The 66788-nt window shown below is 41.4% G+C and overlaps 1 protein-coding gene across 5 annotated transcripts; it reads left to right on the forward strand.

Moving 5' to 3' along the window:
• Positions 1 to 25715: 25715 nt before the first annotated feature.
• On the forward strand, positions 25716 to 60517 carry etnppl (ethanolamine-phosphate phospho-lyase). Of its 5 annotated transcripts, XM_038975469.1 has the most exons (14): positions 25733 to 26657; positions 27415 to 27533; positions 28602 to 28761; positions 33482 to 33556; positions 34035 to 34128; positions 37075 to 37191; positions 46479 to 46561; positions 53306 to 53531; positions 53822 to 53976; positions 56988 to 57077; positions 57804 to 57934; positions 58088 to 58158; positions 59043 to 59059; positions 59497 to 60517. In XM_038975469.1, exons 1-14 carry the CDS (start codon positions 26599 to 26601, stop codon positions 59537 to 59539), a joined length of 1440 nt encoding a protein of 479 aa, XP_038831397.1. In that variant the 5' UTR covers positions 25733 to 26598; the 3' UTR covers positions 59540 to 60517. The 5 variants fall into 5 exon arrangements, with proteins under 5 accessions (XP_038831400.1, XP_038831399.1, XP_038831397.1 ...); XM_038975468.1 differs by lacking the exon at positions 59043 to 59059 and having other exon boundaries at positions 25743 to 26657; XM_038975471.1 differs by lacking the exons at positions 59043 to 59059; positions 59497 to 60517 and having other exon boundaries at positions 25724 to 26657; positions 57770 to 57934.
• Positions 60518 to 66788: the final 6271 nt, after the last annotated feature.

The following is a 66788-nucleotide window of genomic DNA, read 5'->3' on the forward strand; positions in this document are numbered from 1 at the left end:
CTTTGGATTTCCCCATGATGTCAAGCAAAGAGGCACTGAGTTTGAAGGTAGGCCTTGAAATACATCCACAGGTACACCTCCAATTGACTCAAATGATGTCAATTAGCCTATCAGAAGCTTCTAAAGCCATGACATCATTTTCTGGAATTTTTCAAGCTGTTTAAAGGCACAGTCAACTTAGTATATGTAAGATTCTCACCCACTTGAATTGTGATACAGTGAATTATAAGTGAAATTATCTGTCTGTAAACAATTGTGTGAAAAATTACTTGTGTCATGCACAAAGAGAAATGTCCTCACTGACTTGCCAAAACTATAGTTTGTTAACAAGAAATTTGTGGTGTGGTTGAAAAACAAGTTTTTTAATGACTCCAACCTAAGTGTATGTAAACTTCTGACTTCAACTGTTTGTAAATGTGATATTTCAGTTTTTGTAAAAAATATATATACACTGCTCAAAAAAATAAAGGGAACACTTAAACAATATCATAAGGTGAATGCACCAATTTGTAAGTCGCTCTGGATAAGAGCGTCTGCTAAATGACTTAAATGTAAATGTAAATGTAACTCCAAGTCAATCACACTTCTGTGAAATCAAACTGTCCACTTAGGAAGCAACACTGATTGACAATAAATTTCACATGCTGTTGTGCAAATGGAATAGACAACAGGTGGAAATTATAGGCAATTAGCAAGACACCCCCAATAAAGGAGTGGTTCTGCAGGTGGTGACCACAGACCACTTCTCAGTTCCTATGCTTCCTGGCTGATGTTTTGGTCACTTTTGAATGCTGGCGGTGCTTTCACTCTAGTGGTAGCATGAGACGGAGTCTACAGCCCACACAAGTGGCTCAGGTAGTGCAGCTCATCCAGGATGGCACATCAATGCGAGCTGTGGCAAGAAGGTTTGCTGTGTCTGTCAGCGTAGTGTCCAGAGCATGGAGGAGCTACCAGGAGACAGGCCAGTACATCAGGAGATGTGGAGGAGGCCGTAGGAGGGCAACAACCCAGCAGCAGGACCGCTACCTCCGCCTTTGTGCAAGGAGGAGCAGGCGGAGCACTGCCAGAGCCCTGCAAAATGACCTCCAGCAGGCCACAAATGTGCATGTGTCTGCTCAAACGGTCAGAAACAGACTCCATGAGGGTGGTATGAGGGCCCGACATCCACAGGTGGGGGTTGTGCTTACAGCCCAACACCATGCAGGACGTTTGGCATTTGCCAGAGAACACCAAGATTGGCAAATTCGCCACTGGCGCCCTGTGCTCTTCACAGATGAAAGCAGGTTTACACTGAGCACGTGACAGACGTGACAGAGTCTGGAGACGCCGTGGAGAACGTTCTGCTGCCTGCAACATCCTCCAGCATGACCGGTTTGGCGGTGGGTCAGTCATGGTGTGGGGTGACATTTCTTTGGGGGGCCGCACAGCCCTCCATGTGCTCGACAGAGGTAGCCTGACTGCCATTAGGTACCGAGATGAGATCCTCAGACCCCTTGTGAGACCATATGCTGGTGCGGTTGGCCCTGGGTTCCTCCTAATGCAAGACAATGCTAGACCTCATGTGGCTGGAGTGTGTCAGCAGTTCCTGCAAGAGGAAGGCATTGATGCTATGGACTGGCCCGCCCGTTCCCCAGACCTGAATCCAATTGAGCACATCTGGGACATCATGTCTCGCTCCATCCACCAACGCCACGTTGCACCACAGACTGTCCAGGAGTTGGCGGATGCTTTAGTCCAGGTCTGGGAGGAGATCCCTCAGGAGACCATCCGCCACCTCATCAGGAGCATGCCCAGGCGTTGTAGGGAGGTCATACAGGCACGTGGAGACCACACACACTACTGAGCCTCATTTTGACTTGTTTTAAGGACATTACATTAAAGTTGGATCAGCCTGTAGTGTGGTTTTCCACTTTAATTTTGAGTGTGACTCCAAATCCAGACCTCCATCCAGTGTGATTTTGTTGTCAGCACATTCAACTATGTAAAGAAAAAAGTATTTAATAAGAATATTTCATTCATTCAGATCTAGGATGTGTTATTTTAGTGTTCCCTTAATTTTTTTGAGCAGTATATATATATATGCAAAAATGTATAAAAAATGTTTTTGCTTCGTCATTATGAGGTATTGTGTGTAGATTGATGAGAGAAAAAAACAGGCTGTAACCTAACAAAATGTGGAAAGAGTCAAGGGGTCTGAATACTTTCCAAAGGCACTGTAGTTGAAACCAGAATGAATCCTTGAAGAGCAGACTAATCCAGCGTGCCAGTGGTCATCGAAGGTGAGCATTTGCCCACTGAAGTCAGTTACGACGCCAACCTGCAGTCAGGTCAAAACGCTGGTGAGGACGATGAGCACGCATATGAGACGGTTTCTGACAGGTTGTTGAAGAAGCCAGATGTGGAAGTCCTGGGCATTGTGTTGTGTGGCAAAACTGCACATTTTTGAGTGCCGTTTTATTGTCGACAGCACAAGGTGCACCTGTGTAATGATCATGCTGTTTCATCAGCTTCTTGATATGCCACATCTGTCAGGTAGATAGATTATCTTGTCAAATGAAAAATGCTCACTAACAGGGATGTAAATACATTTGGGGCCAAAATTTGAGTGTCTCAAATTATGCTGAGAAATATTTTGCACACTGCAGTACCTTTCATCTTTGGGCATAGACAAAAGTCAAGTAAGAAAATTATATGATTTTATGGTTTTATTTATCATAAGCAGTTGGCAAAAATGTATGTGTTCTGATTGTCAAACAAACTTGTCCTATTTGAGGTTTCTTTCCAGACACAGATTAAGCCTAGTCCTGGGCTAAAAATATCCATTGAGAATGCTTATTAGTCAGGGACTAGGCTTAATATGTGTCTGGGTAACTGGCCCGATAACTACTATCCAAAGCCAAGTAGTCACATTTCATGATTTTATTTATGGTCAGGACTTGTCCTATCTGGAGTGTTAAGGGATTCTTGCACCTGAAATACTATGAGTCAGCAATCCACTTTTACTTATGGAAATCTGCTTTTCCCGTTATCTGCATGTTCACTCAGCGATATAGGGCTAGTTATCTTCCCAGTGTTATTTCACAACAATGCCCACATAAACCTACTTAGATCAAACAACAGAGGTACAGTAAACGTTTATCACTAATAAGATAATGTATTGAGTTTCACAACCGTAGCTTCTTCTGAAGTGAACGCTCATAGCTTGCTCCTAATGCATATTCCTGAAACTGCTATTTAGTAGGAAATTACATTAATTCCATGTCAAAATGTCATCAGGTCAAATGAATTGATACAACTAATCAAAACACATGCATTTTCTTGATTCTGTTTTTCAGGGACCCCATGGCTTCCCTGGACCAAAGGTAAATCCAGATAAGAAAATAGCTTTTGCAATTTTGCAGATAAGACAGCTTGCTTTTGCTTTTATAAAATGCATGCAAAACACATTCAAATGTTAATAGTGTAACCATTAGATACATGTAATACCTTATTATACCTTTCCTTGTTAGGTACTGGCAAACTGTATACCATGCTGCAAATTCAAATGTCCTGCACAGAAATCTGGGCTGTGATAGAATAGTTTGGCCCAATCCCAATGCTCTCTACTACCAAATGTTTTATGTAATTCTGCCAGGACAATTTGGCTGGAGAAAATTATATTTGGGACATTAATAGAGCTATTAATGAATGTGACTCTGAGGCGGTAGGTAGCTCTCTAGCCCAGTACAAATGTGCTGATTCAGCTAATCAAAGGTTTGAGCAGTTGATGAGCAGTTGATTAGTTGAATTAGGGGTGTCGATACTGAGCTGGGACAAAAGCATGCACACCTTATAGTTATCCAGGACCAGGATCTAGGGAAATGGAGCTTGCAGCAGTATGTGTCTACTGAATTCTGTCCATCCACATATTGCTCATCCCCTGCTCCTAAGTCTACCTCTGCCACTCCTCTTGTATTTAGGGGGAGGCTGGGAATCATGGTCTGAAGGGAGTACGCGGGGAGTCAGGGCACAAGGGGGACAGAGGACCTCTGGGCCTCCCCGTAAGTACAACACTCAATCCATCCTGAGAAATCATCTCACCACCACAACCCTGTCCTCCATTTTCCACCCCAAAACCTTCTCCTCTGCTTTCAGCCCCTGGTCTATTTCCTGCTCTTTGTGTGCATTCCTGCACAGCATATATTTATTTGTGTCTCTTTTGTGTCTGTATCTGTCTGTCTGTCTTCTCCTGCGTTTGTCTTTCTCTCTCCTTCGCCTGCTTGTGCCAACAGCACTTCAACCTCCCTGCAGTGTTTCCCCTAGGATTTCTTTCACCAGTGGTGGCAAAGTTAGCGTAGGGGTGGGGAGCGTGCAGTCTCAGACCAAACATTTTACAGGCTCTCCTCTTGGCAGCAGAGACAACATTTTGCTGTTTTAAAGCACATTTCCTGCAATTCTACACATTGTGTCATGGGGCTGAGAAACGAATTCAGCTTTAAACCTCATTTAAGGCAATTCTACACATTTTGCCATGGCTTATGCCGTGTTCTTATGCTATTTGATTGACTCAAACGTCATAATAAAATCAAAATCATGCATTTTTTTTATTTTAGATTCTCTTTGACTGTCTAGTTTTAATTTAGGTAGTTGTTAGTTCTCAAAGATGATCTTGTTTTAAAAAAAATATATAGCTCCATTATCTTTTCTACATACTTTATACAGTTGAAGTCAGACGTTTACATACACCTTAGCCAAATACATTTAAACTACGTTTTTCACAATGCCTGACATTTAATCCTGGTAAAAATTCCCTGTCTTAGGTTAGTTAAGATCACCACTTTATTTTAAGAATGTGAAATGTCAGAATAATAGTAGAGAGAATTACTTATTTCTGTCAGCGTGTGTAAAAGAGGCGAAGTCAGGTGCAGGAGAGTGTAACGGCTGTCGTCGGAAGAAGGTGAAGACCAAAACGCAGCGTGGTAAGTGTTCGTCATGTTTAATAGAAACTGAACACTAAAAAGCAAAAACAACAAAGTGACAACCGAAACAGCTCCGTCAGGTGCAACACACACTAAAAAGAAATGAATCACCCACAACACAAAATGGAAAACAGGCTACCTAAGTATGGCTCCCAATCAGAGACAACGATAGACAGCTGCTTCTGATTGGGAACCACACCTAGGTAGCCTGTTTTCCATTTTGTGTTGTGGGTGATTAATTTCTGTTTAGTGTGTGTTGCACCTGACGGAGCTGTTTCGGTTGTCACTTTGTTGTTTTTGCTTTTTAGTGTTCAGTTTCTATTAAACATGACGAACACTTACCACGCTGCGTTTTGGTCTTCACCTTCTTCCGACGACAGCCGTTACAGAATCACCCACCAACCAAGGACCAAGCAGCGTGGTATCGAGCAGCAGCGTTATCTGGACTCATGGACATGGGAGGAGATTTTGGATGGTAAGGGACCCTGGGCACAGGCTGGGGAATATCGCCGCCCCAAGGAAGAACTGGAGGCAGCTAAAGCTGAGCGGCGGCGATATGAGGAGTTAGCACGGCAGTGCGACAGGCACGAGAGGCAGCCCCCCCAAAAATGTTTGGGGGCCACACGGGGAGATTGGCGGAGTCAGGCGATAGACCTGAGCCAACTCCTCATGCTTACCGGAAGAAGTGCAGTACTGGTCAGGCACCGTGTTATGCGGTCAAGCGCACGGTGTCGCCAGTACGCGCTCATAGCCCGGGGGCGCTATAGGCCAGCCCCCCGCAAGTGCCATGCGAGAGTGGGCATCCAGCCAGGGCGTGTTGTGCCGGCTCAGCGTGTCTGGTCTCCGGTACGCCGTTTTGGCCCAGGGTATCCTGCGCCGGCTCTGCGTGCTGTGTCTCCCCGGGGCGCTGGGAGGGTGCAGTGCGTCCTATGCCTGTGCTCCGCCCGTGCCGGGCGAATGTGGGCATTGAGCCTAAGGGAGAGGTGCGAGTAGTATGCACCAGATCTCCAGTGCTCCCCCACAGCCCGGTTCAACCTGTGCCTGCACTCTGGAGGGTCTGGGCTGAAGTGATCATCCAGCCTGGAGGAGTGGTGCCAAGGCTGCGCACCAGAGCTCCAGTGCTCCCCCACAGCCCAGTCCATCCAGTGCCTCCTCCACACACCAGGCCTCCTGTAGGTCTCCCCAGCCTGGTGGGTCCTGTGGCAGCCCCACGCACCAGGCTGTCTCTCCGTCTCCTCCCTCCAGGTTCTCCCGCCTGTCCGGCGCTGCCAGAGCCGCCCGTCAGTCCGGAGCTGCCAGAGCCGCCCGTAAGTCCGGAGCTGCCAGAGCCGCCCGTCAGTCCGGAGCTGCCAGAGCCGCCCGTCAGTCCGGAGCTGCCAGAGCCGCCCGTCAGTCCAGAGGCGCCGCTCAGTCCAGTGGTGCCCTCTACGAGGGTCTTCAGTCCGGGGCCCGCTGCGAGGGTCCCCGCTCCAGAGGCGCCACCTAAGTGGGCCAAGACTGAGGTGGAGCGGGGTCCACGTCCCGCACCCGAGCCGCCGCCGTAAGGAAGGCCCACCCGGACCCTCCCCTTCAGAGTCAGGTTTTGCGGCCGGAGTCCGCACCTTTGGGGGGTGGTACTGTCAGGCCCTGGCTATAGAGAGGTTTTTTATTCTCTATTTTGGTTAGGCCAGGGTGTGACTAGGGTGGGCAGTCTATGTTCTTTTTTCTATGTTGTTGGTTTTCTATGTGTTTGGCCTGGTGTGGTTCCCAATCAGAGGCAGCTGTCTATCGTTGTCTCTGATTGGGAACCATACTTAGGTAGCCTGTTTTCCCATTTTGTGTTGTGGGTGCTTAATTTCTGTTTAGTGTGTGTTGCACCTGACGGAGCTGTTTGCGTTGTCTATTTGTTGTTTTTGCTTTTTAGTGTTCAGTTCGATTAAACATGACGAACACTTACCACGCTGCGTTTTGGTCTTCACCTTCTTCCGACGACAGCCGTTACAGAGAGTAGCGTGATGTAAACAGGCGCACTTTATTAAAGTTCCAAAACGAGAGCACAACATAAATAAAATGCGCTCAAAAACACAGAACTTAACAAAAGTAAAGCGCGTAAAAAGACACCACAGCAACATGAAACAATTACACACAAAACATGATGGGAAACAGAAGGTTAAATACAAGTAGCTTAATTGGGGAAATGAAAACCAGGTGTGTATGGAAACGAGACAAGACAAATGGATATATGAAAAATGGAGCGGCGATGGCTAGAAAGCCGGTGATGTCGATCGCTGAATGCCGCCCGAACAAGGAGAGGGGCCGACTTCGGCGGAAGTCGTGACAATTTCAGCTTTTATTTTTTTCATCACATTCCCAGTGGGTCAGAAGTTTACTTACACTCAATTAGTATTTGGTAGCATTGCCTTTAAATTGTTTAACTTGGGTCAAACGTTTTGGGTAGCCTTCCACAAGCTTCCCACAATAAGTTGAATTTTGGCCCGTTGAATTTTGGCCCGTTCCTCCTGACAGAGTTGGTGTAACTGAGTCAGGTTTGTAGGCCTCCTTGCTCGCACACGCTTTTTCAGTTCTGCCCACAAATTTTCTATGGGATTGAGGTCAGGGCTTTGTGATGGCCACTCCAATATCTTGACTTTGTTGTCCTTAAGCCATTTTGCCACATTTTGCTTGGGGTCATTGTCCATTTGGAAGACCCATTTGCGACCAAGCTTTAACTTCCTGACTGATGTCTTGAGATGTTACTTCAATATATCCACATAATTTTCCTACCTCATGATGCCATCTATTTTGTGAAGTTCACCAGTCCCTCCTGCAGCAAAGCACCCCCACAACATGATGCTGCCACCCCCGTGCTTCACTTTTGGGATGGTGTTCTTTGGCTTGCAAGCATCCCCCTTTTTCCTCCAAACATAAACGATGGTCATTATGGTCAAACAGTTCTATTTGTGTTTCATCAGACCAGAGGACATTTCTCCAAAAGGTACGATCTTTGTCCCCATGTGCAGTTGCAAACCGTAGGCTGGCTTTTTTATGGGGGTTCTGGAGCAGTGGCTTCTTCCTTGCTGAGCAGCCTTTCAGGTTATGTCGATATAGGATATAGATAGTTTTTTACCGGTTTCCTCCAGCATCTTCACAAGGTCCTTTGTTGTTGTTCTGGGAATGATTTGCACTTTTCGCACTAAAGTACATTCATCTCTAGGAGCGGTATGACGGCCGCGTGGTCCCATGGTGTTTATACTTGCGTACTATTGTTTGTACAGATGAATGTGGTACCTTCAGGCGTTTGGAAAAAAAAAATCTGAGGTCTTGGCTGATTTCTTTGGATTTTCCCATGATGTCAAGCAAAGAGGCACTGAGTTTGAAGGTAGGCCTTGAAATACATCCACAGGTACATCTCCAATTGACTCAAATGATGTCTATCATTCGAGTCAATTAACCTTTTAGAAGCTTCTAAAGCCATGACATCATTTTCTGGAATTTTCCAAGATGTTTAAAGGCACAGTCAACTTAGCTTCTCACCCACTGGAATTGTGATACAGTGAATTATAAGTGAAATAATCTGTCTGTAAACAATTGTTGGAAAAATTACTTGTGTCATGCACAAAGTAGATGTCCTAACCGACTTGCCAAAACTATAGTTTGTTAACAAGAAATTTGTGGAGTGGTTGAAAAACAAGTTTTTTAATGACTCCAACCTAAGTGTATGTAAACTTCAACTGTATGTGTGCATGTACAGATTTTTTGTGGATTTAGTATCTGGTTTTAGTCGTTTAAGTTTACACTGAAAACGAGTGGCGCCACTGCTAGATTAATATAGGGTAAACACTGTTTTGTTTTCCCCCCTGTCCCAATAACAACCTTAAACAATAAGTGTTCTTTTCACTGTTCATCTTGTATTAATTCCGCCTTGTTCATGTCACTCATACATCCATAACGGCAAAGGGAGCCTCCGGCTTGGACAGCAAGCCTGGAATTAGGGTGAGTTTCATGACGACCCCCTCCCCCCCACACACACTTTTCCATGAGGAAAGGTTAGGGTGGACCATGTCAACATTATGGTACAGTATATGGGAATGTAGTCTGACCAAAGTGTTTTCTTACCTGAGGGTATTGCTTACGATTGTGTCCACCTCTCCACAGGGTATGGACGGGCCTGTTGGTCCCTCCGGTCCAGCCGGGCCAAAGGGGGACAGAGTAAGTGTGTGATAAATGATATGATATAAGAAAGGTTGCCTGTGTTGTGAAACTGTGATGCCTATTTGTGCTTGTGTCAGGGTGAGAGAGGAGCTGCAGGTGAACTCGGGCCAAGGGGACCTTATGGACTTCCTGTAAGTGTGCTCTGATAAAAACAAAACCCCAGCCAACACACAAAACAGTTCTAATAACAAACACAATCTTATATCAGTCTTACAAGTTCGTAACTAGCTTAAAACATGTAGTACAGTATCTAAAAAAGCTCTTAGGTTATCCTGTGTTTACTTTCAGGGAGCGGCTGGAACACCTGGCCTTGATGTGAGTGAGGCAGTTCTGTCTGTCCCTGTCAGACCTGTGATATCTGTATCCTATATTGCATGCTGTTATTTCTTAATGTGTTCTTGAAGAGGAGTCATTTCATTTCATCGTGAATGTACACTCTGTATCAAAGTACATTCTGCAAATATACTGGATGTATAAGGCTGTCAAAATGACAGCACTAGTCTGTCTTTCTCACTGAGTACCTTCATTTCCTCCATAATGCACATTCCCTTGTGTTCTTTTTGTATCTCTTTTATTGTCCCTCTCTCTTCCTCCTACTCTCTGTTCATCTTCTCGCCTTTCTAGGGTTGTAACATTGTCAGAGAGAGAAGTGACCCTCCTTGGGTGTTCTATCTACACTGTTCCTAGATCAGGCTTATCAGATTCACTCCCCAGGGCACCAGTACTGAACTAGTTGTATTTTGCAGGGGTTGCCAGGCTTAAGGGGAGAGAAAGGCGACCCGGGGGAAAGAGGAGAAAAGGTAGATCTAGATATGCTACCTTGGGGAATGAATGACACCCCCATAATTTTACGTAGAAGAACTGGTGTCAATGGACAATGAAGGAAAGGAACTAAGCTTTTTCTTTACAAAGTGAAAATTGAATATCACTTTAATTGAGCGGAGTGGACATATGACAGTTGTTATGACAATGTGGAAGGAGTGGTATGGTATTTGACATAGCTGTAGTGAAATTCATTGGGTTATTGATGACATAATTCATGGGTCTCGGGATGCTTTCATAGTGCTAATGTGCTGTACAAATTGTATGAGCATTTGTATGAGTCATTATGAGGGTCATATGGCAAAGGTGCATAAAGATGTCAGAATTCAGATATGATGTTATTGTTTTACCACTGTCCACTTAGTTTATAAACTATGGCACCGAACATGGTTCAACGCGCCAATAAATAAGCACAATATACTTTTTCGGTTTCTCAAATTGCCGGCATCTTGGAGCTCAAATTTGATTCATGTATACTTAGCTAATGACGACACACAAAAAAAGAGTAAAGGAGAGCAATGTACAATACAGAGATGAGGCATAAGTGCACAGGTCCATCTTTATGCACCTCCACTATTAGATTAAAGTCAAATTAAAGGGGCATTTCAATTTTCAGCTTCATATTTATCATCTCCAGCACCACCCCAACATCAACATACTGCATTTGAAAATGGCACGTTTCTATGTTTTGTTCGAAAAAAGAGGGAAGATAAGTGTTTCCAATGACATCATCGGTGTGCATCATGTGATTTGAATCAATTATGAGTAGGCATTGTCTACTAATTGCCTACTAATTGTCTACTAATTGGTTGATGATGTCATTGGAAACAACGATCTTCCTCTGTCTTTTTGACTACAAAATGTAGAAATTCATTATTTTCACATTTGTTGATGTTGGGGGGATTCTGGAGAATGAATATGAAGTTTAAAAATTCTGACATTTCCCTTTAACTCTAAATTCCATTCTCAATTCTCTCAGATGTCAACTATTGTTATTCACCATTGAATAATTTGTCATTTCATTTATCATAATCATTTCAGTCAAATCACATTTTGAAGCCTCCAAAGATTAAAATAATGGGTCTTTACTAATAGCAAATTAGACTAAAAGTGAATTGAGAGGCCGTCCATTGACAACAGGCAGTTGTAAATCATCTTTCTATTGGTTTTATGCAGTTTCCATGCATGAGCATAACCCTTCTAACATCCCATGTTGTGTTCTTTGGCCTGTTGTTGACCCTGCTTGTAGACCTGGTCTTTTTAAATAGCCTGTATCATTGACCGTCTGTGTCAGTATACTGCTTTAGTGTCCCAATGAAACTGTATTACTTATTTTTCCTGGAGTGGCAACTCCAGTCCTGCTTGGTGTCACACTTTTTCTAAACTGAAGACCATGATTAGTTAATTATTGGAGTCAGGTGTGTTAGCTGGGGCTGGGGTAAACGTGTAACACCAATCAGGCCCCCAAGGACTGGAGTTTCCCATCCCTGGCCTACACAGTGCAATCCTAGCCTAATGCGACCTATATTTTTTCACTTCAATGCTGTCACACATTCTCTGGCAAATATGAATGACTTAATTTGAATTTTCCATGTTCATTAAGCTTCTTCAGACCTAATGCATTCTGAAACCATATATATGACGGTTTAATGTAGTCTACGTCTTTTGGCAACATGGGTACCTCCATGATTCATGGTTGAGGCTTTTTCCATTGTAAATCAATTCAGAACAATTTTATTCAATACATAAATACTTTCTGAAAATACTTCTGATCAACAAATTGAATGTCAATGTACTTTCTGAATAGACTCAGTGGGAATTAAACAGACCTCAACCCTGATTATGTAATTTTGCATTGGACTGTGAAAAGGGATAGAGTATTTGCTATTTCTAGTTGGTGGAATGGGGTGTGTTCTGTGCATCTGAAGGTGTTTTCCCTGCTACTCTTTCTCTTCCCTTGTGCCTTCTACTGTACGTCCCAAGTGACCAGCTCTTTCCTCTCCTCTGCTCCTTCCCGCCGTTCCCCCTCCTCCTATTCTGGGGAATGTTCTGGACTTCCAAATTCCTGGTCCCTAGTTCTGGTACCTCTCCTATCTAACATTGACTACAGTATGTCTTCCCTCCCTCCCTATGTAAGCAATAGCTTCACTTTTAATATATCCCCCTTAATTTGCAGTGTCTTAATGTTCTGAGATGACAATTGTGACCACTGTGGACCATTGTGCAACTGTGGTCCTTGTGTTGATTAATCTATTCAGGGCTTATTTAAACCGTGCAATAGGAACCTGTCCAAATGAGAGCTCCATGAAACATTTGAAGAAATACAGTGAGCTACAAAAGTATTGGGACAGTGACCCATTTTAGATTGTTTTGGCTCTGTACTCCAGCACTTTAGATATGAAATGATACAATGACTATGAGGTTAAAGTACAGACTGTCAGATTTAATTTGAGGGTATTTTTTCATCCATATCAGGGGAACTGTTTAGAAATTACAGCACTTTTTGTACATAGTCCCTTCATTTTAGGGGACCGAAAGCATTGGGACAAATTCACTTCTATGTGTATTAATGTAGTCAAAAGTTTAGTATTTTGGATTTACAGTGCCTTGCGAAAGTATTCACCCCCCTTGGCATTTTTCCTATTTTGTTGCTGTCACGAACATCGTCTAGGAAATGACCGTGCAACGTGGTGAGCGTACATTTCTTTTATTAAGAATGTCGCCAACAAAAACAAGAAACAACAGAAACGACCATGAAGCTGACTAGGGCTATACAGGCCACTAACACAGACAACTACCCACAACTAAGGTGGAAAAACAGGCTGCCCAAGTATGATTCCCAATCAGAGACAACGATAGACAGCTGTCCCTGATTAAGAACCATACCTGGCCAAAACATAGAAACAGAAAACATAGAAATAAAGAAACTAGAATGCCCACCCTAGTCACACCCTGGCCTAACCAAAATAGAGAATAAACGCTCTCTATGGCCAGGGCGTGACAGTTGCCTTACAACCTGGAATTAAAATAGATTTTGGGGGGGTTTATATAATTTGATTTACACAACATGCCTACCACTTTGAAGATGCAAAATATGTTTTATTGTGAAACAAATAAGAAATAAGACAAAAAAACAGAATTTGAGCGTGCATAATTATTCACCCCCCCCCAAGTCAATACTTTGTAGAGCAACCTTTTACAGCAATTTCAGATGCAAGTCTCTTGGAATATGTCTCTATAAGCTTGGCACATCTAGTCACTAGGATTTTTGCCCATTTTTCAAGGCAAAACTGCTCCAGCTACTTCAAGTTGGATGGGTTCCTGCTGGTGTACAGCAATCTTTGACTAGGCCATTCCAAGACATTTAAATGTTTCCCCTTAAACCACTTGAGTGTTGCTTTAGCAGTATGCTTAGGGTCATTGTTCTTCTGGAAGGTGAACCTCCATCCCAGTCTCAAATCTCTGGAAGACTGAAACAGGTTTCCTTCAAGAATTTCCCTGTATTTAGCGCCATCCATCATTCCTTAAATTCTGACCGGTTTCCCTGTCCCTGCCGATGAAAAACATCCCCACAGCATGATGCTACCACCACAATGCTTCACTGTGGAGATGTTGTTCTCGGGGTGATGAGAGGTGTTGGGTTTGCGCCAGACATAGCATTTTCCTTGATGGCCAAAAAGCTCAATTTTTGTCTCATCTGACCAGATTACCTTCTTCCATATGTTTGGGGAGTCTCCCACACGCCTTTTGGCGAACACCAAACGTGTTTGCTTATTTTTTTTCTTTAAGCAATGGCTTTTTTCTGGCCTCTCTTCCGTAAAGCCCATCTCTGTGGCATGTATGGCTTAAAGTGGTCCTATGGACAGCTACTCCAATCTCCGCTGTGGAGCTTTGCAGCTCCTTCAGGGTTATCTTTGGTCTCTTTGTTGCCTTTCTGATTAATGCCCTCCTTCCTGGTCTGTGAGTTTTGGTGGGCGGCCCTCTCTTGGCAGGTTTGCTGTGGTGCCATATTCTTTCCATTTTTTAATAATGGATTTAATGGTGCTCCATGTGATGTTCAACGTTTCTGATATTTTTTTATAACCCAACCCTGATCTGTACTTCTCCACAACTCTGTCCCTGACCTGTTTGGAGAGCTCCTTGGTCTTCATGGTGCCGCTTGCTTGGTGGTTCCCCTTGTTTAGTGGTGTTGCAGACTCTGGGGCATTTCAGAACAGGTGTATATGTACTGAGATCATGTGACAGATCATGTGACACTTATATTGCACACAGGTGGAAATTATTTAACTAATTATGTGACTTCTGAAGGTAATAGGTTGCAACAGATCTTATTTAGGGGCTTTATAGGAGCTTCATGCACGCACCACTTTTCTGTTTTGAATTTTTGGGAATTTTTTGAAGCAAGTAATTTTTTTCATTTCACTTCACCAATTTGGACTATTTTGTGTATGTCCATCACATGAAATCCAAATAAAAATCCATTTAAATTACCGGTTGTAATGCAACAAAATAGGAAAAACGCCAAGGGGGTGAATATAGAGTCACAAGCTTGATTGTGTGCTAGGAATATGGGATCAAATACTATATGTTTGACTACTTTAATACACAGAGCCAAAACAGTAACATATGTGTCACTGTCCCAATACTTTTGTAGCTCACTGTAAATTAATATTTTGTCCCGTCCTTTTGTAGTACTTTATTATATGGTATAGAAATTACCAGGTATAATGACAATTGACATGGTTAAATTGTACTGACACAATAATAATCTAATAATATATTAGGTTTATTAGGTTAGGTTTATTTGGAATTTATCAAATCAAGCACCGCTAGGCACTATTTGGAACTAGGTATTTCTAAGTTCCAGAAAGTACCAAATGTTACCACATAAATAGGTAAATACCAGTGGAAACAGTAACGTAGAATAAAGTGGCAACGAAATGTTTAATCTTTAAGGAGGTCTATCCTTAAATGATGCTTAAAAGGGCCTTGCTCTACCCAGGGTATGACATTTCGTAAAAGATGCAGTTTAGCCAACAATGTACTTTGTGAAATTCTGCAAACGATGATATATAGTTCAGGTTTCATCTTCTAATTTGATTAGTTATATGAGATTTCCAAATTGTGAATCAAATGAAAAAAATAAAATACACAAATGGTCATTCTCGTTGGACTCAGAGAATATTCACCCTTCATCTCTGAGCGGAAAAATGATTGACCTGACTAAATCATTGTATCCACAGGGGGAGAAGGGAAAGAAGGGGAAAAAGGGGCCTAAGGGGGAGAAAGGAGAACAGGGTGCCCCTGGATTAGATGCACCCTGCCCATTGGTATGTCCAAGCTAAGAGTGACGTAAGACAGTTGGCCCCCAAAAAGGAGGAGCCGCCCTGGCTAACTTGGCACCCACCAGCCATGAAAAAGCCCCGAAAAAGCTTAAAATCACAGAAAATGATTCTGTCCCTCATGAAGTCCTATTGGCAAGTGCTATGACCTGGGCAAAGGACCAGATATTCCACTGAGTACATTATTAGTGTCTGTAGGTCACAGGGTGGCTCCTTCTTCCCCTCAATCGTATCCCCTTAGCGGGGGGATGCATGAGGTGCTCCGTCCACATCTCTCCCAGTAACACTCCCAGGTCATCTTTATGAACAGGGGTTCCGGGGCTTTAAGGGTGAAAAGGGAGAACCGGGGCAACCTGGTCTGGATGGGCTGGATGCCCCGTGCCAATTGGTACAGTATTCCTCTTTTCCTTTACCTCTCCCGTGCATGCTACTGACCTTTGCCACTGACAAATGGCCAATGAGAAGCCACCGTTTTGCTTTCCTTACCCATGCATGGCTTTAGCATGAGGATTGAACCCACCCAGCCATCCATACCCCCACCAACTCCCACTCCAAATTACAACCAGCTCACATGCTAAATCACCTCCAGGTTTTTCAGACATTTATTATCTATTTTAGTTCCTTAAAGGCTACCAAAACACACTTCTTCCTGACTAACTGTCTGACTGCAAGCAGCCCTTCTTAGCTACATATTTATCAGATACAGACCTACTGTAATCTGCAATTGAATGCCACTGTACGTAAATGTAAAGCACACAAGCAGTGGATCTGTTGATATTCTCCCTTGATATTCTCTAACTGAATCCCCCTCCCCTACTTTCTCAATAAGTGTACAGGGACGCTTTCCTATAAAAAAACACCATTCCTTAAATGGACTTCCCTTCCAAATTCCTTTAACATCCCTAGTTCCTAAACAGACTCTAACCATGGCAAGCTATAATCAAAGTTCCTTCAGTTCTCTTCTTTATTGATGCGTTTCCATGCAATGGCAACATGGACCTTACCTCTCCTACCTTTAACCCCCCTTACCCCTTCTGTATTTGTACCAATTGGGCACACCATGACCAAGGAGAGAAGATGTGAAATCAGTTAGTGCCCCAGACCTTTCCAATGCCAACTCAAATTTGTAATTCTTGTTTGGTTTCGGGGAGAAGTGTTTTTAACTTGTGTGATTTCTGAGATGTCGTTAACGGATGTTGTGTAATGCATAGAACTGATGATTGCTTTTGTGCCAAGGGTCCTTTTTGAGTGAGTATATTAAGCTAGTTTAGATGTATGTTATTGTATAGTGGTATGCATCCACATATTATTCTTATCGCAGAACAAATGACACTTCATGAGTACTAATATGTTTGCTCTATGTTTACAATTTCACATATCTTTAGGAGTATAGACCGTACGCTATGGCACATGGATTAATCACAACTTTGGATACTTTGATAAAATGTACTAAATATAAACCTAAGGGAGGACCATATATCATTGCATGATGAGAAAAATGGCACTGCATGAGTGAGAATTCATTGAAATGTGTTAAAATATTATTAAATGTGAGCATGCCATTACATTTTCCCATTACATTTTGTTTGAAGACAAGACAATTAAACATGAAACATCTAAATTACACAAGTAATGTAATAAAACATAAGTGATATGTTAAATTTATGTACCATTCTCAACAACAAAAAACGTAATATTATCATGTCTGTCAATGTCTGTGAAGTAGTGTACTGTATTTCCTCTCTCCCTTGAATGCCCTGTATCTGTCAATCAAATATCTTCCATCGCTTGGTTATATGTCTTATGCCGATTGCATTCCATCACAGATATGATCATATTTTTGGGAAGCCAGTCTTGAAATAACAACACTGTTTTTGTACATGGGGCTTGTGCTGGAGATATGTCGGTACACTTCTTCACAGACCTTGTACCACATAATCTGAGACTTAGAGTCACAACATCAAACGAACATTTGTGAACTAATATCAGTTCTGAGCAAAAAAAGCATGTTTGTTTCTGTCACCATTTTGTGACACTAACTAGTCATTTCTTCCCTTTCTTCTCCCCTTACTAGGGCCCAGACGGACTACCAATGCCTGGTTGTTGGCAAAAGGTAAGCATTATCTCAGTAATGTAAGCTTTTTAAAATCACAGTACACACACACACACACAGTGTGTACTGTATTTGAGCTTCACTCAGCCTTGGCCATATGCATGTTTTTTTTTGTCAGTTCACATTAGAGGTCTTCACGGATCCACCTGTACCCGAATACCTGAGACCCAATACGGGACCCAAGCGGGTCCGGATCCAGAATTCTAAATAATGTCACAGGTCTGGTCGGATCTGATATGATATGATTGTCACGGGTCTCGGGTATGTGTAATTTTAACTGACTTGTCCGGAAGGGCCCGTACAGATCTGAACACGACTGCTGCAGTAGAGAGAGAAATGTTATAATTTATGCTGCTGCTCTTGCTTTTCAAGAGAGTGGAGCGTGGCGCGTGTAGCTTGTTGTTGATGTTAACCAATCATAAGTCATCAAGCTATAAGTCAAACAGGCTATAGACATAGAGCCTCCATGTGTGGCAAAAGTTAGGAGATATAAATCAATGGAAGATGGAACTAAAATGACGGAATTAAAAGTTAAAGGAGAAGGATAGGCTACAACGACCAAGAGCCAACAGGTAGGCTGCTACTTAATATGTGAATGGAGTGAATTGTTAATATGTGAATTGTTGTTATTTGTAGGATAAGAAAGTGCATGCATTGCAGCCTCAATTGGCTTAGCTAGCTAACGTTAGCTCGTTTATCTAGCTTCCACCGGTATGATTCTGTCAAGACATGTACTATGTAATCATATTTGATAATAAATAACCTAGCTATGGCAGCTATTAGTCTACTACAGCGCGAGTCGGCTTGGTTGGTCACTCACTCACAGTACGTCCCCTCCCCCGCCTGCTAGAGCTGCACATCTCTCTCCCTCCTCTCACACTTTATCAGCTCCAGTTAATAAAGTAGCTTAAAAAAATGACTTTTCTGCTGCTTCCCTCACTCGGATCGGATTGTACCAGGTCTGGATCCGACAAGTTCTATACGGAACGGGTCTAGTTGTCCTCGGGTCCGTTCGGAACAGGTCTCTATATTTAAAACATTTATTTATGCACATCGGGTACGGGTGGGAATGGTCCATTTCGGAACAGGTCCAATTCTTTGGACCCATGAAGACCTCTAGTTCACATAAATATTTGAGTGGTGTAAAAAATATATAATGTCAGGCTTAAAAACCCTTACCTAAAAATTATTTCACCCCATGTCTCTCTTACCTCATCTCACTACATTGTTCTCTCTGTTGTTTTTCTTGCAGTGATCAATCTAACCCGAAAAGCATGGTTTGTAAAAAAAAAATAAAAAAAAAATGTTGTTGGGGTATTTATAATTATTTTTAATGGAAAATATAAAATGAAGAAATCTATGTGTACCATGAAAAAGAGCAAAGGTCCATCACTCCTAGCTGCTTCTACTCACCTCGCTCTGTGTCACTCTCACATCAGCATCTTGGAGTTCAGATCTTGAACTTGCACACACACAATGATGTTTAGTCCCAGTCCTTGCATGACCAGAGTGCTCGGGCACAGATTGGAACGTCATGGCTAATTCGGATTCAAGGGGAGTAAGGAGGTTGTGACAACAGAGGATGAGGAGAAGGAGGCGTTGGAGGGATCTGAACTGGCTCTTAACAGCTCTAGCTCTCGCGTTCACCATCCATTAATGCCATACTACTAGCTTAAAAGACTCCATCCCAACAAAACACCCTCCACACCCCCCAAAAAGCATGAGGACTGTCCCAAACTATATTTATATGTATTAATATACATATTTCATTGTTGTGTGGTCGAATTGTATGGCTTCAGCAAAACACTATCTGGCTGTCAATCTTACCTACTCAAAAAAAGAAAGCTCAACATTTTTGGTTTTATTTGTTTCTTTTTCTTTTAATATTCCAAAGGGAGTCACGCCTTGGCTGGTGGCTTGACAAGAATTGTTCCCCAGGAAGTAAAGTTGGGTTGATTTTCTTTATTGTGGTGAGATCTGCAATGGGTCAATAGATGCAGGTCTTCACAGTTGCACTTGTCTTGAGTCCCAGGGCCCATTCCCTTTCAATGGCCACTTGTTATTGGACTCGGAGAAGAGTGTTAGAGCTCAATGCACTGTGCACAGCCAATCGGAAAAGAGCTAGGCTGACAAGGACTTCGGATTGAAAAGACCTGTTTGGGATCCCTTGGATTAGGGGAGACAGTGGGCCTTGGCAGAGAGATTACAATCATCTCTCCTGCCAATCAAGGAGTGCCTGCCTGTAACAATGTTACAGTCACAACACTACAAGGTTAACAGGGTCAATGGAATTCTGCCTTTTTAGTTGAATTTTGTTCTTCTACTTACTTTAAAAAAATGTTTTATAGCCTTTGGTGCCTCAAGCTTTTGTTCATTCCTTTCCTTTTTAACCTGCTTTGAGTAATTGGAATGGTGTTTATTGCGGAATGGCAACTTCTTGTCAATTGTTGAAGTATAAAAGCACCTATTTTGTGCACTGTTAGTATGTATTGAACGTTGCTATTACTGGGTGTTAATAATATGGCATGCACATTATGTATTCAAATGAACATAAGCTTCTATGTAACAGAAAGGGAATTTCAGTTGGTAGCAAAGAGGATTACACAGCATCAGCTTTTACACTGATTTGCAAAAACCAAGTTTTATAATATTATAATAACACTTGTTCATTGCTGGCCATTAAGTGGAAAATACAGTCGGTGAGTTACAATGTGCTTCACTGCAAGTTTATTGTATCTTTACATTTAAATGCAGTGTTTATTTTCAGTAATATGTCTGCAACAATAAGATTTTTGAACATTATGACCTGGTAATTGTATGGTACATTTGCAGGTAAAAATACCTTTCGGAAAAATGAATCATTTTTTACTAGATAATTATTGTTTTTTCCAAATGTCAAACGGCAGTTTGCCTCAACTGGATCATGTCTACACCATATGCAGCATTCTTCCTTTTTTCTCTCTCTCTCTCTATATATTGTTTTTTTTCCAAATGTAAATGGTGTATTACATGGACAGGCTCAATAGGTAACACATTTAATTTCAGTTGAATGGCCCTGCTTCCATTTGTAACCCATAATTGTATTCATTGCCATTTACATCACATTCCATAGCAATTTGGAAAGAAAATTGAGCCTGTTTCTTAATTTCATAATGTCAAGGATGTCCTAATTCTAACAATGCCCTTATGCAGTGATATTTGATGCATAATGCTATTTGGAACAGTTATTGTATGATTAGTAATCAATTCGTACAATATGTGCCGGTTTCCCAGACACAGATTAAGCCTACTCCTGGACTAAAAAGCATTTTCGATGGAGAATCTCCATTGAGCATACTTTTTAGTCCAGGACTAGGCTTAATCTGTGTCCGGCAAACTGACCCTCTAGCCCCATTTATACCTGGATCTAACTTGCGTGCTTTGTCCTGATCTTGTCCACATTCTGATTGTGCCCACATTTTTTAACAGGTGTAGACAATCAAAAGACACATTGTTATCCAATTGTGATCAGATCATCCTGCCAACCTCTGGAGGCGTTGTGTCTGGATATCTTATAAGTAGACAGATCTGTACAGAGAGACCATTTAAATTGTAAATGTTCCTCTAAAATCATTGACCGGTGGCACCATTGACTGATTACATCAATATGTGTCTTACAATAAATAAATACATATTATTTTTAAAGAATAACTGTGAAACAATTTTCATAAAGGAAGGGGCCAGGAAATCTGGTCACAATGCAGACACAGTGGACGGATAACAGACACATTTTAATACAATGTGTAGACACATTTCTGGAAATGTGGGCACAATCAGAATGTAGACAAGATCAGGACAAAGGACCCATGTTAGCACAATGTATAAACGGGGCTTTTATGTAATACCGGCACATGTCCACTCTATAAAAGTGTTATTTTTGTTGTTTTTGTGACAAGTTTGACCACTCCACCCCAACTGTACAGGGTTATCAGCTATGTCACAAAGTAAATAGTATGCATGTGAACAGTAGGTCATCTGTTACAGTGTGGTGTCATTATGGTGCTATCATCTTGTTAGAAACATCTCTAAAGAGTATTACCTATCCATGACAACCATAAGACAACATGTTTCTTTATCGTTTTTCATGTAACAGTTGAAAACATTTTGTGCATATACTTTTTATATTTGTCTCACTATTTTAAGTGTTACATTATTTATTTTTGTATTTTTCTTAAAGAAGGCATTTTGGTTTTTAACAGGCATTCCTTATAAAATAGGGGTAGCTTTTGAAGGTCCTGATAGCGTTTTTTTCAGCTTTTGTCTATCATAGTGGTGCATTGTCATTGAGATGTCACACAAGTACATTAGATGTGAAGGAAGTTTGTTGTCATTATCATCAAATTGATGTATTGGTCAGGTATTTACAATGCTAGTTCACTCCCAATTTTGCAGGCCTTACCTTGGCATGAAATTGTATTCATAAAACAAGAAAGTGTTGATGGGCTTGGCTAAAATGTTGTCTGTCCCTGACAAGCAGCATAAATATGATAATATTGTTCTTTCTCTATTTCTCTCTTTGCATTGAATGTAGTTTGAATGTAGTATGTATAGTGAATTATAAATGTGGAGTTTAATATCTGCTTATTTGACAAAAGTGCAATTTATACTTTGGTTGATATGTGCAGCATCAGAATGCAGATTAATAACAGTTACAGACAATTATTATCAGGACAATATGTTAGTCAATTCCCATGAAAAGTACCACTACACTGGCTTAGAAAAAATACAAATGTTTTGATTGACAAGTTACATTTTTAGTTACAAACTTGTAAATATAGACTTTCTTGTTATCCATATTTTAAGGCTTGATTTGAATTGATTTATTGTAGCCTCAATTGCTGTCCACAAATCATTTGCTCTTAAGTTGTTAGTGGTGTGATAGAAAACATATAATGTGTCTATGATTTGGTCTGTCTTTTATTTAGAACCTTCGTAAGATTTTGTACTACGATGGTGCTGTGTCTTCAGTTAACGTGCAGCTGATTCATCTTTGTTCAATTATATATTATGAAGTTACACACTTACATTTAAAGGCTGGTAGTGGGTGGTCCCCACATAGTTGATACACACTTCTTTAACCCACCAAGTACCAGACACCCACTTTTCAACACCACTTTTTTATTTATTTAGTGGCAAATATACCAGAGCCATTTTCTCTGACATATATACTGACATTTCTTTTAACATCCTCCTTACACTATAGCCTATTTCCCTCAGTGCAGTAATGCAACTTAATAGAAGCTGGAAAAATAAAGATACAACTTCAATTGAACATAGTGATCTAAGTATTCTAAAACGTAAATGCAATAGCTAAGTCCATCTCACAGCTTTTGAATAACTTACATTTCATTTCTGTTATGTGTTTTTTTTCTATTCTGCATTTGTATCACTCATTTTTTACAAGTTTGCAAATGAATACAATTTGCTATCAGATTATGGATACTTCTGCACACATTATTTCAAAACCATTTCATATGACTGTACTGTTGGAGCCAAATAAATGCAGTCTTTCAAATAACCTTTTACAGTCTTAATTTACAGTCCTTTTAATGCAACCGCTGTGTCAGATTTAAAAAAAACTTCACGGAAAAAGCACACCATGCAATAATCTGAGTACAGCGCTCAGACAACAAATCAAGCCATACAGATATCCGCCATGTTGTGGAGTCAACAGAAGTCAGAAATAGCATTATAAATATTCACTTTCTGATCTTCATCAGAATGCACTCCCAGGAATCCCAGTTCCACAATAAATGTTTGATTTGTTCGATAAAGTCCATAATTTATGTCCAAATACCTCCTTTTTGTTTGCGCGTTTAGTACACAATCCAAACTCACGACGCTCGGGCAAGTCCAGGCGAAAGTTCAGACGAAAAGTCATATTACAGTTCGTAGAAACATGTCAAACGAAGTATAGAATCAATCTTTAGGATGTTTTTATCATAAATCTTCAATAATGTTTCAACCGGAGAATTCCTTTGTCTGTAGAAAAGCAATGGAACAGAGCTAACTCTCACGTGAGCGCGCGTGATCAGCTCATGCCACTCTGGCAGAGCCCTGAATCATTCAGCTCTCATTAGACCCCACTTCACAGTAGAATCCTCAAACAAGGTTCTAAAGACTGTTGACATCTAGTGGAAGCCTTAGGAAGTGCAATATGACCCCATAGACACTGTATATTGGATAGGCAAACCTACAAAACTCAGATTTTCCACTTCCTGGTTGGATTGTTTCTCAGGTTTTTGCCTGCCATATGAGTTATGTTATACTCACAGACATCATTCAAACAGTTTTAGAAACTTCAGAGTGTTTTCTATCCAAATCTACTAATAACATAAATATATTAGCAACTGGGCCTGAGTAGGAGGCAGTTTACTCTGGGCACCTTATTCATCCAAGCTACTCAATACTGCCCCCAGCCATAAGAAGTTAAATCCTTCCTCTACTTCTGCTTGTCAAATGCGTAAACAGTTTATTCAGTATGGAACTTACGTTACAGAAGTTTTTCTAAATGCACTACCATGTGTTTTTCAAACTTTCCCAAACAACTGCCGTTTTGACACCTTTCGCAACATTTTACAGAAAAAAATGTCTGCTACATAAAATCTTCCCCTACTTGTCTGCTTTTCAAGTACGAAGTCGGATTTCAAATCGGGGCTACCAATCTGTAACTAGAGCTATTTTCGTAACCCATCGCCTGTCTTTCAGGCTTCGGTAAAACATGTCAGAAGTTAGCAGATTTATTCATTCCAAACAACGAAAAAGGACCAAATGATTAGGGTGAGGCACATGTGCTACTAACAGCTAACACAACATACACTTAGTATTATTTTCTTAGCTACAGTATACATATCTCCCTGGCATATTACATAATTTATGCAGCAGCATACAAGACATTTTTGGACTCACCTTGTTGTGCTGTGCTCACTTAAACAGGAAGGTGGTGCGGCGATCCTTCGTGGGCAAATTTTGTCATCAAAGTCTGGCATTCTCTAGATTTATAGTGCTTTCAAGACAACTGGGAAGTCCGAAAAACAAGGTCGAATCATGATGATGTCAGTGATCTTCAGGTCGGCGCTCTAGAAAGAGGCCCGAGTTCCCGAATTGCAATTCCGAGTTGGATAACTGTTCAAAACGTATTCTCCCAGTCGGAGCTCTTTTTTTCCCAGAGTGCCCAATTGTCTTGAACTCACTGAAGTCTGAGATTTTCCAGTTCCGAGTTTCCAGTTGTTTTGAGCGCGGCAGAACGGATACTTGAATGACAGCATGGCCAATGTCGTAAGTTTTCCTTTTAAGCTTAAAAAAGAGACCCTTAAACCCAGACTTGGACCAAACACCCAACACCCACTCACTAGCAGGCTAGTGATTGCTTTGCAATGCTTGCAGTTAGTCACTGTTTCCTTCCAAACTGTTCCTTCCACTGTTGAATTTGCGATTTCCAACTTGTTGGGTAATGTTTATGTCCAATGACCGATGAGCACCGATACATTTTATCTATAATTTCTCTTCATATGACAAGGATTGAAAACGATTTTCCAGTAGATTGTCGACTTGACTCATGATGATGACTGCTAGTGTAACAGTTTAACTTTCGTCCATCCCCGAACCAGGGACCCTCTGCACAGATCAACAACAGTCACCCACGAACCATCGTTACCCATCGCGCCACAAAAGCCACGGCCCTTGCAGAACAAGGGGAACAACTACTTCAGGTCTCAGAGCGAGTGACGTCTCCGATTGAAACGCTATTAGCGCGCACCACCTCTAACTAGCTAGCCATTTCACATCGGTTACACTGGCTTGCTAGCTAAGATTTTGAAAGTATGATGTTGACACGATCAGTCCAATCAAAGCTACGGTAGATATAATGTGATTTGATGTTGTTTTATCTGTGGCCAATGACCTTGAACCTTCTTGGATGGGCCCTTCTAATGTAACTCTATGGCAGCACCCAAGGGTCTTGAATTTGCGAACTCTACCCGTAGATTTTGCGGCGACGTAGTGTCCCCATGAGTGACAGAACACTGAGCCAATCATGGCGCAACTAGAGAACATTACCAACCCCTACGCTGCGTATTTTCCGCTGGCTGCCCCACCACAGAAAGCACTGAGCTAGGCTGAAACACCTGCATTTTGGAGCTGCCTTACTCAAGAAAGCAAAATAGAGACCAAGTTTTTATGTGGCTTTATTTTTTATATATATTTTTTAAAACATTTTGCAAACTGATATGTGTCACGTATTAATGACAAAATAACATGCAAAACAGCTAAACAGCTAAACAGGTGGGGCTCTGCCCGGAATGACGGGTTGCCACTGCACATAATACAACACAGAAAAATCTTTGATAAACAATGTTAATCTTACCAACGATGGCCTTCAGTGTTCTTATATCGATGGCATCCTTGGCAACAGGTCAAAAGAGGTAAGTAGAATGGGTAAGTATATGAATATGAACATACTGTACATTTGCATTCAAACACACATACTCATGAGCTAGAATGACGAAACAGAGGCTACATAGCTACATTTCAATGGGACTAGCAAACAGCAACCAACAATCCTGTTTTGTCTTCTTCTGAGGTCAGGAAAAGCCGATGTAGTCTGGCTGTAGTGTTGTGACTACTTATTTATGATCAATATCAAGTATTACAAACTCTACCTGATTACTATTGAAAAGCCTGTGTAGTAAAGCTGTAATGTTTTGACTACTTATTTACTACCGACATCAAGTAGTAAAAATCTCTACCTGAATATTAAAACTTCTGTTTTCCTATTGAACACTACCAAACTCTACTTGTGTATCTTGAGTAGTGCATCAACTACACATTCACTACACAATCCCTACACGTTTTTTCATAGTCACTACTGCACGAATAGGTTTCGTGTTGTAATTCAGTACTTTTTCAAGAGTTATAGGCAAATCATGCGTCACCAGCTGTGACTTGCGGTCAGTGTCCTTGCATTGTCGTTTTCACAGCAGAAATGAAAATGTGTCTAGAGGGCAGTATTGGGCTGCAAATCCGTGTGCGTGCGTGTGCCTGCGCGGGTCCGTTGCAACGCAATTTCTGGACTGACAAAACGGAGATAAATGAGGGACAACTGTTCATTATCTCTGAATGAAAGAACGTCAGGATGACAGCAGAAATGTTTCCTAAGGAGAAGACCATTGATCTTCGGAAAAAGCACATTGGGTAAGACATCGATTTTTTTTATAGCCTGTAGGCTACTGTGTTTAATACTGAAATGTCTTCCAAATTCTGCACTGGTTGCTGAGACTATAAGAAAGTATTTTAAATGTAATTACAATAAAGCTATATCACAGGTACTTTCTATTTCGGGAACATTCAAATAATGCATGTACTTTTTATCGAATGTGTATGCCATAAGTAATGCCTGACAGAGAACGTTGAGTCCTTTCTCAAATCGAGAGTTAACGTTACCGACATGCCACACAATAACTTGAGATACGTGTCATCTCTTGTCTCAAACCAGAAGTGAAAGAACATGGTCTAACTGAAATAGGATACTTTTTTAAGTTCCCTTCTTTTCTACACAACAATTATATTTTACTTAAAAGGTATAGGTTATCGTGACTTTATGCGCGCTATTAGCAACGGTAATGATGCTCTTTTATTATATAAGCTGACAGGGAAGCCTAAGGATAGTGGTTGGCTATGCATTATTTTGAGACCAACATAAGTAACCTTATTCATTTTACTGAATTGCATTTCGAATAAAGAAGGTTCTTTTTGTTAAAGACAACAAGTCAGTCTTAGTATATTTGCCTCCTATATGTAAGTACACTTATTTCTAGTTATGCCTAGATTTCTTGCCCTTTATGGCACAGGAGGTAGTGAGTGCACATTTCCCTGCAACCAAGAACCACAATGACCACCATGACCACCAATTGCCACAGTATCAATATATTAAGACTCAGTTCTCTTTCAGTCCATCATGTAAGGTGTTCTTCAGCCACGATCCCATCAAGATTGTGCGAGCCAAAGGCCAGTACATGTATGACGAGAATGGTGTGCGATACTTGGACTGCATCAACAACGTTGCACATGGTGAGCGCTGGCACAAACACATTATTCACTTACATAGACAGTGACATCACACACTCACCGCAGTGATTTTAGTGTAGAACATGATATGGTCACAGGATCTGATGGAGAAACTGACAGATGTATTGCACACTAAGTTTGCTAGCTTTTGAGTGATTAAACCCAATAGAAATTCATGTACAGTACCAGTCAAAAGTTTGGACACACCTACTCATTCCAGGATTTGTCTTTATTTTTACTATTTTCTACATTGTAGAATAATAGTGAAGACATCAAAACTATTAAATAACACATATGGAATCATGTAGTAACCAAAAAAGTTTTAAAGAAATCAAAATAGGCAAAGAGTTCAAATAAGCAAAGAGAAACGACAGTCCCATCATTACTTGAAAACATGAAGGTCAGTCAATACGGAAAATGTCAAGAACTATGAAAGTTTCGTTAAGTGCAGTTGCAAAAACCATCAAGCGCTATAATATGGACTTGTTCTTTTACCAAATAGGGCTATCTTCTATATGCCAACCCTACCTTGTCACAACACAACTGATTGGCTCAAAAGCATTAAGGAAAGAAATTCCACAAATGTACTTTTAATAAGGCACACCTGTTAATTGAAATGCCTTCCAGGTGACTACCTCATGAAGCTGGTTGAGAGAATGCCAAGTGTGGAAAGCTGTCATCAAGGAAAAGGGTGGCTACTTTGAAGAATCTCAAATATAAAATATATTTTGATTTGTTTAATACTTTTTTGTTTACTACATGATTCTATATGTGTTATTTAATAGTTTTGATGTCTTCACTACTATTCTACAATGTAGAAAATAGTAAAAATAAAGAAAAGCCCTTGATTGAGTAGGTATGTCCAAACTTTTGACTGGTACTGTATTTCCATGCAAGAGCAACACAATGACATTTTGTAAAGTATTACCCCTTTCCCTCATCACTACCTAATATCAGGAAGCCAACACTTCTGCAGCCCAGCAGAATGATACAAAAAATTGGACTGATTCCAATTGTATGATTGTCATTAACTTGAACACCAATTCTATGGTTGTGTGCTTGACTCCCCAGTGGGTCACAGTCACCCAATGGTGGTGAAGGCTGGGGCTGAACAGATGGAGCTACTGAATACTAACTCACGCTTCCTGCATGATAACCTTGTCCAGTACGCCCAGAGGCTGCAGGCTACTCTACCTGAAAAGCTCTCTGTCTGCTACTTTGTCAACTCAGGGTATGTACATGGTCATTTCAGTCGATGATTTTAACCAGTGCCTTCAGAAAGTGCTCCTGAGTGTCGCAGCGGTCTAAGGCACTGCATCTTAGTGCTTGAGGTGTCACTACAGACACCCTGGTTTGAATCCAGGCTGTATCACAACCGGCCGTGATTGGGAGTCCCATAGGGTGGCACACAATTGGGCCGGTGTAGGCAGTCATTGTAAATAAGAATTTGTTCTTAACTGACTTGCCTAGTTAAATTAAATTTAAAAAAAGACTATTAACAACCCTTGCCCTTTTCCAATTGTTGTGTTACAGCCTGAATTTAAAATGGATTAAAATGGATTTGTTTGTCACTAGCCTACACACAATACCCCATCATGTCAAAGTGAAACTATGTTTTTCCAAATTTTTCTAAATTCATTAAAATTGAAAAGTCAATAAGTATTTAACCCCTTCATTATGGCAAGCCTAAATAAGTTCAGGGGTAAACATTTGCTTAACAAGTCACATAATAAGTTGCATGAACTCACTCTGTGTGCAATAATATTGTTTAACAGGATTTTTGGATGACTACCTCACCTCTGTACCCCACACATACAATTATCTGTATAATCCCTCAGTCGAGCAATTAATTTCAAACACAGATTAAACCACAAAGACCAGAGAGATTTTCCAATGCCTCGCAAAGAAGGGCACCTATTGGTACAGCAGATGGGTAAAAATGAAAAAAGCAGACATTGAATATCCCTTTGAGCATGGTGAAGTTATTAATTACACTTTGGATGGTGTATCAATACACTTAGTCACTATAAAGATACAGGCGTCCTTCCTACCCCATTTGCCGGAGAGGAAGGAAACCGCTCAGGGATTTCAAAATGAGGCAAATGGTGACTTTAAAATAGTTACAAGGTTAAATGGTTGTGATAGGAGAAAACTTAGGATGGATCAACAACATTGTAGATACTCCACAATACTAACTAATTGACAAAGTTAAAAGAAGGAAGCCTGTACAGAATAAAAATATTCCCAAACATGCCTCCTTCTTGTAATAAGTCACTAAAGTAAAACGGCAAAAAATGTGGCAAAGAAATTAACTTTATTTCCTGAATACAAAGTGTTATCTTCAGAGCAAATCCAACACAACACATCACTGAGTACTACTCTTCATATTTTCAAGCATAGTGTTTGCTGCATCATGTTATGTCTATGCTTGTTAATGATTGGGGGGGGGGGGGGGTTAGGATAAAAAAATAAACGGAATGGAGCTAAGCACAGGCAAAATCCTAGAGGAAAACCTGGTTCAGTCTGCTTTCCACCAGTCACTGGGAGATGAATTCACCTTTCAGCAGGACAATAAATAAAACACAAGGCCAAATCTATACTGGAGTTGCTTACCAAGAAGACAGTGAATGTTCCGGAGTGGCCGAGTTACAGGTTTTACTTAAATCTACAACCTGAAAATGGTTGTCAATGATTAACAACTAATTTGACAGAGCTTGAAGAATTTAGAAAATAATAATGGCAACAATTTCTAAAAACATGTTTTCACTTTGTAATTATGTGGTATTGTCTGTAGATGGGTTAGGGAAAGGAAATCTATGTAATATATTTGGAATTCAAGCTGTAACACAGCAAAATGTGGAATAAGTCAAGGTATATGAATACTTTCTGAAAGCACTGTATATCTCTGCAGGTGATCTTTCTATCTGGTCATAATCACTGATATAGATCCCCCTCCACCCTCTGGTGGTATGGATAACTTATTATTATGTCTCCAGAGAAACCTATATTCAAATAAAGGTCCTATCTATCAAATGACTAAAGTGGAATTAGGTGTTTTTGGCTGCGGTCAAAATGACCCCAAAGGACTTTTTAAAAAGTCCATATTGGGCTCCCGAGTGGCGCAGTGGTTCAAGGCACTGCAAGAGGTGTCACTACAGACCCTGGTTCAATTCCAGGCTGTATCACAATCAGCCGTGATTGGGAGTCCCATAGGGCGGCGCAGAATTGGCCCAGCGTCGTCCCGGCTGGGGTAGACCGTCATTGTAAATAAGTATTTGTTCTTATTTGACTTGCCTAGTTACATTAAATAAAAATATTGGTACAGAAACACTAAACAATTATTTTGATTTATGAAGAACAAGTTGATTGACAAAGTCATGAAACATTGGAGCAGTTTAATAAACCACCATTCAGCTATGATAACAAAATGCCTCTGGGGTCAAAATGATAGCATGAGGGTGGTTTGTGAACACAAACATTGTATCTACTTCTTGTGAACAATTACCATTTTTTGCATCAAGAGCTCAGCTCAATAACAGATAAGCACTGAGCCAAAGATAAAAGAATTTGCAAACACTCACTGGCATTTTGAAATATGGCATTACCATTACAAAAATCAAGGTTTCTCAAACTCTGTCCAAAGTTACAGTAACATGTGTGTGTAAACAGGCAGATAGATAGAGACAGACATACAGACAGACTGAAAGACAGAGTTTAGCAGGACTGAACATCACAGAGAAAGGGAAAAGGATAGAGAAGCCAACCCGTGCAGATCTTCTATGAGGTCTGGAACAGTGTCAAGTCCCAGCTATGGGCTTTGGAATGTACACACGTGCAATGTTAAGGACACCTCTCAGAACTGGTCTAGACACCGGGTCCTTACACGTGACAGGTAGGGACAACCTGTTATTCTGCAACACAAAAAAGACCTTTGACCTGTATTCATAACAAAGTACAGAGTAAAAAAGAAAAACTTTGAAACTGATACTTTGATGTTTTCTGATTTTAGGTTAAACAACACTCTTTTTGCTCCAAGGCAAAACCATGTTTGAATAATGCCGCGTTCATGTGCTAGTCTGAACTAGGAAACTCGTACATGTCTGGTTTGCTAACTGTTTGTAGTTATACAACGTTCAACCAGTTAGCAAGTCGGAAATGTCAGTTTCTCCAGAGTTTTGACGAGCACGTGAATGAGTCATTGGTATCCAGTTGAGTTTCTTTTACTTCTACACAGTAAATATTGCTTTATTGATTGAATGAATCTAAGCACATATCCCTAGTGAAAATTTGGTTTTGCTTGCTAAACTTTCACAAACTGGCTTTGACTTGGCAAAAATCTCAAGAAGCACTAGATGGAGAACCAGTGCCAGAACTCTGCTACCTCATATCCACATGTAATTGCTACATAGTGATATCAATTACAGACAGCATATTTTGTCAGTCGTTTTTAAGATTAGACATTGTGGTGGACAAGGCTGCTATTTGTGTATCAAGATTATGTTAAACCCAGCAACATGGTCAGAAGATGCATGTGAGTGTTAATAGTACCCAGCTGTACAAAAAAGCTTTTGCTCTAATGATACAATGTTTCTATCTGTCATTTGTTATAACAAAACCACAATGTAAACATAAATTAGGATTTATTTTACATCTATATGGTTTATATGCATCTAAAGCTGTTATGTTTTAATGTCCCATTTGACTTTCCTGTGTTTTATGTACAGTAATTATCCATACTATGAGGTTGGATTAATACTGTGAAATGTAGAAAATTATGAATTACACATTTTAGTGTAAGAGCTGTTTGAATAGACTGCCTGATATTTCAGCCAGTTTTGGTGGGATGGAGTTTTGGCCTGCCTGGTGACACCACCAGGTGGTAAATTAGTTAAAAGACCAATAAGAAAGAGTGTTCCAAATCTCTCAGCCAAGATCAGCTCGTTTTCAGTTTTCCCCTCCCCACACAGACCACTCCCAGCTAAATTCTTGCTTGAGAAATTGCTCTTTGCTAAGAAGCTGTTTTTGGACATTTTTGGAAACTTGAATTGAAAACAAGCATATTTTTTTGATATTGAGATAAAAGTTTGATATTAAGATTTTTAAAAACTGCTTCATTGGACCTTTAAGCCAATTTCCTGCAATTCTACAATTTATCTATGTAGCTGAGAGAATTTGACTATTTTAAAGCAAATTTCATGAGATTTTACATATTCTGCCATGGAGCTGAGAGAAAATGTAAAAAAAACAAACATTTGGTCATTTAGCAGACACTCTTATCCAGAGCAATTTACAGGAGCAATTAGTGCCTTGCTTGAGGGCACAGACCGATTTTTCACAGAGTGGGCTCAGTGATTCAAACCAGCAACCTTTCCATTACTGGCCCAAGACTCTTAACCACTGAACCACCCATGTTGCAATTTTAAAGCACATTTCCTGCAATTCTATGCATTTTGCTATGGCTAATGCTGTGTTCTTATGCTCAAGCATAATAACCAAATCAAAACTGCTAAATTCATTGTTTTGGGAATTTTGAATTCTAGCTTTTATTTTGGTGATTGTTAGTTCTCAAAGATGATATTATAAAAAATATATAGGTCTATTATATTTTATACATACTTTATATCTGGTTTTAGTTTAAGTTTACACTGAAACACATTTCCATCCCAAAAATGTATAAAAAATAATATTATAATATTTTTTTTTACATTGTTTGTAAAAAATGCTTAGGTGGCCCGCCCAAATATTACAATGACAGAAAAATCTCTGTAATGCGAAGATGGTATGGTTATCCAATAATTTGCAACAATAGATGGCCATTCTATCCCTTTATGCAGGGCTGTTAAATATAAACTCGTGTTCCTCTTAAACTCTTAACTGTGATATCCAGGGCCAAGCCTGTGTATTCTGTGGTGACTGTGTAACTGAAGTGAACTTTACCCTTTGAACTTCAGCTCTGAAGCCAACGACCTGGCGCTCAGACTGGCCTGGGAGTACACAGGCCACAAAGACGTCATAACGTTGGACAAGTAAGTCAACACTGTGGGTGTAGGCATTTGTGTTTGCGGCAAGGGAAAAGTTTGCACCTGTTATATTATAGGGAGAATAAAACATAAAAGAACAGAAGGTAAAATTAAAACCAGGATCTGATCTTAATGTAAAGAAGAAGTGTAAATACAGAGTTTAAAACGTTGTCTCTCTCCAATAATAACATCTGCATACTTTGCACAGTTGCAAATTCTTTGTAAGTTGTTCTCTCTAGAGCAGTAAAAACACTAACTAACCCAGACTCGTCTTAGATAATATGCCATCTGGTCCAAATGTTAATTATTCTGCTAACGTGATTTTTTGTGTGCCCTAAATGTGCATATGTGTTAGAGAATTCTATGATCAATGTTCACTTATAACACATCATTAACCGAATTTACTCTAGATTTCATTGAGAATCTGGTATTTCATCTGTCACCATCAGTGTTTTCACATTTTTCCATGTTCCTCTATTTGCAGTGCATATCACGGCCATGTGTCATCGCTCATTAACATCAGCCCTTATAAATTTCACCAGCTGGCCAATGCAGAGCAGAGCAAATCTGTTCACGTGGTGAGTATCCCTGTCCGTCTGCCACCGCAGAATGAAAACATCATGACTCAACGTGCTCCATTGGATTTGACAGGGTAGTGTGTGAAACAGGCATAGTGAAGTAGGAAGCAATCCCACAGGTCATGTTCCTGTTCTTATTCTGATAAGATACATACTGTTTTAAGGCGCCATTTCTCTTTGATGCAGCGATAAAGTGGCATAGTGTGTTCCTAAGATCAGTCACCTGTTTCCCTTGATGTTATAGATGAAGTCTGATGTGGCTGGTTGTAGAATATCCTCCTATAATGTTACATGCTACGTGAACTAAATCAGCCTGTCTCACCACTTTATATGGATTATTAATGTGGGTTGATATGAGAAATCGTCTCACTAAACTGAGAACCGGAACATCGAGCAACACTTATTTTCAACCGCAAGATAGAATATGTACATACTGTATCTCAAGTTTGTACTAATTTAATTACTTACCAACTCAAATTTGTAGCTTGCTTGTTTAACAGTATGGTCTCAGTTCTGTTTGAGCCATCACGAGTTGACATCATAGCACAAACAGATCTGGAACCACGCTAATGTTTGAATAGCCTACCCAGGAGTGAAAGTAAGCCGGTCCGGTACGGGTTTACCGGCAAAATAAATTGTGGGTGTACATCATACCGGTAAAACATGAGCGTATCACAAGAATTGAAACAAAGATGGCAAGAAATCTGTAGGCTATTACACCATCATTTATCATTACCACCTAATGGGTGGTATACGCTCCAAAATGCGGTGTGGTTCAAGGTGAACAATCCAATTTTGCCAAGACAGAGAGGACTGGCTGGCACCAAGACGCACATAGGCGCACACAGCAGTGGACGCATCAATCAATTCAGGCTACAAGTGTGCCTAATGGCAATCGCCAAATGTCATTTCACTTTTTGGTGTCTCTTTCCATTCAGCAAATGGCAGGTGCACAGTGAACTGTTTTAGATAGTGGAATTATTTTAGAGTGGTGAATGTTCGCAGGTTGCCTACTTTTTTAAGTGATTTGTTTGACAATTAGATGAAAACATCATGCCTGGTTGTGTTTATGCCACATTAATAGTTATACATTTTTACAGCTAAATGACATGTCTTTAAAAAAAAAAACTGTACATGCACACATACAGTTCATAAGTTTACTTACACTTTAGGTTACATACACTTGTTTTTCAACCACTCCATAAATTTCTTGTTAACAAACTATTGTTTTGGCAAGTCGGTTAGGACATTTACTTTGTGCATGACACAAGTAATTTTTCCAACAATTGTTTAGACAGATTATTTCACTTATAATTCACTGTATCACAATTCCAGTGGGTCAGAAGTTTACATACACTAAGTTGACTGTGTCTTTAAACAGCTTGGAAAATTCCAGAAAAGAATGTCATGGCTTTAGAAGCTTCTGATAGGCTAATTTACATAATTTGAGTCAATTGGAGGTGTACCTGTGGATGTATTTCAAGGCCTACCTTCAGACTCAGTGCCTCTTTGCTTGACATCATGGGAAAATCAAAAATAAATCAGCCAAGACCTCAGAAAAAAAATTGTAGACCTCCACAAGTCTGGTTCATCCTTGGGAGCAATTTCCAAACGCCTGAAGGTACCACGTTCATCTGTACAAACAAAAGTACGCAAGTAAACACCATGGAACCACGCAGCCGTCATACCGCTCAGGAAGGAGATGCGTTCTGTCTCCTAGAAATCAACGTACTTTGGTGCGAAAAGTGCAAATCAATCCCCGAACAACAGCAAAGGACCTTGTGAAGATGCTGGAGGAAACCGGTACAAAAGTATCTATATCCACAGTAAAACCAGTCCTATATCAACATAACCTGAAAGGCCGCTCAGCAAGGAAGAAGCCACGGCTCCAAAACCACCATAAAAAAGAAAGCCAGACTACGGTTTGCAACTGCACATGGGGACGAAGATCGTACTTTTTGGAGAAATGTCCTCTGGTCTGATGAAACAAAAATAGAACTGTTTGGTCATAATGACCATCGTTATGTTAGGAGGAAAAAGGGGGAGGCTTGCAAGCCGAAGAACACCATCCCAACTGTGAAGCACGGGGGTGGCAGCATCATGTTGTGGGGGTGCTTTGCTGTAGGAGGGACTGGTGCACTTCACAAAATAGATGGCATCATGAGGCAGGAAAATGATGTGGATATATTGAAGCAACATCTCAAGACATCAGTCAGGAAGTTAAAGCTTGTTCGCAAATGGGTCTTCCAAATGGACAATGACCCCAAGCACACTTCCAAAGTTGTGGCAAAATGGCTTAAGGACAACCAAGTCAAGGTATTGGAGTGGCCATCACAAAGCCCTGACCTCAATCCCATAGAAAATGTGTGGGCAGAACTGAAAAGGCGTGTGCGAGCAAGGAGTCCTACAAACCTGACTCAGTTACACCAGCTCTGTCAGGAGGAATGGGCCAAAATTCACCCAATTTATTGTGGGAAGCTTGTGGAAGGCTACCCGAAACGTTTGACCCAAGTTAAACAATTTAAAGGCAATGCTACCAAATACTAATTGAGTTTAAGTAAACTTCTGACCCACTGGGAATGTGATGAAAGAAATAAAAGCTGAAATAAATCATTCTCTCTACTATTATTCTGACATTTCACGTTCTTAAAATAAAGTGGTGAATCCTAACTGACCTAAAACAGGGAATTTTTACTGGGATTAAATGTCAGGAATTGTGAAAAACTGACTTTAAATGTATTTGGCTAAACTTCCGACTTCAACTGTCGGAGTTCCAATACCGGGAAGAAATTAAATCTACTCTCACCCCTGAGCACTATGCTGCTGTATGCTAGATCCAAGCATCCCTAAATTCATTGCTCTTTAGACTGATTGCTCAGATGGCTTTTCACATGCTGTGCTTTTTTGAAATATGTTCCAACTGTGTTCTTTCACCCCTTCACCTAGGCTCTGAGCCCTGACCTCTACAGAGGCAACTATAGACAAGACCATCCAGACCCCGCCACAGCATATGCCGATGACGTCAACAATCTTATACAGAAAGCCCATGAGAAAGGACACAAGGTACAAAATAAAAATGGTGTCGTATTCTGGGTTACCTAACCTAGAGAATCTGATGCCTACAAATAGGGCTGGGCGATGTGGACTAAAAATAATTTCACAATTTTGTCAAATTTATGGGCGATTCACGATATGAATTTTAAAAAATGTAACGTTTTCTCTAAATAAGCTTTGACGCAAAACATTAAGTCAGTACACTGCATGTAAAATTATACCTAGGCTAAAATATATCCTTTCCACAACCATAAGACCCACTAATAATTTAATTATTTAATCAAAATAGTTTAACCTGCTTTTTTGCAATAATCACTGATCTAACTTTCAAGTCTGTCTATGAAAATGCCATTTCTGTTAGAAATCTAACCAGAACCATGCACAATGCACTTCCTGTAGCAGGCATTATAGAAAATTAACACAGATATCATAAACAATCTCTCAAGTACAAGCCCACGTGCTAGTGAGTAGCCAGCTAATCTTTATATTTAAAGTCAACTTGTATCTATTTGCTTGCTAACAAGGTATAACAGTTGAACTGTTATGAGTACACCCTCCTGTCCGTCTCCAACTGTTTGAACAACATAGCCCGCTCACTTTGTTAAGATAAGTTGCCTACCTGGTTATAATGCTTATTTTTCAGAATGAGAACAAGTTTCCAATTCCTGATATAAATGCATCTTTAAATGCTCATTGCGCATTCATAAAACACAGAGTAAACAGCTAGCACATGACAGTCTGTGGCTAAAATGCTACTAGCAGTGAGCATACATTTTCCACAATCATGTTCATTGATACTCTCGTTATAGTGTACCACAGTATGAGTCATAATACCCATAAAACCTAGCGGTCAAACAGGGAAATGGTTCTAATCGTTTTTCCACCATTAATTTTTCCCATAAGGGATTTTAGAAACATTTAAAATAAGGGCTGTGTTCCGTGTAGACTTAACCTGGCGTGACATTTTGATAACCGTGTAAATCTCTCTAGGACAAGGTGACTTATCAATATATTTGCCTGTATTTTGCCCCCCAAAATGAATTAGCTGCTAATGTAGTTATCATAAATAACTACAAATGCCATGACGATCTGGACGAGACTGCAGAATCTAGGCTAAAGCAAAGAATCTCTGGATGAACTATCTGATGTTACCTAAATGTAGTAATTAATACATTGGCTACACTTCTTTAAATAGACAATTCTGTGAACTGTCATGTGCAAGTTTTAAATTGACACAATACCTATTAGCAAAGGTGTCAGCTAGAGATGACGTGCAGGAGCTTGCAGGGATTTGTAGTTTTGCATGATGTCTACTTTGATGCTAATTAGCATTTTCAAATCTGTAAATAGAGCCAAATACAGTATACAATGCTTTTGGAAAGTATTCAGACCCCTTGACTTTTTCCACATTTTGTTACCTTACAGCCTTATTATAAAATGGATTAAATAAATAAAAATGCTCAGCAATCTACACACAATGCCCCATAATGACAAAGCGAAAACAGGTTTCTAGAAATGTTTGCACATTTATAAAAAAATACAAAACAGAAATACCTTATTTACATAAGTATTCAGACCCTTTGCTATGAGACTCAAAATTGAGCTCATGTGCATCCTGTTTCCATTGATCATCCTTAGAGATGTTTCTACAACTTGATTGGAGTCCACCTGTGGTAAATTGAATGATATCACATTTACATACAGTACCAGTCAAAATGTTGGACACACCTACTCAGTCCAGAGTTTCTTTATTTTTACAATGTTCTACATTGTAGAATAATAGTGAAGACATCACAACTATGAAATAACACATATGGAATCATGTAGTAACCAAAAAAGTGTTTTATTTTATATTTGAGATTCTTCAAAGTAGCCACCCTTTGTCTTGATAAATGAATCACGCTTCACCATCTGGTAGTCAGACGGACGAATCTGGGTTTGGCGGATGCCAGGAGAACGTTACCTGCCCCAATGCATAGTGGCAACTGTAAAGTTTGGTGGAGGATAGATAATGGTTTGGGGCTGTTTTTCATGGTTCGGCTTGGCCCCTTAGTTCCAGCGAAAGGAAGTCTTAACACTACAGCATACAATGACATTCTAGACGATTCTGTGCTTCCAACTTTGTGGCAACAGTTTGGGGAAGGCCCTTTCCTGTTTAAGCATGACAATGCCCCCGTGCACAAAGCGAGGTCCATACAGAAATGGTTTGTCGAGATCGGTGTGGAATAACTTGACTGGCCTTCACAGAGCCCTGACCTCAACCCCATTAAACAACTTTGGGATGAATTGAAATGCCGAGCCCCAGGCTTAATCGCCCAACACCAGCAATAATTCAACATCTAGTGGAAAGCCTTCCCAGAAGAGTGGAGGCTGTTATAGCAGCAAAGGGGGGACCAACTCCATATTAATGCATATTAATGAGATTTTCGACGAGCAGGTGTCCACATATTTTTGGTCATGTAGTGTATATTGATAAAAGTCACCTAGACCACGAGAGATTTATATGTTTATCAAAACGTCACGCCAGGGTAAGCCTATACGAAATACAGCCCTTATTTGAAGTGTTTCTAAAATCCCCTGTGGGAAAAAATTATGGTGGAAAAACGATTAGAACAATTTCCCTGTTTGACCGCTAGGTTTTATGGGTATTATGACACCTCCACTTTGGGGCTCTATAGTAGGATCTGCTTTGTTTTACATTTTGGGAGTTGAGACATAAAAAGGGTATCGTTATAAAGGTTAAGTTTTCGTCTATTACAGTAAAATAAGTGTTTCTGTGTCCATATGACCGATTCTGTTGGACCAAACTTCAAATGCAAATATGAAGTTTAAACTGCTTGTTGTCAAAGAGAAAGATCTTTCGTCTTTGTTGTTGTGAGTGGCAGGGGGAGGGGCTTGGTGTTAGTGTGGGAAGGTGCACAGTCCAGATAGCACAGAAGGAGCGAAGGAGACGAGACCAAAAAGACAGAACGCTCATAAAAACAACAAAAAATTAAAACTTTGATTCTTGCGATACAGGAATTTGGAACATTGTGCTAAAACACATTCAAATGAATCTAATTAATGATATATATTTCCCAGCCCTACCTGCAAATCTACTGAATATATCTCATAATTATAAGCAGTAATTGCTGAACTTAAAGGCGTAATATGAAGATATCACTCCGCCAATGTCTGGTTGCTAAAATTCTAAAATGTTCGCCTAATTTCAGTTTATGTGGCAAAACAAGCAATGTTACTATTTATTTTTGTACCTTTATTTTAACAGGGAGTCCATTTGAGACCAAGGCCTCTTTTACAAGGGATTCCTGCATATACACAATTTACAATGAATAGTGTAAAGAATCATTGTACCAACTCTAAACCGCTGTGAAATATCTTTTCAATAGCCAATAATATCATATTTTCAGCTGTTTGAAGCTGGTGTACCAAACCGAAAGTAAAAATACACAAAAACGAAGCATAGAATGGATCTCTCTTATCAGACTTGCTTTCAATGAGAATGACTGATCTTTAACTCACATTTCTTTGTGAATGTGGTTGGGTCACGCACAAAGCTACATTTCACCCCTTTAATATTTGTGACTCACCACATGGATTCGGTCTTATGTAGCATAATGTGAAATTGTGTTTTTTTTACATTTGATAAAAGTAAAGACTAAGAGCTACAAAATGGTATATCATACACTGCATTTGAGGAACAATGGGAAAGTAATTATGCTTTGAAAGTTGATCAACTTGTAAACTCACTTTTGAGAAAATCACCTTTGAATGTTTTGGTATCTAGTGAAGAGCACTTCTTTGTCTACACCCATTCAGCATCGTTCACACCCTCTTAAGCTTTAGCCCCACCCATCTTGTTTCCCTCTCGGAGCGCACACTTGACACACTGACCGATGATTTGTTTACATCTGGATAACATGAAAACAGCCTAACCAGCTCTGCTGGAAACAATTTCATTACTCTTTTTTTTTTACATTTACTGACACCGGCCATATTCAATGGGTGTTGTACACACGTCACATAACGTTAGCTAACAAGCCAGCCAGCTAACGTTAGCTAGTTAAACAACAATGAACAAAGTTACAACAATGCCTAACATTAGGCTCTAACTAGAAAAGCAAATAGCTCTGGGAAACGAATAATAACCTCCGCTAAAGAGCCAGCATTGCTAACGTTAGCTAGCTAACTAACAGTACAGTTTAGCTTAAGACATATAGCAAGCTAGGTAAACAATGAACCAAGCTAGGTAAACAACGTTTAAGATCACACATGTCACCTAACGTTAGCTAACGAGCGAGCCAGCTAACGTTAGCTAGTTAAACAACCATGAACAAAGTGCCAACAATGCCTAACATTAGGCTCTTACTAGAAAAGCAAACGGCTCTGGGAAACAAATAATAACGTCAGCTAGGGAGCCAGCTACACTTTAGCTTGAAATGAAACCACTTTCTGTCAAAATTAAAAATGTGTAATATCTGAAAATGTAGCTAGCTAACGCTAGACTATCTTACCTGTATACATCATCATGCATGATGGATGTGTCTCCCTGTCAGGAATGCCATACCATGTTTGCCCTTAGTTTGAAGATGTAATCCGGAGACAGGTGTTTTCTCCATCTCTTTAGCTATCGTACTGTAATTCCACGGATTTCAAAACTTGATCCTCCAGAAAGTGGAGAGCAACAATTATGCAGCCCCACTACACAATACATTTTTTAAAAAGCCGTGTTCAACAGGATTACCAACACAGACTGGCGAGCTCAAATAGACAGAAGCCTTGAATATGGCAGACCAATTCGAACTCCTCTCTCGGCATGTCCAGCCCACTCATTATCTCAATCAATCATGGCTAGTGGGAAGGTTGCAACTTTTTCTGTGGCTTAACCAATAAGGCTTGCAATTTAGCAATTGTATTCGTATTTACAGATGGCATACAAGTTTGTAATTAAGGCACATGGAAGTTCACATGTTCCAGAAGGTATTTCTGCCAAAAAACGCATTTTGACCCAAAACATTTTTTACGTTCAAACGGCTCCCCTGTGAAGTTGTGACTTGTGACATACACCTAGTTTCCTGAATCGTGACCCACTACCTGGATTCGGTCCTATGTAGCAAAATTTGAAATTGTGAAAATGGTATATCATACACTGCAGTTGAGGAACAATGAGAAAGTCATTATTCTTTGAAAGTTACTGGAGACCTCTTCTTTGTCTACACTCATTCAGCTTTGTTCACACCCTCTAAAGCCCCACCCATTGCTTTAAGGATTCACAGTGTAGTAAACAACCAAAGATTTCAAGACTAAAAGTTGTGAAAGTAGTAGCAAAAATATGTATTACAAATAAACTTTATCTTGTCCTTGGCCTATATCGTAATCTGACTTTGGTGCAGGTCATTTTGTTCATCCCATTACCGTCTCTGGTAAACACACACTATATCAAATAAAATCTAAGTTTATTTGTCACATGAACAGGATACAGAAGGTGTAAACGGTACAGTGAAATGGTTACTTGCATAGTGGAGTCTTTTGTTTAGACATGTAGCTAGCTAGCTCGCTAAACAATGAACCACAATCTCGAATAGCGAGGCAGCCAACTAACTTTAGCTAGCTAGCTAACAGTACGCTTTAACTTGCAATTAAAACGACTTTCTGACTAAATTAGAAACGTATAACATCTGAAAGTGTAGCTAGATTCTTACCTGTAAACATGGATGAACGCTCCTACCTCTGTCATGGATGCCATGATTGCCTTTAGTTTGATGATGCAATCCGGAGACAGGTATTTTATACAACTGCCTTCTTTCTGTGTTCTCTTTGTGAACTCTCCGCATTTGGCAATCATCTCTCTGCTTCCACTGGGCATTCCACTGATTTCAAAACTCGGTCAACTTCTTCCGTGACAACGACACCGTTTATTCCCCACCATTGTCATCAGAAGACTCTACCATGTCAAATCAAATCCAATCAGTTTATTTGTCACTTGCGCTGAATACAACAGGTGTAGACCTTACAGTGAAATGCTTACTTACAGGCTCTAACCAATAGTGCAAAAAAGGTATTAGGTGAACAATGGGTAGGTAAAGAAATAAAACAACAGTAAAAAGACAGGCTATATACAGTAGCGAGGCTATAGAAGTAGCGAGGCTACATACAGACACCGGTTAGTCAGGCTGATTGAGGTAGTATGTACATGTAGATATGGTTAAAGTGACTATGCATATATGATGAACAGAGAGTAGCAGTAGTGTAAAAGAGGGGTTGGCGGGTGGTGGGTGGGACACAATGCAGATAGCCCGGTTAGCCAATGTGCGGGAGCACTGGTTGGTCGGCCCAATTGAGGTAGTATGTACATGAATGTATAGTTAAAGTGACTATGCATATATGATAAACAGAGAGTAGCAGCAGCGTAAAAAGAGGGGTTGGGGGGGGGCACACAATGCAAATAGTCCAGGTAGCCATTTGATTACCTGTTCAGGAGTCTTATGGCTTGGGGGTAAAAACTATTGAGAAGCCTTTTTGTCCTAGACTTGGCACTCCGGTACCGCTTGCCATGCGGTAGTAGAGAGAACAGTCTATGACTGGGGTCGCTGGGGTCTTTGACAATTTTTAGGGCCTTCCTCTGACACCACCTGGTGTAGAGGTCCTGGATGGCAGGCAGCTTAGCCCCAGTGATGTACTGGGCCGTACGCACTACCCTCTGTAGTGGCTTGCGGTCAGAGGCCGAGCAATTGCCGTACCAGGCTGTGATGCAACCAATCAGGATGCTCTTGATGTTGCAGCTGTAGAACCTTTTGAGGATCTCAGGACCCATGCCAAATCTTTTTAGTTTCCTGAGGGGGAATAGACTTTGTCGTGCCCTCTTCACGATTGTCTTGGTGTGTTTGGACCATTCTAGTTTGTTGTTGATGTGGACACCAAGGAACTTGAAGTTCTCAACCTGCTCCACTACAGCCCCATCGATGAGAATGGGGGCATGCTCGCTCCTTCTTTTCCTGTAGTCCATAATAATCTCCTTAGTCTTGGTTACGTTGAGGGAGAGGTTGTCTCTGACTTCCTCCCTATAGGCTGTCTCGTCGTTGTCGGTGATCAGGCCTACCACTGTTGTGTTGTCTGCAAACTTAATGATGGTGTTGGAGTCATGTGGCCATGCAGTCGTGGGTAAACAGGGAGTACAGGAGGGGACTGAGCACGCACCCCTGGGGAGCTCCAGTGTTGAGGATCAGCGTGGCAGATGTGTTGCTACCTACCCTCACCACCTGGGGGCTGCCCGTCTGGAAGTCCAGGATCCAGTTGCAGAGGGAGGTGTTTAGTCCCAGGATCCTTAGCTTAGTGATGAGCTTTGAGGGTACTATGGTGTTGAACGCTGAGCTGTAGTCAATGAATAGCATTCTCACATAAGTGTTCCTTTTGTCCAGGTGGGAAAGGGCAGTGTGGAGTGCAGTAGAGATTGCATCATCTGTGGATCTGTTTGGGCGGTATGCAAATTGGAGTGGGTCTAGGGTTTCTGGGATAATGGTGTTGATGTGAGCCATTACCAACCTTTCAAAGCACTTCATGGCTACAGACGTGAGTGCTACAGGTCTGTAGTCATTTAGGCTGGTTATCTTTGTGTTCTTGGGCACAGGGACTATGGTGGTCTGCTTGAAACATGTTGGTATTACAGACTCAATCAGGGACATGTTGAAAATGTCAGTGAAGACACCTGCCAGTTGCTCAGCACATGCACGGAGCACACGTCCTGGTAATCCGTCTGGCCCCGCAGCCTTGTGTATGTTGACCTGTTTAAATGTCTGGTTCAATGAAAATGTTTTTACCTAAATCAGGGATTTACTCATTGTCTGATTCATTTTCAGAGATAGTCAGCATGGCACGATCATCCTCCAGAAAGTAGTCCATCACAACTTTCTCCCACTGAGCTTTATTGATAGTGCTATTAACTTCAAGGCAGCAATGTTAAGAGCAGTAGCAAAACTTTGTAGGTTTTTCATGATATCTTTAAAACAAATCAGCAATAGACAGGATTATCCACACATACTTAGCAGCTCATGTTATAGACAGAAGCACGTTACATGGCAGACCGATCCGAACATCTCTCAGCATGTCCAGCCCATCCATTATCTCAGCCAATCATGGCTAGCGGGAAGGTTCCTGTATTTTTCCGTGGCTAAACCAACTAGGCTTGTTATTTAACAATTGTATTCGTATTTACAGATGGCATACAAGTTTGTTATTAAGGCATATAAAAGTTCACATGTTCCATCAGGCATTTCTGCCAGAAAACATATTTATATGCCTCTCCTGTGAAGTAGTGATGTGAGACATACACCGAGTTTCTTGAAACGGGTCACATTTATCTACAGTAGATGGCATTCTGTCTAGGCTTTAGGTACCTGTACAGAATGTCTGCAAGATGTGGTCTTCAAATCTGGACTGTACTTCTAAGTTCTTCTAATGTTTTGTAGTCCAGTGTTGATTTTCTTTACATAAAATAGCCTAACTATTTACCCATCACACGATGTAGAACATTGGAGGTGCTCAGTTCTGGTGAGCTCCTGCCTAAATCAAGAACTGCCCATACACAAAGGAAGTTGCCTGTTTTTGCCCGTTTTTCCCCCAACACAGGCAATAATAATTGTATCTTCCACCCCTCCTTCTTTTTTCCCTCCCGTCTTTCCTATCTCTTCTCTTGCTGTTTCTCCCACTCTCAGGTCAGGGCCGAGAATGGGCTGCATAGAGGAACTCCACAGATCTGCCTGTCCCCTGGTTACACTGATTTACAGGGGCTCTTGTGGGGCTTCCCAGGGCCAATGACACTGGCTGGCTTAACCCTCTGTTCCAGGAAAAACCTGGGAGATCCACAGCCAAATCCAATGGAAGGTCCCATCTTTACTTTCTGACATCAGTCATTCCCAGTTCAGTAGCAAGATGGAAATGATGGCAGCCCTAGAAGGCAAAGAGATGGAAATGGATGGATTACAATGCAGTTCTCCCAGAAGACAAAGCCAGCCTAATGGACCTTTTGCTGTATGATGCAGTCTCATCTTATCCCTTTAACCATATCTTTTTCATCTTGTTGCTATTGAGCTTTAAGGCTTAGTGAGATTGTTTTCTTCCTGGCTGGGAGTGGCTAAATGTTAGCCAAAAAGTGAGACTCCACTGTTATGAAAAAGGGGAGAGGAATTCACAGGTTCATAGACCTGGGACACTACCTGGGACAAGTCTTTCCCCTATCTGTATGTGTTGACATAAGGGGAGACATGGTGTTGGGTCTGATGTGCTCTTCTCTTGTGCAGGTTGCTGCTTTTATTGCAGAGTCGCTGCAGAGTTGTGGTGGGCAAGTCATCCCCCCTGCAGGCTACTTCCAGAAAGTGGCACAGTATGTACCAAGAGACTGCATTTACTCACTATAAGACCTAATTTACACCTGCTATTTTTGGATTGCGATTGGACCATTGCCACACTGAAATTGGGTGTTATAAGATGCATTGTGATCTGATTGGCAATCTTATAATTTTTTGGTGGGAATTGGCTAACATTTACATTTTTGTTATTTAGGAAAGAGCACAAGAGGCAACTTTTAATTTGATTTATTTTTGTGTTGCAAGTAAATACATTTGTTGTTTTGTAGCTGAAAAATTGCAGCAGTGTGTGTGTGTGCACGAGTACTTCCATACCTGTTACGAATCCCTTTGGCCCGACAGTCTAGGGGGGATGGTAATGGGACCCGTAACACAACTCATGCAAATTATAGTAGTGAAAACGTAACAGTGAGAACAAATAACACAGACAACTTAATTACCGTCAAACACTAAATGTTTATTTATAAACACACGGTAAATGGGGGGGGGGAAGCAGGAAAAGGGGCTGAGCGGGACCCAAGGAATGAAAGAATAATAATTCAAAAACACCCCTAAGCTAGACTAGCCTACTTCACAAACATCTAACTAACTAACCAAAAATACAGGGGGTGGTCCGCCCAGTTCTAACTAGTGTTTTTAACAATGTTTAACTACGGGTAGTGTAGCCCAAGGGCGACTTGTCTGGTTACCCCCTTTTCCCACCATCAAACAAACACTCAAACACCATAACCAAAACAATACTCACAGGTGGGGACAAAGTGACATGTAGCTGCAAAACACACAAGCGACCTACAGACAGAAGGCATGTTACAAAGAGATTGAGCTGGGGAGACAACAACTGACAGGGGTTTTAAACCAAGGGAAAGGGACTGTGATTGGGTAAGGGAAAAGGAGCAGGTGTCTTCCGATTAGCGACTGATTGATGACTGATTGGGGAATGATTATTGTCACCTGTGAGTAGGGGAGAAGGAGAGAAAAGAAATACACACAGAACACTTGTATCCGTAACACTCCCACCCTTAAAAGCGCAACCCTAGGGATTGCGAACACATTTACAAAACATACAAACATCATTATTTTTACACACGTGACAAAGCATCTGCTAATACATTTTCTGAACCCTTTTTGTGGCGGATCTCCAAATTATAATTTTGCACAATCAGGGCCCAACGCATTAGGCGCTGGTTCTGATTGTACATACGGTGGAGAAACACTAAGGGATTGTGGTCCGTATATACAATCACGGGTAGGGCACTGGAACCAATGTACACCTCAAAGTACTGCAGAGCCAACAACAAAGCAAGAGCTTCCTGTTCTATTGTGGCATAACTTGTCTGACATTTGTTAAACTTCCGAGAAAAATAACACACTGGATGATCCACTCCACGCTTGTCCTGCTGCAGTAGAACAGCACCAGCACCTCTGGCACTAGCATCTACCTCAAGTTGAAACGGTTTTTCAAAATCCGGAGCAGCAAGTACAGGGGTATTACACAAGAGGGCTTTCGCAGATTCAAAAGCTCTTTTACAATCCGGAGACCACACAAATGATTTAGCCGGACTGAGCAAATCGGTCAATGGAGCAACTACCGCAGAGAAATTTTGACAGAAACTACGGTAGTAGCCAACCATCCCTAAAAAGCGGCGTAGCTGTCGTCTAGTGGTAGGTGCGGGAAATGCAGTTATAGCCAAGACCTTGGCATCAACAGGGCGCACCTGTCCATGGCCGACCTCTTTGCCAAGATAAGTAACAGTAGCTTTTCCAAACTCGCACTTTGCCAAGTTCAGGGTTAGCGAAGCAGCTGCCAACCGTTCACATACTACCCTGAGAGAGTCAACATGATCTGACCACTCAGACGAATAAATCACCAGATCATCAAGATAAGCACTACAGTTGGGTACTCCAGCTAATACGGAGTTAACCAGTCGTTGGAAAGTGGCTGGTGCATTTCGCATCCCAAAAGCCATGACTGAGTACTGTAGGAAGTTGTCTGGGGTTACAAAGGCAGAAATCTCCGAAGCACGTGAAGTTAACGGAACCTGCCAGTAACCTTTTAAGAGGTCCAACTTAGTAACATACTTAGCAGCTCCAATAGTGTCGATACAGTCGTCCAGTCTGGGTAACGGGAACGAATCTGGCATTGTGACAGAATTAACCTTTCGATAATCCGTACATAACCTGGACGTACCATCAGGTTTAGGAACCAGAATGCAAGGAGAACTCCAAGGGCTTGAACTTGGCGTAGCCAGGTCATTCTCCAACAAATATGTCACTTCATCCCTCATTATCTTCCTTTTGGAAGCGTTGATACGATAGGGGTGTTGCTTGATAGGTGTAGCATTTCCAACATTAATGTCATGTTCCAACACGTTTGTGCGAGTAGGAACGTCATTAAAGAGACATGGAAAACTGTGTAGTAGCCTCACAACATCGTCGGCCTGTCCGTCCGTTAAATGAACCAGACCTGACTGGATAGACAACAGCATTTCTGAGTTGGGCAATCTAACGCACTGCTGCTGAGTACTGCGCAACTCTAATCCATCTCCCTCAACATTATCAATATGACAGTCCACTATCATAGCAGTAGAAGCAGTGGAGACAGCCGTACCTTCCTCTGTTTTTGAACTATCCACTTGGGTGATGGGTCGGGTGTGGTATGCTTTTAACATGTTAATGTGGCACACACGAGATTGGCGTTTTCTATCAGGCGTTTGAAGCACATAATCAGTTTCACTTAATTTCTTCTCAATGAAATAAGGACCAGAGAAACGAGCTGACAGTGAAGATCCTGGAACAGGCAATAACACCAGTACTTGGTCACCTGGCTGTAGTGGACGAGAAACAGCCTCTTTATCATAGTGTCTTTTCATGCTCCTTTGGGAGGAAGACAGAGCTTCCTTTGCAAGAGCACAGGCTTGGTGTAGGCGCTCCCGAAAGCGACTAACGTAGTCCAACACATTTTCATCTCCTGTACACAACTCTTGGGACAAAAACTGTTCTTTAAGAACTTTCATTGGTCCTCTCACTGTGTGACCAAACACTAGTTCAGCCGGGCTGAAACCTAGGGACTCCTGTACAGTTTCACGAGCAGCAAACAAAACTAGAGGAACTCCCTCATCCCAATCTTTCTCAGATTCCAAACAATATTTACGTAGCATAGACTTCAATGTCTGATGCCAACGTTCAAGCGCACCCTGAGACTCTGGGTGATAGGCGCTTGACACACGGTGCGTAATTGACAAGGATTTTAACACCTGCTTGAAAAGCTTGGACAGGAAATTGGTACCTTGATCACTTTGTACCACCTTAGGTAATCCGAATGTCGTGAAGAATTTAATTAAGGCTTTACTCACTACAGGGGCTGTAATCCTTCGCAGAGGAATGGCCTCGGGGTATCTTGTTGCCATACACATAATTGTCAACAGAAACTGGTTACCCGATTTTGTCTTCGGTAACGGTCCAACACAATCAACCACCACATGTTCGAATGGTTCACCTATGACAGGTATTGGACAAAGAGGAGCGGGAGGAATAACCTGATTTGGTTTTCCTGTTATCTGACATGTGTGGCATGTACGACAGTACTGAGCCACATCTTGTTTTAAACCTGGCCAAAAGAAATGGCGAAGAATCCGATCATAAGTTTTTGTGATTCCTAAATGACCAGACCACTGGTGATCATGAGCAAGGGATAACACATTTTGTCGAAAGGCTGTAGGAATCACTATTTGGTAAACAGCATTCCAATCTCCGCCCGCGTCATCATGGGATGTCCATTTACGCATGAGGAGATTACCATCAATGAAGTAAGCCACGTTTTTCTTCTTTACCTCTTCCAATGAGACAACACTAGAAAAACATTTAGCAAGCTTGGTGTCAACCTTTTGGTTAGCAACCAGCTGCTCACGAGTGACTGGTAACTGTATTGCATCAGCAATAAGTTCAACATTCTTCGCTTCTTTCCTGGGCTGTTTGTCAGAGGTGATCAGCTTCCCAGAGGTAGCACACAACCCATCCTCTTGATCATCCTCTTTGAACAGAACAGTGTTCGACAAATCTATCACGTCACTCTCTTGTCGTGCCTGAGCACGAGTGACAGCACAAGCAGGGAACACATGTGGATAACTCTGTGCCAGCTCATTGGAGAGAGAGTGGTCACTTTTATCCAATACTTCCAATATGGGTACTATCTTTCCTCCGGCAATATCGTTACCCAATATAAAGGTCACACCTTTTACTGGCAACATAGGACGTACCCCCACTGAATATTCCACTGATTAACTCAGAGTGTACTTTCACAAAGTGCAATGGCACAAAACCCATTTCTATACCCTGAACTAACACACTGGAACCACAGTATGTATCGTCGGATAAGGGCAACACATCAGACAATATAAACGACTGCGCCGCACCAGTATCTAAGGATTTTAACCGGACGCTGAGACGCTTCGTCATTCGCTAGGGACACAAACCCCTCGAAAATGAACGGTTCATAACTACGGTCGGGAACTGGGTCTTTCAAAATACATTTACCCTTAGGCACCTGTTTCGTTTCAGACCTCACAACCGTACGAATTAGACCAACACCTGTTGGTGGCTTGGCACGAAGAGGCATCCCTTGTTTACGTTTTAGCAGGAAGCAATCATTAATCATATGTCCCACCTTATGACAATAGAAACAGGGACGCTCATTTTTCTGGCGTGCTTGATATACTGCTGGCCGACTAGGGCTATAAGTAGGCAATTCTGTAACTCTACTCTCAGTATGAGCCGAAAACACACTCTTGTGCGTCAACACAAACTCGTCTGCCAACACAGACGCTTCGGACAGGGAGGATACTTTCTGTTCGTTTAGGTACACTACAATGCGTTCAGGTAAGCAATTTTTAAACTCTTCCAACAAAATTAACTCCCGGAGAGAGTTAAAATCAGTTACCTTGCTAGCAGCATGCCATTTATCAAACAGATTTCCCTTCTCTCTAGCAAATTCCACATAAGTCTTACTAGAAGACTTCTTATGAGACCTAAATCTCTGTCGGTATGCCTCAGGCACAAGCTCATAGGCGCGAAGAACAGTAGCTTTGACCACTTCATAATTTAAACTGTCTTCAAGAGGTAGCGCTGACAAAACCTCTTGGGCTTTACCAGTTAATTTACACTGAAGTAATAGGCACCATACCTCTTTAGGCCATTTCAAGGCTACGGCTATACGTTCAAATACACAAAAATAGGAGTCAACCTCTGACTCTCTGAACAAAGGTACTAAGGCAATCTGCCTACTAATGTCAAAAGTGTTGGGATCTCTAGTTGGTGAGGACGGCTCACTAACAGTCACTGCAGGAACGAAGGCTAGCCTCGCTGTCTCTGCCTCCAGTTCCATCTGGCGCATTTTTAACTCCATCTGCCGCTGTTCTCGTTCTTTTTCTGCCTCAATTTTACACATCTCCATTTTTAACTCCATCTGCCGCTGTTCTGCCTCAATTTTACACATCTCCAACTGGAGAGTCTCTCGCCTAATTTGGGCTCTCTCTTCCGCCTCCAGTTGGAACTGTATTGACCGGCCATCCCTCCTGGTATCACCAGTTGACTGTGGGGAGAGTGGATCAAAACGGGGCAATGTGGCTGGAGCTTTAGCCTCGCCCTCAGACACCACTGGGCTTAGAGGAGCAGCAACATCCCCTACAGGGGTAGTAGGCTCAGGCAGCGGTAATACAAGCACCTGTTCTTCCAACAAAACATTCAACACTAATTGTTTAACCTCCGCTTTAACTACATTCTGTGGAATCAATACTGAATAATGGTCAGCCAAGGTCATTAAATCAACTCTACGACACCTATCAAAAACCTCCCACGAAGGGTTATCCAAAAAGGACTTCAAATCAAATGTAGCCATTTTTAATTACTACACAGAGCCAACAAATAGCAAACACTAATTCTACTTTAGCTATAACGTTCAACACTGAACTAGACCACTAAAACAATCTGCACAAGCGGTATGGGTGTCAGTAATGACATATCCCGGATGAGCCCCCACTTATGTTACGAATCCCTTTGGCCCGACAGTCTAGGGGGGATGGTAATGGGACCCGTAACACAACTCATGCAAATTATAGTAGTGAAAACGTAACAGTGAGAACAAATAACACAGACAACTTAATTACCGTCAAACACTAAATGTTTATTTATAAACACACGGTAAATGGGGGGGGGGAAGCAGGAAAAGGGGCTGAGCGGGACCCAAGGAATGAAAGAATAATAATTCAAAAACACCCCTAAGCTAGACTAGCCTACTTCACAAACAGCTAACTAACTAACCAAAAATACAGGGGGTGGTCCGCCCAGTTCTAACTAGTGTTTTTAACAATGTTTAACTACGGGTAGTGTAGCCCAAGGGCGACTTGTCTGGTTAACCCCTTTTCCCACCATCAAACAAACACTCAAACACCATAACCAAAACAATACTCACAGGTGGGGACAAAGTGACATGTAGCTGCAAAACACACAAGCGACCTACAGACAGAAGGCATGTTACAAAGAGATTGAGCTGGGGAGACAACAACTGACAGGGGTTTTAAACCAAGGGAAAGGGACTGTGATTGGGTAAGGGAAAAGGAGCAGGTGTCTTCCGATTAGCGACTGATTGATGACTGATTGGGGAATGATTATTGTCACCTGTGAGTAGGGGAGAAGGAGAGAAAAGAAATACACACAGAACACTTGTATCCGTAACAATACCACTGCACTGTTCCTCTCCCCCACAGACATGTTCACCGGGCTGGTGGCCTATTCATCGCTGACGAGGTGCAGGTGGGATTTGGCCGTGTTGGCACCCACTTCTGGGCCTTCCAGCTACAGGGAGAAGACTTTGTGCCTGACATTGTCACGATGGGCAAACCCATCGGCAACGGGCACCCCATGTCATGTGTGGTCACCACAAGAGAGGTAGCAGAGGCCTTCAAGAACTCTGGCATGGAGTACTTCAACACGGTAAGAGGATTAGCAACCAAGTGGTTACACAAACCGTCAAACGTTAACTTAACTGTTCCTAATGTTTGTACACTGTATTTACAATTAGTTAGCTTCACACTTTTGCTACCTACCAAACACTCCTTCCTTCATGCTTGGAGGCAAGAAGGAAGGAGTGTTTTGTAGCCAGCAAAAGAGTGAAGCTAACTAATTGTAAATACACTGAGTGTACAAAACATTAGGAACACATTCCTAATATTGAGTTCCAGTTGTACATGACCTGACTGTTTTCTGCAACTTGGATTTCCCAGTTTGGCGGTAACCCTGTGTCCTGTGCCATTGGCCTTGCTGTGCTGGACGTGATTGAGAAAGAGGATCTCCAAGGCAACGCGCTGCGGGTGGGGGGCTACCTGACGCGACTGCTGGAGCAGCAGAAGGAGAAGCATCCACTGGTGGGGGATGTCAGGTACACACACACACGCACACACACTGCACCGTCCATAACTGCAGGGCTTTCCAGAGGGTGGTGTGGGCAGCACAACGCATCACCGCACTGCCAGCCCTGGACATCTTCGGCACCCACTGTCACAGGAAAGCCAAGAAGATCATCAAGAACATCAGCCACCTAAGCCACGGCCTGTTCACCCCTCTATCGTCCAGAAGTCAAGGTCAGTACAGGTGCATCAAAGCTGGGACAGAGAGACTGAAAAACAGCTTCTATCGCAAGGCCATCAGACTGTTAAATAGCCATCACTAGCCGGCTTCCACCCAGTACCCTGCCCTGAACTTAGTCACTGTCACTAGTTGGCTACCACCCGGTTACTCATCCCTGGACCTTAGAGGCTGCTGCCCTATGTATTTCAAATCAGGTGCAGACCTTACAGTGAAATGCTTAGTTACAAGCCCCTAACCAGCAATGCAGTTTAAAAAAATACGAATAAGAAATAAAAGTAACAAGTAGTTATAGAGCAGCAGTAAAATAACAATAGCGAGACTATATACAGAGGGTACCGGTACAGAGTTAATGTGCGGGGGCACCGGTTAGTCGAGGTAATTGAGGTAATATGTACATGTAGGTAGAGTTATTAAAGTGACTATGCATAAATAATAACAGAGAGTAGCATCAGCGTACAAGGTGTGGGGAGGGGGGCAATGAAAATAGTCTGGGTAGCCATTCGATTAGATGTTCAGGAGTCTTATGGCTTGGGGATAGAAGCTGATTAGAAGCCTCTTGGACCTAGACTTGGCGCTCCGGTACCGCTTGCCGTGCGGTAGCAGAGAGAACAGTCTATGACTAGGGTGGCTGGCGTCTTTGACAATTTTTAGGGCCTTCCTCTGACACCACCTGGTATAGAGGTCCTGGATGGCGGGAAGCTAACCTCTGTAGTGCCTGGCGGTCGGAGGCCGAGCAGTTGCCATACCAGGCAGTGATGCAACCAGTCAGGATGCTCTCCATGGTGCAGCTGTAGAACCTTTTGAGGATCTGAGGACCCATGCCAAATCTTTTCAGTATCCTGAGGGGGAATAGGTTTGTCGTGCCCTCTTCACGACTGTCTTGGTGTGCTTGGACCATGTTAGTTTGTTGGTGATGTGGACACCAAGGAACTTGAAGCTGTCAACCTGCTCCACTACAGCCCCGTCGATGAGAATGGGGGCATGCTCGGTCCTCCTTTTCCTGTAGTCCACAATCATCTCCTTTGTCTTGATCACATTGAGGGAGAGGTTGTTGTCCTGGCACCACACGGCCAGGTCTCTGACCTCCTCCCTATTGGCTGTCTCGTCGTTGTCGGTGATCAGGCCTACCACTGTGTCATCGGCAAACTTAATGATGGTGTTTGAGTCGTGCCTGGCTGTGCAGTCATGAGTGAACAGGGAGTACAGGAGGGGACTGAGCACGCACCCCTAAGGGGCCCCTGTGTTGAGGATCAGCATGGCGGATGTGTTGTTACCTACCCTTACCACCTGGGTGCGGCTCGTCAGGAAGTCCAGGATCCAGTTGCAGAGGGAGGTGTTTAGTCCCAGGGTCCTTAGCTTAGTCCCAATGGTCAGCCTGGTACGGCAACTGCACCGCCCTCAACCGCAAGGCTCTCCAGAGGGTAGTGCGGTCTGCACAACGCATCACCGGGCGGCAAACTACATGCCCTCCATGACACCTACAGCACCCAATGTCACAGGAAGGCCAAAAAGATCATCAAGGACAACAACCACCCGAGCCACTGCCTGTTCATACCGCTATCATCCAGAAGGCGAGGTCAGTACAGGTGCATCAAAGCTGGGACCAAGAGATTGAAAAACAACTTCTGTCTCAAGGCCATCAGACTGCTAAACAGCAATCACTAACTCAGAGAGGCTGCTGCCCACATTGAGACCCAATCACTGGACACTTTAATAAATGGATTTAATAATGGTATCACTAGTCACTTTAAATAATGCAACTTTAATAATGTTTACATATCCTACATTACTCATCTCATATGTATATACTGTATTTCATACCATCTTTTGCATCTTGCCTATGCCGCACCGCCATCGCACATCCATATATTTATATGTACATATTCTTATTCCATCCCCTTACATTGTGTGTATAAGGTAGTCGTTGTGAATTTGTTAGATTACTTGTTAGATATTACTGCACTGTCGGAAGTAGAAGCACAAGCATTTCATCCACTGGCAAGAGATATCAAGTAGGCCTACTCACTTAACTAAGGGGGAGAGAGGCTTATCATCTGAGCCTGATACTGACTCCCTCATATTGCAATAGCTTAGAGCTCTACACATTAACCATTGATCATGTATTTGGGTGTCACAGTTGTGTTTCAGTATTTGCAGATATACAACATGAATAATGTCTTTGGTCAGAAAAAATAAAAAAATTGGGTTTTAAACAATATGGTATTGTAAAGTTTTGGACAAGTAATAGCTGTAAATTTACACTGAATAATTTGACTTAAGTATTACAAAACATTTTGTGCATACTGAATAAACCACTGATCTATATACAAATATACACAATACCAATGCTTTTACCACTAGTAGTGATGGGCACCAATATCAATAATTTGACATGGCAAGGCATATTGTGATATCGATTGATCCGTCCTGTTATCCTTCCCATTATGTAAAAATGCTAACTTGACTGCTACTGCATGCACAAAACCCTTCTTACAGGCTCTCAACTTAGCATGCTGATGTGCAATCAACGGTAGATAGGCTTCCCATTGTATTCAAACTGGTTGAGTAGGTTTTAGGCTCCTTTAGGAAAAGTCCATACTTATATCAGTTGCATTTTTCCAGTTGGTGCCTATCACTCACCACTACAATATGCCAATGTACATATCCAGTGTCAAATTACCCTGAAACCTATAGAGGATTCTTAGAAATGAAGCTGGTAACAACACATTCAACATGACAGAGGTTCACGAAAGCTCTGTGTGTGTGTCAGGGGTCAGACTGTGATGATGTAATGTCTGATAGGGGTCGTGGCCTGTTTGTTGGGGCGGAGCTTGTGAGAGATCGGGTGAAACTGACCCCTGCTACAGCGGAAGCCCAGGACATAATTTACAAGTGAGTGACTCATTTAGGCCATTTTTAGACATTTATAAAACTTACTTCGTTTTTATACTGTATTTTAGCATATGGTCAGTTTCTAAAATGAGATTAAACACAGTTTATAAAATGTCTGCACATTTATCAAGCCGTGTAAATCACACATAGAAGCATGTTTTATCAATTAGAATTATGTTAAATCAAATAGCACATTTTCAAATCAAGTATAAGGTTTTTAATTCACAATTAGCCATGGATTCCTACCCATTTTTTTAGGATCAAGTTCTATGAGAATTTTTGAGGCCCATGTTGGTTTAGGTTTCAAACATCACATGATACCGGTGATGTGTCGTATTGTAATGATCTCAATAAAAAAAAAAAAAATTGAGCAATGCAGAAGCACACATGAACTATGCGCAGTTATATGAGCATATTAAGACCAAAAATCGTTGGGCACCTCCTCCTAGTTGTAGTGTTAACACAACGGTTATGTAAACGTTTGGGCATACTCGTCATTGACAGCCATGGTCTTAACCCCAGTGTAATCGTGGCTATAGTTGGCTGTACTATAGTAAACTAAACTATAGTTTAGCACTTGGGGGATGGCCTCAAGTCAAGAAACATATCTTCTCTTGAAAATCTTAATTGTAATTGATCCAGAAGAGACTTGTAGACCCAGAACAGACATTGCAGTATGCTTGTTTCATTAGGACAAATATGGAGTTCCAAACTCTGTTTCCCCAGACTGAAGGAACAACACATCCTACTAAGTGCAGATGGTCCTCATCGCAATGTCCTCAAGTTCAAACCACCCATGTGCTTCTCTGAGGAGGACGCCGACATGGTCGTGGAAAAGATTGACCAGATTCTCACAGGTACTCTTAATGCCCCTCTGAGTTTGTGAGCTGTTGTCTGGAAAGTAGCAGAAACCACATCCTTCTTTCTCTTGTCCATTATTCAAAATGCTTGTAGTGTCATGTCACTGGTACCATGGCAAGAAGTTTTATTATGAGTATTTTTTTTAACAGACATTGAGAAGGCGTTGGGGTTACAAATGCCCTCCACAGTACATACAGAGAATGGAAGCCGTAAGAGAAATGTAAGTCTGGCCTAGCTCCTTCCCCTCAATCTCTTAGGCATTCACATATCTAATTTTAGCAGTACCAGTGTGTCGCCACTGATTATGTTAATGTTATTGTTATTAATGTTATTTAAATGCTGGCTGAAATAATAGCACTGGACGAGTTTACCACAGTCAGTTTCACAATTGGGCTAACAGTAACGGGGTGGCAGGTAGGCTAGTGGTTAGAGCGTTGGGTCAGTAACTGAAAGGTTGCTGGCTCAAATCCCCGAGCTGACAAGTTAAAAATCGGTCGTTCTGCCCCTGAAGAAGGCAGTTAACCCACTGCTACCCGGTAGGACGTCATTGTAAATAAGAATTTGTTCTCAACTGACTTGCCTAGTTAAATAAAGGTACAATTTAAAAAACAGAGATAACAGTGGAATACAAATGTGTGATCACAAGATTTTACAGACTATACCCCTGGAAATATGGTTATCTGTAGCAGTACAATGATAACGCTGTGAAATAGTGGGAATGAGATGAGTTACCTGAGCAGGGGTTTGGCTGTATTTGAGTCAATATTTTATAAGAGAACTTTTGCCCTTTTCATATTTATTTGAATGCAAGCCATCCCTCTTGTAAAACTGGGGCTTCTCACAAAAGTGGTCAGAATTGTCAATGTACTCCAAATCCATTGAGAAATAGTAGCATTTAAGGCAGAAGAGATGACTACAGCATTCCGTGACCTATTCTTGGTAGCGGCCCGGAAATGAGAACCCGCTTGCCTGTCTCCTTTAACCTGCCTATAAGCCCTCTGAAGTCATATTTTACTAACATGAATGACTACTGTGTGAGCATTCAGGTGCTTCTCCATCACCACAGGGACCTGGTATTATTATAATATAGTATTATCTTTTCAGATCTGTGGACACAGAAGGTGTGTGGCAGCGTAAGCTTGTGGCAGCTTAATTGGGGAGAACGGGCTCGTGGTAATGGCTGGCGTGGAATCAGTGGAACGATATCAAATACATCAAACACATGGTTTCCAGGTGTTTGATGCCATTCCATTTGCTCCGTTCCGGCCATTATTATGAGCCCTTCTCACCTCAGAAGCCTCATGTGGTGGACACTGAAAGGGTGGGTGCTAGGGGAAAGAGCTAAAGGAAATGAAACCAGGAGAGAGAATGATGATACTGAGAATGCAGCAAAATGTTACACATACTGTATGCCTTCAGATTTATCCATATTGTTGCTTGCTGTTTGGGGTTTTAGGCTGGGTTTCTGTACAGCACTTTGAGATATCAGCTGATGTAAGAAGGGCTATATAAATACATTTGATTTGATTTGTTCTCATCATGTTCATTTGATCACAAGGTTCAACCTGAGGAAAACGGATGTCATCATTCAAATGGAATAAGCCATAGCCATGATACGTCTCAACAGCATGCCTCTCAGCAAAACAAAAGGCTGAGGTCTTAATGGACTTGTGGAGTTTTGCTACTGTCTTATAAGACCTGAATAGTGTGCCCTGCGCACATGTTTCACATGTTTCGATGGATAAAGGAAGCGACTTCATTCTCAAATCTATAATTACTTTTTATAAGCATTTATAATATGTTAGTTACACATTGATGTTATAATCCTAATCTCAGGTACTTTGAAATGTGATTGGAAATTTGGACAGGCATGTATAAGGCCTGCTGTTCCTCTGTATAGAGACAGAATGCAGATGAACTAGAAAGCCATATTGACATTTAGGAACAAACTTAATGTGCTAATGTCCAGGATGTCTTTAGAGTCATGCATTGATCCCTCACTGTGACTTCATATTAAATAGTAAATGACAATGATTACAAATGCTAACTTTTTCAAAGTATCATTATGAAATATAAAGAACATGATAGGAGGCCTACTGAAAACACTATAAAGTAGTATTGGCCATTGTCATGTTATTGCCCACATTTAGAGAGGTTCTTCAATGAAAGCGTTGTTCTACAAAAATTTCAAATAAACAATGCAGACAGGGAACGGAATTGTTGATCTTTGTGTCTAGCTGCCTCTTGTGTACATTGAAAGAAAATGCTGAGGAGCAGAGTTGGCTACACAGAAACCTTGGACAAGACATGGTGCACTGCTATGCTAATTGTGACAAGAACAAGTACCAAAACACTTAGTTAATAGCCCAGGCGTTTATTTGCTTAAATCACGCAACAATACAGGCGCTTATTAGAGACAGGCTTCTATTTTAGCTTTTGCACATTTGTATAGTTAATTGTTTAATACCAGCTTTTCTTGTACTAATATGTTATCATTTGCACACCGTGTCACATTTATTTTGTCTTACTATGCCTGTATAAAATAAAATACAACTTTTCCTTGACAGGATAATCATTGACCTCCGACTGTGCCTTTCCGGCAGTTCATACTTTCACTACTAGAGGGTGATCTGCCAGTTTCTAGTGGTCTGTACTCCCAAAATAGTTTTTGTGCTTGCCAGTTAGCTAGCAGTTCTCAGCGCTAGCAGTGTCTTACAGACGATAAAAATGGATGATTGCCATAATATTTGAGTATTTACTGAATTATTTAATGTAACAAATCAAACATTAAACCTCGTAAACAATTCATGGTAACCTTAAGATCCAGCGTTAATTTGAAACAGGTGTTTATTTGCTGAAATGTGTGACATTGGCTGGCTATTAAAAGGGACGGGGCTATTTGAGACTCAGCAAGTTTTAAGGTTCATCAGGTTCCTATTGCCCAATATTGCTAAAGTTTGGTCAATGCAACACTGAAGTGTAGGGGACATTTGTCCTAAAATATTGTTTTTGTCTTTGGTGAACACATTTGCAAGGATAATTATATTAAAGACAATTATTATCCTTATGTGCAGTAATAACATAAAACGGTAATAAAATAGATACTGTATTTATGAATGAGTTACTAATGGTACAATAGGTTAAGGTGGGTCACTGTTGTTCAGCCAAGTGCACCACTAACACAGATTCTCCCAAGGTTCTGTTTTGTTCCCACTTTTGTATATTTTATAAGTTCTTACAGACTGTAAATGAAATGCTCCTATGACAGCCCAGGTCAGCCTTCTGCAAAATTACCAGAAACACCATGGCCCAGTCCTAGATGACTTAGTCTAGTGATGTGATAGATCGCATTTAGGGCCTCTTTGCACTACATTACTTTGATGACAAACTAGGTCCAGGAGAGATACTTGTGTAGTGTAAAGAGAGATAGATACAAATCTCTCTTTAAAGACATGCTCCAGAACTTTAGCAACTAGTTAGTATTTTTTAAACTTCCTGCTTTGGGCTGGATGTGTCAATGTGTAGTTCATACATGTATAATGTATGAGCAGAATTACTGTTTTACCTCAATTAGCCATAAGTGTGCAAAGCTGTCATCAAGGCAAAGGGTGGCTACTTTGAAGAATATAAAATATATTTTGATTTGTTTAACACTACAGTTCCGATGGTCATTGGAAATTGCTCCCAATGATGAACCAGACGTGTGGAGGTCTACAATTATTTTTTTGAGGTCTTGGCTGATTTCTTTAGATTTCCCCATGATGTCAAGCAAAGAGGCACTGAGTTTGAAGGTAGGCCTTGAAATACATCCACATCTCCAATTGACTCAAATTATGTCAATTAGCCTATCAGAAGCTTCTAGAGCCATTACATCATTTTCTGGAATTTTCCAAGCTGTGTAAAGTCACAGTCAATTTAGTGTATGTAAACTTCTGACCCACTGGAATTGTGATACAGTGAATTATAAGTGAAATAATCTGTCCGTAAACAATTGTTGGAATAATTACTTATGTCATGCACAAAGTCCTAACCGACTTTCCAAAACTATAGTTTGTTAACAAGAAATTTGTGGAGTGGTTGAAAAATGAGTTTTAATGACTCCAACCTAAGTGTATGTAAACTTCCAACTTCAACAGTATCTGATCATAAATTACTGTTTCTAGCACTTTAAACAACACACTCAAAATAGACACAGGTCTATAGTTTTCCCCTTCTTGTGGTAAATGCACTCCAAGTCACTTCTTTTAATGGGTATGTCATCAAATACCAGGCCTAGATCTTGTGTGTTGTTGAACTGTTACTTTTTCTGTATAGAGAAAATAGTGGTCAATGTAACACCACTGCTTGTTTTTATTGATACACATCATTGCGGTTGTTCACAGAATTTACTGGCTGGCACCTACGATTTTGTGCAGGGAAATCGGTTTCTAGATCTGTGTTTATATTAGTGGCAAGTTCTACACAGATCTACTGCCCCCATGCGCTGCTCTCAATTTGAGCTGTGATAGGGAAAGAGCACCACCTTTTGGACATCCAGCCAAAGTGTATCATCTCCATGCACTTATTTCTACATGCCTGGATCTCCAAACAGAATTCACACTTTCACTAGCATGAATTCAGTTTGGATTCAATATTACCACATATTGTATAAGCTTTGGTAATACTTTATTTATACAGAGAACCCACATTTAGACCAGGGTCTCATTTTCAATGGCGTGTTCAAATAATAAAAAATCAAAACACCTTAAACAGAGAAAATTACAGAGAAAAAATTAATATATAGGGGGAAAAACACAATACCAGTCAAAAGTTAGGACACACCTACTTCATTTTTATTTTTTTCTACATCGTGAAGACATCAAAACTATGAAATAACACATATGGAATCATGTAGTAACCAAAAAAGTGTTAAACAAATCAAAATAGATTTTGCCTTGACAGCTTTGCACACGCTTGGCATTCTCTCAACCAGCTTCATGAGGTAGTCACTTGGGATGCATTTCAATTAACAGGTGTGCCTTGTTAAAAGTTAATGTGGAATTTCTTTACCTCTTATTGCGTTTGAGCCAATCAGTTGTGTTGTGACAAGGTAGGAATGGTATACCAAATAGGGATAAGTCGATATTATGGCAAGAACAGCTCAAATAAGCAAAGAGAAACGACAGTCCATCATTACTTGAAGACATAAATGTCAGTAAATCCAGAAAATGTCAAGAACTTTGAACGTTTCTTCAAGTGCAATTGCAAAAACCATCACGCGCTATGATGAAACTGGCTCTCATGAGGACCGCCACAAGAAAAGAAGACCCCGAGTTACCTCTGCTGCAGAGGATAAGTTCATTAGTTACCAGCCTTAGAAATCTACAATTACCTGCACCTCAGATTGCACCCCAAATAAATGTTTCACAGAGATCAAGTAATAGACGCATCTCAATATCAACTGTTCTGGGGAGACTGCGTGAATCAGGCATTTGTGGTCGAATTGCTGCAAAGAAACCACTACTAAAGGACACCAATAAGAAGAAGAGACTTGCTTGTGCCAAGAAACACGAGCAATGGACACGAAATCTGTCCTTTGGTCTGATGAGTCCAAATTTAAGATTTTTGGTTCCAACCGCCGTGTCTTTGTGAGAAGCAAAGTAGGTGAATGGATGATCTCCGAATGTGTGGCTCCCACCTTGGCTCCCGACCTCAACCCAATTGAGATGGTTTCGGATGAGTTGGACTGCAGAGAAGTAAAAGCAGCCAACAAGTGCTCAGCAAGTGGGAACTCCTTCAAGACTGTTGGAAAAGCATTGCAGGTGACTACCTCATGAAGCTGGTTGAGAGAATGCCAAGTGTGCAAAGCTGTCATCAATGTAAAGGGTGGCTACTTTGAAAAATATCAAATATAAAGTATACTTTGATTTAACACTGTTTTGGTTACCACACGATTCCATATGTGTTATTTCATAGTTTTGATGTCTTTACTATTTCTACAATATAGAAAATTGTCAAAAAAATTAAAACCCTAGAATGGGTTGGTGTGTCCAAACTTTTGACTGGTACTGTATGATTCTAATCTCTGAACAGAGATGCTGATACACTTTAGATATTGTTTTGTAGCTTTAATGTTTTCCACTGTGAATTTTATTCGTACTACAACAAATACCACATACAGATATGAGTGATATGATTTGCTGCTGAAAATTAAGACTACCTTTAGTGAATGTAGGTTTTTTGCCATACATCCTTAAGTCACAGATTTCTGTATGAGTATATATGAATAAAAAAATAAAAAACATCCTCTCACTGTCAACTGCATTTATTTTCAGCAAATTTATAATAAACAAAATATTTGTATGAACACAACAAGATTCAACAACTGAGACATAAACTGAACAAGTTCCACAGACATGTGACTAACAGAAATTGAATAATGTGTCCCTGAACAAAGGGGGGTTCAAAATCAAAAGTAACAGTCAGTATCTGCTGTGACCACCAGCTGCATTAAGTACTGCAGTGCATCTCCTCATGGACTGCACCAGATTTGCCAGTTCTTGCTGTGAGATGTTACCCCATTCTTCCACCAAGGCACCTGCAAGTTCCAAGACATATCTGGGGGGAATGGCCCTAGCACCTCACCCTCCGATCCAACAGGTCCCAGATGTGCTCAATGGGATTGAGATCCGGGCTCTTCCCTGGCCATGGCAGAACACTGACATTCCTGTCTTGCAGGAAATCACACACAGAAAGAGCAGTATGGCTGGTGACATTGTCATGCTGCAGGAAGGGTACAACATGAGGGAAGAGGATGTCTTCCCTGTAACACAGCATTGAGATGGTTCATTGAACAAGCATGGGAAACAGTGTTTAAACGATTTACAATGAAGATCTGTGTGGATTTTTACAAATTATCTTTGAAAGACAGGGTCCTGGAAAAGGGACGTTTCTTTTTTTGCTGAGTTTATATTATATACACATGCATACAGTTGAAGTCGGAAGTTTACATGAACTACACTGCTCAAAAAAATAAAGGGAACACTTAAACAACACAATGTAACTCCAAGTCAATCACACTTCCGTGAAATCAAACTGTCCACTTAGGAAGCAACACTGATTGACAATAAATTTCACATGCTGTTGTGCAAATGGAATAGACAAAAGGTGGAAATTATAGGCAATTAGTAAGACACGCCCAATAAAGGAATGGTTCTGCAGGTGGTGACCACAGACCACTTCTCAGTTCCTATGCTTCCTGGCTGATGTTTTGGTCACTTTTGAATGCTGGCGGTGCTTTCACTCTAGTGGTAGCATGAGACGGAGTCTACAACCCACACAAGTGGCTCAGGTAGTGCAGTTCATCCAGGATGGCACATCAATGCAAGCTGTGGCAAAAAGGTTTGCTGTGTCTGTCAGCGTAGTGTCCAGAGCATGGAGGCGCTACCAGGAGATAGGCCAGTACATCAGGAGACGTGGAGGAGGCCGTAGGAGGGCAACAACCCAGCAGCAGGACCGCTACCTCCGCCTTTGTGCAAGGAGGTGCACTGCCAGAGCCCTGCAAAATGACCTCCAGCAGGCCACAAATGTGCATGTGTCAGCATATGGTCTCACAAGGGGTCTGAGGATCTCATCTCGGTACCTAATGGCAGTCAGGCTACCTCTGGCGAGCACATGGAGGGCTGTGCGGCCCCACACCATGACTGACCCACCGCCAAACCGGTCATGCTGGAGGATGTTGCAGGCAGCAGAACGTTCTCCACGGCGTCTCCAGACTCTGTCACGTCTATCACATGTGCTCATGTGCTCAGTGTGAACCTGCTTTCATCTGTGAAGAGCACAGGGCACCAGTGGCGAATTTGCCAATCTTGGTGTTCTCTGGCAAATGCCAAACGTCCTGCACGGTGTTGGGCTGTAAGCACAACCCCCACCTGTGGACGTCGGGCCCTCATACCACCCTCATGGAGTCTGTTTCTGACCGTTTGAGCAGACACATGCACATTTGTGGCCTGCTGGAGGTCATTTTGCAGGGCTCTGGCAGTGCACCTCCTTGCACAAAGGCGGAGGTAGCGGTCCTGCTGCTGGGTTGTTGCCCTCCTACGGCCTCCTCCACGTCTCCTGATGTACTGGCCTATCTCCTGGTAGCGCCTCCATGCTCTGGACACTACGCTGACAGACACAGCAAACCTTTTTGCCACAGCTCGCATTGATGTGCCATCCTGGATGAACTGCACTACCTGAGCCACTTGTGTGGGTTGTAGACTCTGTCTCATGCTACCACTAGAGTGAAAGCACCGCCAGCATTCAAAAGTGACCAAAACATCAGCCAGGAAGCATAGGAACTGAGAAGTGGTCCGTGGTCACCACCTGCAGAACCATTCCTTTATTGGGGGTGTCTTACTAATTGCCTATAATTTCCACCTTTTGTCTATTCCATTTGCACAACAGCATGTGAAATTTATTGTCAATCAGTGTTGCTTCCTAAGTGGACAGTTTGATTTCACAGAAGTGTGATTGACTTGGAGTTACATTGTGTTGTTTAAGTGTTCCCTTTATTTTTTTGAGCAGTGTAGTTTTAATGACTCCAACCTAAGTGTTTCAACCACTCCACAAATTTCTTGTTAACAAACTATAGTTTTGGCAAGTCGGTTAGGACATCTACTTTGTGCATGACACAAGTAATTTTTCCAACAATTGTTTACAGACAGATTATTTCACTTATAATTCACTGTAATTCACCACAATTCCAGTGGGTCAGAAGTTTACATAAACTAAGTTGACTGTGCCTTTAAACAGCTTGGAAAATTCCAGAAAATGTCATGGCTTTAGAAGCTTCTGATAGGCTAATTGACATAATTTGTGTCAATTGGA

The sequence above is a fragment of the Salvelinus namaycush genome, chromosome 36 (genome assembly GCF_016432855.1).
Source record: "Salvelinus namaycush isolate Seneca chromosome 36, SaNama_1.0, whole genome shotgun sequence".
Classification (NCBI taxonomy): Eukaryota; Metazoa; Chordata; class Actinopteri; order Salmoniformes; family Salmonidae; genus Salvelinus; species Salvelinus namaycush.

Excerpts from the sequence above, each read along its gene's own strand:
- etnppl (XM_038975468.1), top strand. The coding sequence starts at position 26,599 with ATGACAGCAGAAATGTTTCCTAAGGAGAAGACCATTGATCTTCGGAAA. Across the intron at positions 46,562-53,305 it reads TACTTCCAGAAAGTGGCACA|ACATGTTCACCGGGCTGGTG; the intron begins GTATGTACCAAG and ends TCTCCCCCACAG. Across the intron at positions 53,977-56,987 it reads CCACTGGTGGGGGATGTCAG|GGGTCGTGGCCTGTTTGTTG; the intron begins GTACACACACAC and ends AATGTCTGATAG.